General features: G+C 36.8%; 2 protein-coding genes across 2 annotated transcripts in view; both read left to right on the top strand.

Moving 5' to 3' along the window:
* The window catches only part of FST (follistatin), a 6,926-nt gene extending 6,532 nt beyond the window's left edge, over window positions 1–394 (top strand). The window contains exon 6 of the mRNA XM_041424570.1: window positions 1–394. This exon is cut by the window's left edge and continues 730 nt beyond it. The gene's annotated coding sequence lies outside the window, so the exon portion shown is untranslated.
* Window positions 395–25,446: 25,052 nt separating this feature from the next.
* On the top strand, window positions 25,447–71,320 carry NDUFS4 (NADH:ubiquinone oxidoreductase subunit S4). Its single transcript, XM_041424629.1, has 5 exons — window positions 25,447–25,601; window positions 44,319–44,397; window positions 63,102–63,274; window positions 66,739–66,812; window positions 71,112–71,320. Exons 1-5 carry the CDS (start codon window positions 25,516–25,518, stop codon window positions 71,213–71,215), a joined length of 516 nt encoding a protein of 171 aa, XP_041280563.1. The 5' UTR covers window positions 25,447–25,515; the 3' UTR covers window positions 71,216–71,320.
* The last annotated feature ends 769 nt before the right edge of the window (window positions 71,321–72,089 follow it).

Below are 72,089 nucleotides of genomic sequence, written 5' to 3'. Positions count from 1 at the left end.
TGAAGTTTGATAACACCTACAGGCTTAACTGTAATAAGAATAAAGGTTTCATTTTATTTTTATTGTTTTAATTTTTTGTCACATGCATAAGTGTTTTATCAGGTGTTTCCTTTAAGACGGTCTTGCAGTACCACTTTCAAAATTTTCTTTTCCAATCGGTGTGTTGCTAAAAGTTATATCAAAGCTTTATCAGTTCAAGTTTCTTGCTTTTCATAATACTTTTTTTCTGATGCAATTTTATATTTTCAAACATGGCGAGTTAAATATAAATTCATTTAAATATATAGTTTTGTACTTTTCTACCATGTAAATGTGCAATGTATATAAAAGTTATAATGTGTATTTGTAAATAAATGATGAGTGAAAAAAAAAATAAAAAGTGGAATTTTCCCTAGAGGCAGTCTTCAGTCTTTCTTTTTGAATAGTTTTGGTCCTTTGGATTCCTCTGCACCATGCGACACAACTTAAAGCCAAAGCTGTCAGTTCACACTGATATAAGAAACCCTCTTTTCAGATGCAAACAATGTCATTACTGTTTAAGTACAGTGATAGAGGAGAAGAGATTGATCTTTTTTCTTTTCCACTCTCAATCCTCTCAATAGGAACTCCGTAATTTCATAGAATCAAAACGTGTTTTGGGTTAGAACAGACTTTAAGACTGTCTAGTTTCAACTCCACTACCATGGGCAGGGACATCTTTCACTAGACCAGGTTGATCAGTGGGCCATCCAACCTGGCCTCAAACACTATGCCAGGGGTAGGGCATCCACAGCTTCTTTGGGCAACTGTTCCAGTAAAGAATTTTTTCCTAACACCTAGTCTCAATTTCTCTTCTTTCAGTGTGTACCCATTTTTCCTTACCCTGTAACTCCAGTTACTGTCAGAGAATCCCTCTCCAGCTTCCCTGCAGGCCCCTTCAGATACTGGAAGGTGTCTCTGAGGTCCCACACAATCCTCTCTCCTCCAGGCTGAGCAACCCCCACTTTTTCAGCCTGTTTTCATAGGAGACATGCTCCAGTCATCTTACCAACCTCATGATCCTTCACTGGACTTGCTCTAGAGGTTCCATGTCCCTCTGATACTGACGACCCCAGAGCTGGATGCAGTGCTCCAGGTGGGGTCTCGGCAGAGCAGAGCAGAGCAGAGCAGAGCAGAGCAGAGCAGAGCAGAGCAGAGCAGAGCAGAGCAGAGCAGAGCAGAGCAGAGCAGAGCAGAGCAGAGCAGAGCAGAGCAGAGGGGTACAACCCCTCTCTCAATCTGCTGGCCAGCGCTGCTTCGGATACAGCCCAGGATTTCCTTGGCTTTCTGGGTTGGGAGCACTCACTGCGGGCTCATGGAGAGTTTTTCATCAGCCACTACCCCTGAGTCCTTCTCCACAGGGCTGCTCTCAAGCACTTCTCTGCCCAGCCTGTGGGGTGTCTGGGATTGTCCCATCGCAGGTGTAGGACCTTGCACTTGGCCCTGCTGAACTCCCTGAGCTTTGCATGGTCCCAGCTCTCAAGTCTGTTCAGATCCCTTTGGAGGGCACCCCTTCCCTTTGCTGCCCCACACTTTTTTAGACATCTTTTACGTTGATATTTCTAGGAGAATTTGAATATGCATTTGGATTTTTATCCATTGGTCATCTATCATTTTTATCTATTGGTCATCTATCCATTTAGATGACCAATAGAAAAAAGCAAAGCAGGATCTACTTGCTCAAATTCAAGATGTGTAATAAATAGCAAAGGAAAAAAAAATCTAACAAACAATCTGAGAGCACACTATCACTTGGAAATTATTTTTCTCCCAAGAGGAAGTTTAATTCAGAAGTTCTTTTTGGTTAACCTATATTAAGACTGGACACTGTTTCAGATTGGCTACTCCTACAGTGAACTGAGGAAAGGTAATCTGCATAAGCACAGCAGGAACCAAAATCCTGTTCAGGGCTACCTGGTCATGTTGTTATCACAAGTAAGGCCCTACTTACAAAAATTTCTCTATCATATTACATAAAACATAAAAATGTATTTATGAATCTTATTCAACAGCATTTTAAGTACTTTTCTGTACTGAGGTCTGAGTGAAGTTATTTACCCTTTTAGTTTAAATACAAATATTTGAAGAATTTCCTGCTATAGTATTCTGTATATTTTCTACTATATATAAAATTCTAGTATGTAATTGATTGTTTGGCATTACCCAAAGCAAACATAAATTATTCATCTCTGAATATATAGAAACTACAAGCATGAATTTATAATGCTGTATTCACAGTAACAGCAAAAATATTTGCCCTTCTGTTACATTATGTTACCTCCTGTTACCTCATTTAGTCAAATAGTCTCTTTGGAAGGAAGTACATGGTGAGTAGAGTAAAGGGAGCAGGATTTTGGTCTCCTGAGGGAATAGAACCCAAAATAAAAGAGAACAGGGGCCAGGAGAACAATATGGAAAAGATATGGAAAGATGGAAAGACATGGAAAAATAATCTATTGGAAAGCCACTCAAGAAACTAATAAATACATGCCGATGACAGAGAAACAACCTGTTTAATAAATAGAGTGACTATGAGAGAAGTTTTTTCCTATATTCAGTTAGGTGCCAGCTACTTCATTTCCAACAAAACAACAACATTAAAATACTGGTTTTAATTGTAAATATATTTACATATCTTATAGAGAGACTGTAGAAGAGCAGGATTTCTGGGTTCTGGTTTTATGTCCTGCTGCTGGTTCACAAAATAACTTGCAGAACACCACCAATGGACAAATTCAAAAAAGAAACAAAAATTCCAAGATATATTTGCACACTACATGTATGCTAAATGGCCACAAAAAAAACTACCTCAGGTTTTTGCTGATCAAATTATTTAAAAGTTCTGACGTTGCATCTCTCATTGCTACTGCTATTTCCATACAGCTGAAAATCTTGAAACCTACCTTGCACCAAAGCCTGATTGTGATGTACAGGTGTTGGCATATCCTGAGAGGCTTCTGAAGTAAGCATCTTCTGAGCATGCCTACCATAGACCAACCTCCTCATGAATCACAACAGCCCCAGAGACTTTCTCCCAGAAACACATCCAGAGGTTGTGGAAGCACAATAGCCAACATTTTACACAATATCATACTTGTAGATAAGGCACCTGTTCTTGAACTGGGAGATGCAGGTTCACTGCCAGTCTCTTTCCAAGATCTTTCCCACACCTCCCAAGAGTGCATCCAGCACTAACTCAAGGTGAAGCTCAGGCTGGAGAAGTGTCTGTCATGCCTGCTGAAGTCATACTTCTGTATTGGACAGGAAGCAAGATTCATCGAGAGAGGATAATTTGCAACCCTAATAGTGCTCCTTTTGAAGAGGAAGTCCTGGGTTATTGCCCCAGGGGCTGCCTACATATTTTGCATTTGTAATTGAGTAACATGCATAAATAGTGCTTGAAGCAGGAGCAGAATCCAGGTTGCTTCCCTTCCTCCTTCCCCCAGCAGGTAAGTGTCTCCATCCTTGAGCTATGAAATCATGTTTAACTGTCTGCTCAAAGATTACAAATCTCAAATCAAGATTACAAATCTCTAATCTTTTTCAACACTGAGTCATAGTTACAATAGGAGTGAGAGGCTTTACTTTTTTCTTCCTCTCTTCAAGTCTTGTATATGAGGAAGTTTTTGGGAAATGGAAATGTGATTTTTATTTCCTCAGTCTATAGGGGGGGGGGGGGGGGGGGTTGTGTGCATGCATGCATGTGTATATATTTGTCTTTTTATGTTTTGTTTTGCTTCTTCTCTTAATGCATATGCTACCCTGGCTGTTGTTTAAATGAAGAAAAAAGATGTCTGGATGTTCAAGTACAGAAAGGTACAAGAAGCTCTGAAGCCATGAGGACAAGCTCCTAAAACCAGAAGATAAATAAATTTTCAGAAACATCTTTCTCTTCAGTGTTTTTTATTGTCTGGCATACATATTTCCCTTGATGTAAATCACATTTCTGAAACTTCTGGATCGCCATGCAGTATAGTTTAGTACTGAATCCCAGGTCTGTGAACTCCATTCACAAATGCAAGCAAAGTAACTTGGAGCAGAGTGCATGTGTTTGAAAACAAAACCCCACATTCTGGCACTAAAGTAAAATCACCTTAATTGTAAGAGACTCAGCTTGAGGCATTTAAACAATACAATATTGCCTCTAAAGCCCTGGTTCTGTGTTTGTCTGTGCAACACAGGCAAAAGAGTATACTCAGTTTTGGTCACACTATCATTTCTGATAGCTGCATTCTTCTGACAGACTTAAAACAGTATCATACACCTCTTTTACACCTTTACCTCTTTGCTTCCTTCTCCCTGCAATACTCATCAAATAAAGTTACATTCCAAGCCTCTCTACAAATTTTAAACAGCTGCTATTTCCTTCCTTCCTTCCTTCCTTCCTTCCTTCCTTCCTTCCTTCCTTCCTTCCTTCCTTCCTTCCTTCCTTCCCAGCCTCCTCCTGGACCCTTCAGCTCCTCATGTGCCCCCTCATGTGCCCTCCTCACTGACCCTTCAACCTCCTCCTGGACCCTTCAGCCCCTCACTGACCCTTCAGCTTCCTCCTGGACTGTTCAGCCCCTCAGGCGCCCCTGAAGCCCTCAGTTCGTGAAGGAGACAAGATGGCGCCGGCGCAGTGGCGGGAAAAGGGCTCCGCGCCCCCTCCCTCCCTCCCTTCCTTCCTTCCATGGAAATGTTTCCTTATTTCCCTCCAAATGTGAATCAGGAGAAATTAAATTTCAGTATGCCATGCTGTTCTCTAGGCAGTGACATTTTACTACACGATGAATCACCAGCACAGGAACATCTGTATCTTATCCCTTTGAAGAAATAGGATTGCATGCTTTCTGTGAAAGCATGTAATAGCATTTGTATATAGACCAAGGCATTCACAAGGTATCAGATGTGAAATTCATAACTCCCTGAAGATAATTACATTTTTTGTTTGATGTTCCTGTAATGCCAAGGCCTATCTGACCCTCTGTGGCAGCATGAGTTCTGCAGCTAGTATATGAGAAATAATTTGCACAAGTTAACTCTAATATTTTTTTACTTTTTCTTTGTCCTGATAGACATAAATATATGATAGAAACTACTGGCTGGATTTTGGTCGTAGTCATTTGGGATCATCTGTATAATTCACACTCATTTGTTACTTCTAAACAGTCTGGCTAATGAAATTTCACACTGTGGAGAAAAATGAGAAGTGCAAGCCATAGTGTTTGGCTCAGAAACTGTTTTGGTGTTAAATCCACAGGTCTGGTTAATTTTCTGTCATTTACAATTACATTCTTTTAATCTCATAATCTTTAAATGGACTTGGTCAACTTCACCATGGGATTGAACAATGCTAATATATCAGAAAACTGAGAAGGAAGTATGGACTTTGACAACAGCTAATCAGATGTCCTAGATGCTACAGGATAATGAGTCTCCCAAGGTGGTGGAGTACAGATTTGAAGGCATAAATTTCCTGAATTTCCTTCAGTGCCACTTAGTTATAGCACCTGAACCTCCCACAGTATAAGTGAGTTCTGCAGATACTCAGGACTTCTCAAAATGAAAACACAGCATGCACATTCCTGACCCAAATTTTAACTATCAGTTTTAAAAGACTTTTGAACTATTAAATATAGAAAATTGAATATTTCAAAATGTTGAACTATTTAAAAATCAATTAGCAATTAACTGATATATTTAATAGCATTTTAGAGATCCACAGCAAAAGTAGTACTTTTAAAAAAATCATTATCACCCAGTATATCATGGTTATATGCTAAATGTTTTACATAAGAAGAACAGTTTTAATAAATTTTCCAGGATCCCTTAGCAATTTGAAGTATTCTTACTCACATATTCTGCTGAGCTTCATGCAATGTATTTATTTTCATTTCCAATTACCTTCATATTTTAAGAGACACCTGGAACTACAAGGCTGATGTTGGTGGGTGGCCACCAAAGGTACCAAAATGTGCTTCCATCTTATTTCTGAGTTAGAAGCATTGCTAAAAAAGGTCACAGGGCAAACCACAGAGATAAGAGAGATAGGTAATTATGCAACTCGTTGGATAATGGAGACAGTTGCGCTGATGAGAAGTAAGCTCAGCAGTGTCCAAGGGCTGGGGCTCTGGCTCTGCTAGGGGAGTCTGAGTGATGGAGCTGCTTCTGCCTGCAGAAAGGAAGCACCTCGGATCAGCCTTTTCCACCTACAGTCAGGTCATGGTGTGGACAGAGCCAGGCTTTCTCTACAGCACATGTGGCAGGACCAGGTGTGCATAACCTTGAACAAGAGAAGTTCATGCAGGGTTTAACGAAAAACTGTTTTCCACATTAGTATAATCCAACAGATGATCTCCTGACAACCCTTCCAAGTTGGATTATCCTACGATACTATGAAAAGGCATGCCCACCTTTTTCCAAGTCATGAAGACTCCAAAATCAGAAAGGAATATCCAGTTGAAAAGAAATAATTCCCTCAAACCTTGAAGGCGCAACCATATCACCACATATCTAGGACGCAGTTGTCAGTAGGAATACTGTTCCTTTTTTAATACATCTTTCTATTATATTATCTTTAAGTCATCCTAAAATTTCCCATAAATGCTATTTTCCTGCCGAGTTTAGTGAGTTCAAGGAAAGTGGCACCTATCCCTAGAATAATTACTCTGTGCTGCATAGAATGTGTAGTAGATAAAATGCAAGAAAATGCGTAAAATTTTTAAGTGAAAACAAGTAAATAAAATGAGAGAAACAGTTAAAATGAAGTTTAAAATTATGCTATTGTTCAGATTTACAGTTTTTTTTAGTAGTGACTATAATTCTCAAAGAGACAATAACTAGTACCAACTAGATTGGTCAAGACAGCAAGGAAAGCCAAAGAAAAACCAAACCCAAGACAAGACACTTGGAAATATAATAAATAATACCAGCTGGAGCAAGTAAATAAAACTCTTCAGGGATGTTTTCCATAATCTTTTCCCACCTACAGTGGTTTAGTCAGATCAATTCAAATGGTGACTCCACCCAAACTGCAAAAAGCCTAAAATGCATTACATTAAAGATATACAAATAATGAGTATTTCCACATTTGGATTTCAACCTTAAAGAAACTAATTTTCATTCTTTTTACAAGAAAGAAAAAGGGATTGAGCCCATCCCTATAAATATACAGAGCTAGAGCTCCAAATTTACACAGCACACAAACGCTCGAGTTTGTGTACTTCTCAACCCGGTCTGGAAGCTGTGACAATTCATTTATTAATCTCCCCAGCATTCTCCACTTACAGGCTCTGATGGAACTTCAGCCTTAATTGAAAGGCTCTTGCCACTGTCAGCAATGTGGCAAGCAGCACCACATGAGCTGATGGGGCAAAACCCAGCCACAGCCCACAACAGAAGCCCAAACAAAATCCTCATTTTATATCTGTAAAAAAAGCCAGAACCTGAAGTGTGTAGCCATAGCCTTTGTGCAGCAAGGGTAGTCTAACATACAGAGTTGAGTACACATAGTACATGCACTTCACAGATAACACTTCAAGTTAGCAGAGTTCTTCACCTCACACGGCAAAAAATACCTGGTGAGTCTTCAGAACATCTGAGAGTTAACCTTACTGCTTCCACTCACCACCACCCATTTCTCTTTATTAATGAACTAGTCAGGAACTAGAAATCTCTTTTCTGGAAAAAAACATCAGTGAGTGAGTATATTCCCTCTATTAGATTTGTTTTCCTTTCTTGGTTGTTTTTTGGTGGTGTTTTTTTTTTGATTTTTTGTGGTAGTTTTTAATTTGCTTGTTTTGTTTTGGGTTTTTTTTTTTTTTTGGTGGGGGATGTGTTTTTAATTATATTTTAATCAGACATAGGAAATATAAAAAACTGAGAGAAATGAAGAAGTAACAGGGAAGTGTCACAGCAAGGTAAATGCAAAAAAAAAAAAAAAGTTGATGGCAGAGTAAAGCTACAAGGAAAAAGACCACATGAACAAAAAGAAATAAAATTGTGCTAAAAGTTGCTTATGAAGTCCAGTTGTAGCAGACCCTCAGATGCATGAGCAACGCTATGAACACTGAAGTGCCATCTACTGGTATATCTTGTGCTAACCATGTTGCTTGGAGTCCACCATGGGATTCCACATGGAATGGGAGATCCATGTTTTACTCTGCCACTGACTTTTTGGGGACTGTGGGTAATGGACTTTGTGTTATAATCTCTCCACAGTAAAAGGTAGATATTGAGATTTCAATTAACCTGCGTGCTTTCACAACTGGTGCAAAGCTCTTTGAAATGTAGTGGTTGAATGTTCTGAAAGACAAGTAGAAAATTTTGCATGTCCACATCCAAATTCAGCACTTCTGGGCAAGACGCTAAAAAATGAAATGTGAGACTCATAAAAAATGGACAGCAGAAGACAGATGAGGAAAAAGAAAAGAGAAGAAGGTAAAGACCAGTAGGAGTTAAGGAGGAGGAGAGTCAATAGAATACAGTGTAAGTGATTAATTGCTAAGGACAATACAATTTAAGCTGAAGTTTCACCAGATGTGTATGTGTTGCTCCAGCTGTGGGAACAGTAGATTCTCCAGATCTTGTTTCTGACACACAATAACTGTGAACTCTATTATGTGCAAATAATAAATCTAAGCAGCACCTCCAACATATGAATGAGCAAGAAAAAGGAGGTCATATTTTCAGAAGTGTTAGCACATATTTGTCAACACCATGCTTAGCTAAATAGCACTAAGGAAGACTACAAGACAATGGTAACACATACACAAAGCAGTATGTGAGCTCACAAGTAGATACATGCTTTTAAAACCCCTGGTTTAATAGGTAAGGCCCCTAGGGACGGCAGACAAGCAGGGTCTTGGGCAGACTGGATGGGCTTGTTTTGCTGATGTATTTACTGGCTGGTATGTTAATTTTTTCAATGTGTTATAGAGCACTTCCCAAGTTAGGGTCATGATCCCACTTGGGGCCCACAAGTCTGGAAGTGAAAATGAAAGTGGGGTTGTGACCCTGGAAGTAGGGTTGCTAAGGGAAAACCTTGGGAAGCACTGATGTTGTGCTAGTAGGTGAGACCCCTACGTGGACGGTATGTTTAATCACTGCTGAGGGACAAAGGTTTTACCAGTGCCTATATTTCTCAGAGTTAAGTCTCATTTCTGACTGACTTATTGCCAGATTCAAGTAAATGTCTCAAGCACATAAACAGAGATTTTAGAATTACATTCAGAATTTTGAGTATTACATCTTGAAAAGATAAGGCCCATAATGCAGAAAAGACACATCCACCATTTTCTTTGAAGTATAGCTACAGTCTACAGATTAGAGCCCTTCTCTCACAATCCTTGGCCAGAAGACATCACTCCCACTTTTGCCATTTTTCAGAAGTGTGATCACACCACCAGGTCATCATTGTGGCATGCAGCAAAGACTTTGGGTTTTGTTGAACCCTGCTTTGTTACCAGGGAACATGGGGGTTGTCCCTCACCACTAATATAATCTTTGGGCACAGAAATGTTTGCTAAGAAAAGAGTTACTATGTTAAGAAAAATACTCAATAAAAAGGGATAACCAGTCTGAAGTCTGACTTTCCTTAGAAAAAGTGGCACAGATACCCTCTTCAAGAACAGGTCCTAAGATTGAATCCAGCCCCAGCTGGTGAAGGATTGAAGGTTTAGTTGCCAGGACACATTAATCTAGTGCCACTTCAGGCACTGTAGAATAGCCTTGTTGGTCTTCAGCTGCTGTACCCAAATGAGACAATTTCTCCATAGCTCCAGAGTAATTTCTGACCCCACAAGGGAGCTTTGATATGCCAATGAGTTTTGAATAGAAAAAGATCCCTATGTGTGGACAAGTGAATTGAGCCCTTAGGCTCTTAAGTCATGTAAGTACTTTTGAAGACTCATGGAAAGTAGGCATAAAGAGTTGTACCTTCTTATTTCTCATGCTCTATGCACATTTATTTCAATCTAAAATTATACTGTGCAATGACTGCAGCTTTCACTGTGGAGCTGGATAATTTTTCTGAATTTCACCTAGAGAAGTATTTTGTAGTCAGTACAGAACAATTGTGATACGCAGCATGCCATTTCAGTAAGTGAAGAGGCATTAACAGCTGATTTTTGGCAGCAACATGTCTCTGTTTCTTATTCATTAGTTACTTGTGTTGATTTATACTAGGATTAATTATTGATACAAATATTTCATCCATATTTTTTATGTCACAAGCAGGGAAAAAGGCATGGCTGCGAATAATCCATAGAATAGTTTATGAAGCACAAATTCCCCAGAGACTATCAGATATCCACCTGGTGTCCCTGAGTGCTGGATTTCACATTTAAATCTCTGAATTAACAGATGTGTACAGTCATAGAGAGGCAGAAAGCCCGTTCTTGATACTACATCTGAGGAGACTCATGGACACTGTTTATTTCCACAAAATAGTGGGGTATCTTCTGGTTTTAAAATTTATTCCAAATCTACATGTCTTGAAATGTTAATAACCAATATCTGCACAGAGCTCAACTCCCAAGTCTTAGCTCCCAAAGCACATCTTAGAAAGACAAGTATACTTATTGAAATCTGCTTTCAAAGGGAAAACAGCTACAATATTGAGCAAAAGTCTCAAAATCCAAAAACCATGCTCTTCTAATGTATGCAACCCTATTAAAAATTATGTTTTTAAGTTTTGCTTGAACACTTTGGCAACAGAGTTCCAAACATTTGAAATTAACTGAGGTAAATAAAATTTATAGAAGCCACTATAATTAAAACTAAAAATGGTAGGTCTCAAAAAAAAAGGAACTTCATTTAAAGCTTACCATATTTTAAAAAAAAACCTCCATGTTTCAGATCCTTCCATTTCCTCTGTTAGAAGAGAGGATTGTATAATAGCATTACATTTTCAAGCTTTTTCTCTACAACTACAGATACCAGAAATATAGGCTTCTATGAAGCAATCATGTTATGCAAGAACTTGGGGGTTTTAAGAAACAAAAAAAAAAAAACCCCAAACATTGAAAAACATGATAAAGTCATTAAAAGTTAGCAAGGCTGCTGCCAAGCAGAGAGGATTTTATTTATTCAGAACTATGTCCTATGAAATTGAAATCTTATCTGCATTTAAGAACACCTCTTTTAATTAGTCCCATATAGGGCAAATCATTATCCTCATCTAGAAATGGTAATTTTAGCTTAAACATGTTTTAAAGATATATCCTGGTTTTGGCAGTGAAGCAAGGGTCGTATCTTCATCAAAAAGGTCAGCATACCTACATCTTTGGAAAGGTAGTGTAAAGGACAGTTTTTAAGACAAAAAACCAAAAAAAATTAAATTCCATTGCTAGCAAACATAATCATGTCAGTAAAATGTATCTATCTGTACAGACCAGACTGAAATGCATCATTTTTGGAAGTACCACAGAATCCAAATTGTTATTTAGAATTTGATTTTTCACAGGGGCAAGTAGCCACAGCTGCTTATAAACAGTTTTAATAGCCGTTTTTCACTGCAGTAGCAATTCATAGAAGAACATACCAAATACTCTTTTACTATAGTCTTGTAAAATATTCAACAGCATGTATCAAGCCCAGAACCTATGTTCTCACTCTTTATTCTGATGATGCTAATAAAAAAAAAAAACCCAAACAACATAATATTTTGACATATGTGATCCCCAGAAGGAGAGTTGAATATGTCTGTCACAGGGAAATCTTCGTCTTTTCTAATGAAATTAAAATATTTAAAATCAGTTTTTTAGCAACTCATGGAAAAATGCTTTCACAAACTATCTGGATAATGAAACCAAATGAATGTCATTATTTGCACCTACAATCACTTGCTGTGCTGTCTTGTCTCAGGCAGCTTGTACACTGAATCCTCAAAGATTCTGTGGGTTTCACAAAACCTGCAAATCACAGATGAGATCTTTGTTTAAAGCCTCCAATGGGAGAACAAGTGGCTCAACAAAGCAGAGGGCGTGTAACAACTGTTGCTCATGAGGAAGGTCTGACAGATCCACCATTACATTTATTTTTGCCTCTCCCCAGGTTGCAAAGCAGCACTGCTGCCACTCAGTAAATCTAGGCTGAGGAAGGAGGTGGTTTTTGCCCTTCCACCACTTATGTGAAGGCACATATCCCTAAGCCACTGAGTTCAGTGCAGAGAGCTGTGCTGGGGCTTAAGAGCCAGAAAGGGACCCTGGACAGTATCCTAAGGCAGGCAGGCGTACAACAAATCTCGTAATACTGAATTGATAAGCTCTGATAAGCTCAGCAAGGTCACAGCATAGATGTGAGTGTGTACCATGAATTTGTTATCAAGGATCCTGGCATACTTTTGGCTCAAGCCAACGACCTCTCTTACACTATTCAAAATTGCATTTCCAGGATCTGCACAGGCCAAGGATCATCCCCAATAAGAATACAGTTAATACAGTCAGGAGGAAAAGCCAAATAGACACAGGCTTTGACTTCAAAGAGGAGCCCATTTTATTCATTCACACAGACACAACGTTCAGGTCAGGTTTACACACTGTCTGTGTGAAACACCTTATTTATATGGTTCTAGAAATTACTTGGATAACTTGCAACTGATGGAATGACATAAGACAAAGCCACAAATGAGCTGTGCATGATATTCATCTTAATTTTCCAGCAAAGGCAAGCGTGTATCAACCTGAATATGTTCCTTACTCCTTTAAATGTACCACAGAGATTTTTCTTGGAGAATCAGGAAAGAGACAGCAGTTAAGTGAATATACTCAATTAATATATTAATATACAAACAGTATACAAGCAAAACACTAATAAACAGAAAATGTGCTTGTTATTAAAATACTCAGTAAAAAATTGATTGATTTCAGTAACTTCAGTGAACTTCACAATCTGTGTTTCTGAATAGGAGAAATGCCAGATCTGGAATAAATAGTTGCCTTATGGAATCTTGGCATTTTCTCCTGCTCAGAAATGCAAACTCTGAAGTTCAACAGAGCTATGTAAATCATCTTGTCTTATGCTTCTCTTATTAGGCAATTCTGTCTTGATATTCTGAGTAATGAACTGCATAACACCGTCTCAATGGTACGTGGAATCAACATGTTACTTCAAGAGCAAAGCACTTTCAGTAAAAAATTGCTTAGAATAATTTCTTTCATCCTGAAGTTAAAGAGCTGCTGTCTGCACAAACATAGCTAGGCTGACTGAAGCAAGAAATGAGAAGGAATGAAGTGCTATTGGACACACCTCATGGGTTCTTGATATTACTAGGAATATTCCAGGTGCATAGCTCAGTCTGAGATGCTATCTACACTATGGGATGTGGGCAGATAATTCACATTTCCTTTCTTGTATGTCACTGATCTGTCTGCATGAGAACAGATTATCTAACTTTCTGAACAAAAATAAATCAGGAAGCTCTGTTTTAGAAAAGATTACCGAAATTTTGTCAAGGTTAAAGCAAATATCAAAATAGAAAAAGAAAAAAAAAAAAAAAGAAGAATACATGACAAAGCATATCAAAAATAGCCAGATGAACTACTAGTCAATGGAAGCAAATAAGAGGAGCTAAATCACAGATGCTTATTCGCTTTTTTTTTTTTTTTTTTTTTTTTTCTTTTTTTTTTTTTTTTTTTTTTTTTTCCAGAAAGGTGATTTTCCAGCAAAAAATTTATTAAAAGCTATTTGCTTGGAGCATCCTTGTGGAAAAAAAACACTCTAGTTTTACAGAAGTAACTAAGCAGAGTCAAAGCTATTGCCTGGCTACTTCAGAGCAGCATAATTCCATTGTCTTCATTAGGATTTTGCAGGCTTAGGTAGTAGGAACTAGTTGATTCACTGAGGTAGAAAGAATCCAAATAAAACAGAAATTAGTGAAGTTACAGCTCCTGAACCTTCACTTCAATGCCAGCTGGAGAAATCTGCACCTGATTTTAGTACCCAGGTCAGCCCAGGAGCTCCGTGCAGTATTAGTCCTCCACCTGTAAAAGCTGTAGTCCCTTTGTGTGCGCAAAGCCTGGTGTTCTACTGAAAATCCACTCTCTTGCAATAAGATAAGCTCTCTAATTATTCTATTGGAAGAACATTCTGTCTTGGTTAGAACTGCTTGAGAGTCTCAGACAGCCACCACGACTTTGATGACTTTAACTTAGGATTTACATGGCAAAGGAAGTGGGCAATCAGCCTTGGCAAATATGAAATCCCAGCTTTAGAAATATAAAGGTAATCAGTTAGAAAGGCACAAGAAAACTACAAAATAGTGACTTGCAAAATAGTTGCATTTCTGAGGCTAACTTTAGGAGGGCAGTTTGCTAAGATTAATTAATTAATCCAGTAGACCTACTTGCAACTGAAGAAATCTGTCAAGAAATTATCTTACCTGTCAAGAAAATATCTTATTTTAAAATTAAGATTTGATCTACCTGACTTGGTCCATGCATGGAGGAAGAGAAGACTGTTCTGTTTTCCTACAGACAAGAGGATTTGTGGGCCAGTTGCCTTTTTTTTACATAATCTTTATTTCCATCAAGGTATCTAGACTGCTTGTATACCTTTAAAAGATACCATCAAGAAGCACTTTACCATGGAAATCACGTACATCCCTAGAAATTGTGACCTTTAAATAAAAAAGGCAGACATATTTTAAAAAATACATAAAAATTAAGACTAAATAGATGGAAGTTCTGAAAGCTTACTATAACAATCCTGCTAGTTAACAAGGACCCTTTTTTGGTTGTAGTTTGTAGAGTTACTCAAAAACTGTAACTCTGTAGGGTTTTAGCTGCTGTAAAGTTTGAAAGAGGTCTTCAAGTCCTTCTTGGACAGGTTACATAGTAATTGTATTCTAATTCTGGAAACCTATAATCAAGAACTGGTGAAAGGGACATCAAGCACCTAGGATACTACAAAGAAATACAATTTTGCTCCAAATATTTACATGGGATGATATGGGAAAAAAAGGACCTTTTGTGATTCCTTTCTACTGACTCCTCTCCACCTACTTTTGCTATAAAAAGGAGTATGACCTAGGCCAGAAAAAAACATGACTTGGTGAATTGTGAAAAAGGGAATGAGTAATAGAAACCCAAGAAAATGGATTAGGCTAGGACCAACTTCCAGTAAAAACATTCCCTAGAAAGTCTGAGTTTGGAGCTTATTTTTACATCGAAGCATTTTAAACTTTCACTGACACTTACAGTTTCAGAAATCGCAATGTTGTATTTTTCCATTAATAAGGAAATTTTAGTTTCTGACTTACAGCTTTCAGCTGGTTGACATAGCAAAGAGAAGAAGTGAATGACATTCTCTAAAATCTCTACCTTGTAATTCTTGGTCTTTAAGATATGGAGGTAAAAGCTTCCATGAGGTTTCCCTATATATAAGATTATTATTTATAGTGACAGCCTCTGATCAGACACAGCATTGGACACATTTTAAAAATAAACAACATATTTTCACAAAAAGGAAATGAAACAGATAATCCACTTGGGCATCAGTAAAAACCATGCCATGACACCGTAAGGGAAATTCATAATTTGCTAGAAGAAGGTGAGGATTACTGGAAAGATAAGGCAGGTAATGGTAAGGCAGGTAAGGAAAAAAAAAAAAAAAAAAAAAGAAGGAGGAAAAATGAGACAATCACAAGTGGTCCCAAGAAATAAAATATGCCACCTGAGTGCTTCTTAACCATCTTGTTTAATATATTTGTAGGCTTTACCTTGAAACAAAATCCAAGTAAGCAGATGTTGACAGCAAATGTTAGGATACATGCTGGTAATACAGATAAAGACACAGATAACAATTGGTAAAGAATTATATGGCCATGATTAACTGGCTAGTGAAAACAGACAAACGAATGAGACTGCAGGTGAGGAACAACTAAAAGTGATACAAGACAATAGTGTAATATGAACAAACTTCAAGACAAACACCATCCCAGGACAAGATACAAAGAGCAATGAAACTCTTGAACAGACTTCTGTAAGGAACAAAGTGGCAAAATTAGTTCAGATCATCTTAAGATGGAACTTTATCAAAAAAAAGTCATGTGATATGGTCGCCTAAAGTAGGAGGAGAATGGGTGTGACAAAAGATTTTTTTAATCCTATATTTTTTTTTAAACCTATTCTTGGTTAAAAAGACCAAAACACTTTGACATTATTTCCGGAAATGTGATTTACAAGGATGATAAGCTGCATTCAACAACTTTATATTAAAATTTATTTTCTTGTTCCAGTTTTCCATGCTGAGGAGCCACCACTGCAAAACCTTTAAAGCATTCCATGAAAGAATTTCAACACAGAAATCCAAGCAGTGACAGAAAGTTTTAACTGATGAGACAACAGCCAAAACTGAATAAGTATGTGAAAGAAACCATGGGCTTTGCCTTTGTGGGAAGACCTTAAAGACTGAAAGGTGTGATGATGAAGGTTATAAAGATAACTAATCAATGCAAAATTCACAATAATTTATATAAGCATTACTGAAATCCACCCTGCTCTCCCCCATTTTGTAGCAAATTGGTAACAATTAAACAAATGTTAGTACCAATATAGAAAGTTCTAGAGGTTTACCAGATATATCATTTTCCTGCTGGAAAATCAAACATTGCTCATTATTAAACTACAGAAATTGTGAATACGGTGTATGGACTTCATAAGTTGGAATTTTTTCAAGAATATCCCTAAAAATTGAAATTCAGAAACATGCAAAAACACGCTTCAACACTGTTGTCTGTGTTCTTAAAGACAGAAAACTAAGGAAAGGGAAAACTCCTTCTCTATTTTCACTGTACTTTAGGAATCTAGTTATTTTCTAAAGTGCAAATTGCAACTTTGTCAATAAAGGGGATATTTCAAGAGACTGTAAAATTTGCATTTGTTTTTTCCAAGATATAAAATATGCCAAGTTTTATTTAAATCTTCTTCTGAAAGTTGAATTTTTTTTTTTTTTTTTTTTTTTTTTTTTGCAGTTGTTTCCTTGTTTTTTGACGGGGTTTTTTAGGTCATTGGAATTAGAGGCCTCAATTCAGCGAAGTATATTAGCACATTCCAAGTTTCTTTAGGGCTATGAATAGCTCAATTGAATGCATGGAGGACTCCATATAATATCAATTTCAAAAATAGACATGTATTTTAAAGATATTTGAGACAATATTACAAAGTATTTTACATGAATATCTGTTAAAAATGCATTTAGTTTTGAATATGGTAATATAAAAAAGGTAATATAAATTAGGAATACACTGAATAACCAAATATGAGGCTAAATGACTTGAAATTGTCTGCTGTCAGATACTGCTTAAACAGTTGTTACACATATTAACTAAAATAATCTCTGTGAACAGATATAATTTTTTTGCCATTTCTAAGATTCATCTGAATTAGAGATATGAGACATAAGATGAAATTTGAAAATTCTGTTAATGTCTTAATTTTTTTTCTGGGAGCCTTTGTTCTCATTCAGAATGCCAGTGGTCCTCTCTAGACCACAGAGATTCAATGGAAAACCTTTATTATTATGTCCATTTTGTTCATAAATGTAGTCTTTTATTTCATCTTGTGCTCTCTTTTCAGAACAACTACCCTTCTCTTCAAAAAGGAAAACCCTAATAGCACTTTCCTCCAGTGAATTCCAGTAAAAGGAGGCAAGCAATAATAGTATGGATTAAAAGGCATTAAAATGAAACCATATGGAAACATGGGCAGAGGATTTGAGCAGGAAAAGTACTGTTTAAAAATTAATCTTTATGTCTTAAAAGGGATTGTTAGGAACATTGCAAAAGTTCAGAAAACTCTTAATTCAATGCTGCTACAAAGGCAGTGTTCTGAAAAAGTAAAACAATGTTTATGTTGTGAGACTGGCTCCTCTTAGAATGACAGCCTGGGAAATACACTTTGTGACCTAAATCTAAATTAACAAAAGACCCTGAAGAACACTTATAGTATCTGTCATTTAAGTCACAATTTCTGTGATCACTGACATGTACATGTGCACAGGGAATTTATTACACTCCTGTAATACTACCCTTTATCTTTTTATGTGGAAAATAGAAAATGAGGAAGAGTCTCCACTGTGTGACACGATAAATGAAGTAAAAAGAAATAAATATGAGAGCCACAGTAGTATTTAGCCTGTTGTTTATCAGATGGGGAGAAAATTTAACTTAAATTATAATTTTTAAATATTTTAAATTACAGTTTTGTGCCTGCTTTTCACAGCATTTCATTGATATAAAATAGAAAATACATGAGAAAAGAGGTCTGAAAGAAGAAGAGTTTTACTGTTACTTTTCAAACTGACATGAAGAATACAGAGACACAACAGGGATTACAAGTCTTTTTGATGAAGCGTCTCTTATTTAAACTTGTTTCTGCTTTCATCATGGAATGGGATAATCTTTCCAAAACGAATTTTTAAAAAATAATTACTTAAAGGATGAAAATTGCTGGTGTAAGACTCAGAGGCCAGAAACAGCATGGGAAGAAAGGTAAGGAAAGAAATAATAAATAAATTGATACTATTAGAAAAGAACTAGTAAGAGGTAATTTCACAAGCCAATTAATCTACCAAATGCTTAACTGTGTCACTGGAGAGTAGGAAGAGCAAAAGTAATAATCATACCGTTTGCATGAAAGAGCCTTGTTTTAACAACAAATGGATGAGTTTGATCTCTCCAATTAAATCCTGACATGTTAATATCTGACTCAAAAGGCACAAGTATGACTGACTTTGCCATCCAGATTAGTTAAAGCTAAACTCAACAGGAACACTGAATTGAGTGGAAAAGATCTATCTGTGTATAATAGTCTCTGTTTCAGATGAAATATGAATTTATTTCCATGGGTTTCCTTGTGTTGTATACAAGTGCTTTTGGTGAAAACATTCAAAAGCCTCTTTCTTCAAAGCAGCTGGAGTTATTCAGTATCTACCTGTAGCTGATGTCATTCAATAAATAGGCAAATTGAAGTGAGAGACTATTTGCAGTGATCAAATTTCTCTCAGAGCAGTGGTACTCTTAACGCTACTCTTGTGAAAAACTGAGTATGAAATGAGTTTATGCATCCAAATGAAGATCAGACCAGTAAGAGAAGAACTTTAAATTGCACAGAGTAAAGGAAAGGAAATGAAGTCACAATTTAGATTAAAAATGTTGGTTTCAATACAATTCTGTACCTTTAAATAAATTAATAATTAACTAATATTTATCATAATTTATTTTACTAAATTTTCAAATGCATGTATTTAGTTTGTTTACTTATGATTCTGGTTTTCATAAAGAATCAAAATCCTTTACATAGAAATATAAATCTTATAGATATATGGGATATACAGAATATAGAATATATATCAATAGATACAAAACTAGATTAATATAACTCTATAGTATATATTAATAGAATATCTCACAGATATGAATAAATCACTAGTTTTCACTAATATATCAAGAAACATTTCCTAATCTGCATGAAAGAGAAACAGAGTTCAGAAAAATGGGACTTCTGCTACACGCTACATATTATTATATAATATAGTGTTTCCAGCAATATTACAGAACAGTGATTTTAAATTCTTCTATTCCACATTAACCAGTTTAGGTCAGGTTTTTTTATACTAATACCATGTAGCATTTCAGAAAGCCTCTAAAATCTCATCATCTGAACTCAGGGCTCAAAAACTACACAAAATGTCAGGTAGAGACTTCTATAATACTTAGCAACAGAGAAATCTTTTTTGCAGCATGAACTACAAGGACAAGGGAAGTCATACTGTGTCAAGACTGGAGGGAATAATTTCCTGAAGACTTAATTTTCCAGGAACCTCACAAAAAGCTAAGAAGGAAGAATGACTATCATTATCATTGAAGGAGTGTCTGATTTGGACAACTAAAAGAACTAGGATCTCTAACAATTGTTTTACTCTTATTATTCTAAGGCTCTTCCACTAACAAATACCACCATACCTAGGATCTTTCAAAAATCATATGAGAAGGCAGATGGCTACAAAAATTCAAAGACTGAAATCTGTTTTACCTCCAGTTAAAGGAAAAAAAAAAAAAAAAGAAAGAAAAAGAAAGAAAGAAGACATAGAAATTACCCTACAGATGTTAATAATTGTCTGGGGTGGGAGCTGGGGAATGGGAAGGCTGGCTTCTAAGTAAACAATGCAAAAAAAGACAAAGAGGTCCCTGCTGATATACAACAATAAAAGCAGTTTTCTCAGCAGTGTCAGCTTAGCAAGCCTGAGGGTCTGTATTTTAAACCCCAGTGGCCTGACGTCACTCACCCTGATGGTGTGTGTGAAGGAAGCTATCTCTCCGCAATGACCGACCTGAAAAGTGTTTTCAAAGCCCAGTGGGCTAATGTCACTCATACCGACGGTGGATGGTGGGATCTCTCAGGGTGGCAGCCTGGGGGAAGTGAGCTGCAACACCAGCAGCCGACCATCACTCACTCTGATGGCAGGGGGTCAGCTGGGATTCTTTGGTGGCCTCCCGGGCAATAGTTAAAAAGAAGATTTTGGTTCACATGTCAATGTCTAACTTGAAAGCAGAGAGTATAAAAAGTGATTTTTTTTCTTTTTTTCTTTTTTTTTTTTTTTTTTTTTAAATTGTGTTTCACTAGTGGCAGCAGTGCAGCCAGGAAGGGGAGTTTCTCTGCAAGGACGTCTGATTGCATGTGAAGCTTACAATGGGGCTGGCTCTGCCTGGTTTTAATTTTTGTCTCCTGTATGAGCTGAGATATTTTATTCCCCCATACCAAAGGGGGAGAAAAATTAAATCCAGACAGCTCCAACTGCACTTTACATCTCATATGCAATCAAACAGACTTCGAGAATACCATCAGCTTTTTTACCAACCTGCCTGCCATATAGAAAATGTAAATAAACACTAAAATCCCAAACATCATGTTCTTATGCTAACTCATCTTGTAATGCAGAAACTGACATTTGGGACAAATTCTCCTGTTAAATTTACCCTGACACCTAAAGCATTGTAAGAGTTGCAAAGGATTGCATAGGAATAGTCTTTGTCCCACTGCAAATACTTAAAAAACCCTACAAGCATAAGTGCAGCTGATATTTCATCAGCAAAGTAAATTATTTGGGACAGAATGAAGCCAAGAGAGTCACTACTTACAGAGAAAGCTCTTTACAAAGATAAAATTTTCAAAATAAAATTCTAAAACTAAAATATAGTATTTTAAAAACTAAACCCAAGTCCTATGAAAGCAAGTGAATTATTTAGTCTGTGTTAAACTGTCATACTTAGTTGTCTGAAGGGTAGAATCTGAGAAATATCCAACACTGAAATCATAGCTTCTGTAGGTAAAATGAATGCAAACCAAACCAAATAAAATGAAACTGGGAATTCATGCAGCTCTACACAATATAATCAGCTTTCTTGTATTTTGTATCCCTTTTCCACCAGTTCTTTGCCCCATTAGACTGTCGAGATTGAGACTGATGCTATTGTTTCCTACATAGTTCCTCTCTGCCACCCAGAAGAAAACAAACTAATCCAAAGCAACAATACATTAAGGAATACCTCAAGAGTTCTGCTGATCACTGCTAACTGTAGTTTACTTGAGACTGTGAAATTATTTCTACCAGAACTAGTTTGTTTGGGCATGAAGTAAGGCTGTGCAACCTCAGCCTAGCAGAAAAAAAGTAAAAAGTTAAATTTTGCTCTCCAATTTTCAAAATGCTTGCAGCTCACATATGTGAAGAGAAAACATGACTAACTCTCACAGTTAAGCTAATAAGCTTTCTCATAGAGTGAGACAATAGGAGCTGTGAGCATACTGTACAGCACAATAAATGCTGGCACATGAAGTGTTTCAGTCTTGAGGGACAGTGCTTCACAGTATATCAGTGACAGAAGATCAGCTTGCAGCCAGAATTATGAATGAAAAGTTTAAGCCCTCGTGAAAGTATTGACTTCAAATGATAGTTCTGCAGTCACCTCAAAAAATTGATGCACTGAACTATTTTGAGGAATATGGCATTTAACACTCCATTTTCTAAGACTGCTATGCACAAAAATTCACTAGTTTAGCCTAAGACATGATGATTAAAAAGGTGTTGTATTATCTGTGTGAATACATTTACACAAATTTAAGCAAATCAGATAAAATAGTATATATTTAACCTGTGTAGGAGTATCTTACAGGTCTACTTATAAACCTGGGCTAGTAGTGGGAGACAGAAAAATTCACGCCTCTCCCTTTCTCAGGGACCAGACTGCAAGAGACTCTTGGTGCATATTAATTTCACGGTAAACTGTGTGCTTGGAATTGCCACAAATGCTGTTTCTGGACAGCTATGGTTATTTGTTTTGAAATAGTCTCTCACAATTTTGTGACTACTATACAAAAATACTTAATCAACAAATGCTATGGTTACATTTAAATTAGTAAATAAACAGTCTAAGGATCCTTTTGTACCCCTGATGTGGCTCAGCTTACATGGCACAGCTCACATCCGTGGAGCTAAACTCTTTCTCCTCTTCTCCCCTACTCAAAAAAAAACAACCCAAAACCCAGAAAGGCCTCATCCACACGGCTTATTAGTAACAGTCCCAGGCCCATGCTCATTCCCAGACTGTGCTCAGACATTGTTTGGGATGGTGCTAATTAGTCAGGGTCAAAACGGTTCCAGGGGCTGTGCAAGCAATTAGCAGCACGTTCACTTGCACCACATGCTCAAGCCCATCAGTCCTGATCTAACACAGGACCATCCTGTCCCTGCAGCTGCCAAAAGCAGCTCCTGAATTTGGCACCCTCCTTTAGTAGATTCAGTTAATAACGTGGCAACTTAAAATTCCAGCTGCCATGTGCTACCTCTGTCCTTTCCCCACCCAGAGGAGAGGCAGCAGGGAGGGCAGGAGAACTGGGTTACATGAAGCACAGGAGCCTTCACATGCCGCCCAAACCAGTGGCTTCCTCTCTTGCAAGGAGAGAGGACACAAAGCTGGATCTGCCCAAAAGATGTTCAGCTCAGTTATGATAATCTGTCAGCTGACAGACAGACAATTTACCTCAGCTCACAATGGAGCCCTCAAAGGCAACTGGCTTCACCAAACCACTGGTGCCTTTGAATGGCCATGAAATCTTCCCCAGCTTACATAAATGACAGAACACTCCTCCTGGCTGAAGCACCATAGAAGAGAAAAGTTTGGATTAGATGAAGTAAATCTGAGTTGGTGTGAATGCTGTCATCATTCAAGCACTGGACAAAGACTTTGGAAGTGAGAAAAACTAATACATTTTGTGAGATGCAGATATTCTTGCTATGTCTTCTCTGCAGATAACTGAAGCTTTCATGTGAGAGACAAGCATTATTAGGCTGATAACTAGTACAGCTGTGAAAAAAGTATCTCAAATAAATGTGGGAAGCAGTTTTTCAAGTCTTTCCCTCAAACTCACTGGACAAAAACTGCTAGGTTCAAAAGTTTGGGGTTTTCCCACCTGTATTAAACAAAAGACACCACTACCCCATACAAACTGTTCCAATTCATCATTACTACAAAAATGACTCCTGTTATCTATCTTACTACATCTGACTTTGAGCATACTCACTAACAATTGAAAAATTAATTTTAAATACTCACATCTGTAAACCCACCAAATTTATAAATTGCTGTTGTTACTGTGTCTCTCTGTTGTGCTGCCCAGACAGGTTTTTCACTTTTCTCCTTTTTCGGCAGCATTGTTTCTGTTTTCAAAGGGAAAAACAGCATACACTTTCCTTTCCCCATAAATCAGAAATATTTGATGGGAAGAAAGAATAGAAAATTACATATTTTACAGTGGAAAGTTTGGATGACTAGCAACTGCCTAATACAAAGAATATGAAATAATGGCTCTAGGTCTGACATTTCATTAGGACTATATAGCGTATGGGTGTTGCTTTGAAAATTAATGTTCTGTTGATTTGATACTGCAGAAGACATTTGCTGAAAGTTTGTTTAGTTTTTCATTAGAACTGTTTTTCAGTATTCCTTCATTTAGGGCAAGAAAATGTTGAATTTACTCGCTTGTGAAGAATTTTTGTATCTGACCCTGTCAAACTCTGCTGTCAAAATCAAGCACAAGGCTTTCTTCTCCTGGAGAAAAGCAGAAACAATTAGTCAAAACCAACATCCCCTCCTGGACAAATTTATTAGCTATTTTTTTTTTTTTTAAATCTTCTAAATATTTTCTCTTTTTTAAAGTAAAATTAACGCTGAAACTTAATATTTTTTTTAACGTCATCAGAATTTTAATATAAAAGTAGTTAAGAGCAATTTCAAGAATACCATCTATTTTCACCATCAGAACCAGAAGCTATTCAGTTCTTCACAATGTTGCAGATCCTCCTCTAACACTGCTTTTGCACCATGTGTTTTTGGAAACTTTATGTCATTTGAGTTTTTGGCACCGAACAGAATCATACTTGACTTCTGATTTATAGCAATCTGTCTTCTTCAGCCACGTACACAGAACCCTAATTATTGTAGGGCCTGAGTACTGTTATTTACTTCCAGTTTACAGTTAATGTATTATAAATATGTCTCCACTTCAAGAAACTAGCGGTCATGTCAGTCTTCCTTGCTTTAATATAGGAGGTAAGGCTGGAATTGGTTTAAAATAGAACAGAACTCCTGAAAGTGCCACAGTATGTTAGAAGCTTCCTTATCTCAGTGAACTAAGAATGTGAATCCATTTCAGACAGCAAAACTAAGAAGTATGCTTTTAGCAGGTGCAAGAAGATGAACCAACACTTTAATGTCTTTTTAGAGTGCACCACCTTGTCTGCGAAATATAATAGGAAAGAATGGGGCCAAAAATACCTGTCCCCAGAGCTTATGTGCCCAGGACAGAGGTCTCCAGGCACAGGGGGACCAGCCAGCCCAGACACCTGCCCTCCATGGGGCTTGTCCCCTCCCATCAAGTCACAAAATCAGCAAGTTTAGGGTTGAAACAGTTCTTAAAGATCATCTAGTCCCAATGTCCCTGCCATGGGGCAGGGACACATCTCTGGTTCCACAGTCCAGGTTTCTGAAGTCTTTATATGCAACCTGGCTTTGAACACTGCAAAGATTAGGGAATCCACAATCTCCCCGGGCAACCTGTTCCAGTGTCTCACCACCTTCACAGTAAAGAATTTAATTCTAATAGCTAACCTAAATGTCCCCTCTTTCAGCTTGTGCCCATAAACAAGATGGTGTCACAACCAACGCTGCCAGAGAAAGTTTCTAGGCCAAACACGTAGCTGGGGAAAAGGAACGTCTGCATCCCAAACACGTGAAGGTCTCCTTCACAGAGCTCCGGACATCAGCTCTGCCTTCCCTCCACGCCAGCAGTGCCTTTCTCTCCTGCCTCTGCCGAGCCCTCTCCTCGCCGCTCCCGATCCCAATCCCTTTCCCCGCCCGCCCTTCCCACAGCCTCTTTCCGCCCTCTCCTTCGCGTTTCCTGTCCGAGCGGAGGAGGTTTGGCCCTGCGGCGCCGCCGTCTCTCAACGGCTGCATTGAGCATCATGGCGGCGTCTCTCTCAATGTCAGCGGCGCTGAGGGGCTTCCTCGCCAGGCGGGGTGCGGCCGCGGTCCGCCCGCCGCCGCCCAGGTAACGGCACCGCGGACTCCCGCCGGCCGCCCGGGGGGCACCGCCGCACCCCGGCGCCCGCGGGGGCCCGAGGAGGCCGCCCCGGGAGCTGGGTCGGGGGGGCCGCGTAGGCCCCGACGCGGGTTGGGGGCGGCCAGACTGGCGGCAGGCGCCGGGCCGAGGCTTCCTCCGTGTGATTCCGTGTGTGTCTTTGCCCGTCCCCGTGCGTGTCTTTGCCTGTTCCGGTCAGTCGGTGCGTGTCCTTGCCCGTCCTTGCTGCCTGCCTCGCGGTGACCGCCCGCCCGATCTCCTTGCGGTGCCCGGAGGTCGGGTTCTGGTCGTCACGGCCTCGCTGCCGGGGAGCGTAACTTCGCCAGCAGCCTTCCCAGAGATTTGCACTCCACTACATCCTTTTCTGTCGTTTTGCCTTTCCTCTCCATCCGTTCTTCGAAACACGTTGCCTTTTTCAGAGAATGAATATCTGGTTTTTCGCTGATTTCCTAAAAATAACATTGGAAATAGCTTTATAATCTTAGGTAGTACTTTGTTATTTGTTTCTTTAATGCAAAGATCTGTGTTAGAAGTACGTGACCCATCCACGAGTTGAAGATGCTTGCATGTTGTTACTTTTGTGCATCCCACAGGCCCAAGGCTTGTGTAAGACCAAAGTCCAGTCAGAACAAATAATGTAGCTACATTATTTAGTCCATGTCCGTGTGTTTAATTGTGATTTGGAGGGTTTGCTTTTTGTGCTCTTTAAGTCTGTAGATATTAACAGATACAGGTTAGTTCTGGTAATTTTTTTTAATCTGTGGGTGTTTTAAAATATGTGCATATATGTGTGTGTGCATATACAAATACACAGAGAAAACTATGTATACACACAGCGAAAGAACTGTAGCTCTACTAATTTTGCGCATTTTTATAATCTGATTGTCCCATTGGCTACTGCTGCCTTCTCCCTCCTAAAATGGTATCTGTTTTATGGTGTTGAAGGTTGTCAGTCTCCTAAAAATGCTTTGAAATCTGTTGATATGAATTTAGGAGTTCCTCTGCACTAATCCAGAAACTTACTGTTCATGTTCAGCTGTTTCTTTTTGCCCTTCTATTCCTCTGGTGTTGACAGAACTGTTGCCTGTACCATATCGTAAATTGCATCAGTCAAGTGATTCAGGCTAAAAATAAATTTGTTTGTTTGTTTTAAAGTCTTACCATTCTACATTTCAAGTAATTATTTCAGAAAAAAAAATAGTAGGGTGTAGCAGGGCTGGGTATGCGAAGCATGGAAATACGAGGTAGGTACACTTCAGTTGGTATTTCTTCTTTGAAAAAGTGTGTTAGATTCCTTTCTTGCCAGAGAGTGAGGAAAAATTAGTGTCCCATAAGAGGGGATGGTAAGAGGGATGTTGAGGACATTGGTCTGAGTGGGACTGAAACTTATGCTTCGCATTCTGTAGGGCAGTGACCTGATCATAGGTCACCAGGTTTCTTGGAGAAGAGGGAGAGCATTATGAGTTTCTCTTAAAGTTTTGTACACAGCTTTGTAATCCTTGTTGTTAGAACAAGAAATTTTTCATGGAATAAGGAAAATATGCTTCAGAATAAGATGGTTTTGGCAGTATGAGGAAATGCGTAGGATTGTAATTTATTGCCTAAGTTTTGCAAAGTAGTTATTTCCTGGCTACGTAGGCACTGAAACTTAAATCTTTTCTCAATTACTGTTTTATATATATTAAAAAAAAAAACTTTATATGAAAAATATTTATATGAAATTTTATTCTTAACTAGCTTGTGTAGTCTCCCTCCTTGGGAGTGAGAATCAACATACATAATTACAGAAAAGGATTTAGGGTTCTATTTAAATTCAAAATGTCTTCCTAAAGGTCATAGTGAGGTGATAAATCAGATGGAAGTAGACAGGAGAAAGTGTATGTCTTACTTTTTTACTTTGTATTGCTTCTTGTATGCAACTGTTTGTTTTCCTTTGCTACATACTGTATAATCTTTCCTGTAGAGCATGTAATCTTTTGTATTTAATCAGAAACCTAGATAAATTTCAATATACAGATACATGCCTCAAAATTTGACAGTGTACAAGTCCCATTTTTAGCTTTAGTGTCTCACATCTCCTGACCTCACAGAACTGAACATTTACCAAAGACCACTTAAGCTTGTTTTGCAGTTGAAGTGATCGGCAACTATGCAAAAGACTACTTCTTGTCTCCTGACCTCACAGAACTGAACATTTACCAAAGACCACTTAAGATGTTTTGCAGTTGAAGTGATCAGCAACTATGCAAAAGACTACTTCTTTGAGAAGCCAGTAGTTTGCTGCATATCTTGCAATTGGATATATAAATCCTGCAATGCTGGTTTCGTTTCAGAAAAGTGTTTTGACAGATGCACTTTGGTACAAGTAGTCTCTTTGTTTTGAAGTATTTTTCTGTCTAATTTGTTAGTGGAGTAATCTCTGTAATTATCAAATTGTAGAAAGAATGTGTTATAACCAGTATTGTAGATGTGTTGTCTTTAAGTGAATACAGGTGTTACTAACAATAAAAATTATTGGTCTTCTTAGGAGATGACCAAAGAAGATTCTGAAACTGTCAACTGTGAGGGCGTTTGAATGACTCATATCACTCCAGCCCTACACTTTTGTTTACTTATATTCAGAGTAAAGTTTGGCTATTTAGTAAAACTTAAAGCAAATTTCATGTTACTTGATTAAATTAGGTTGTGAGAGTAATATAGCTTATTGTTTGGACTGTAGGATTAAATTTTAAGTATACAAGATGTAGTTTTATTTGCAGTGCATTTTTATGTAGATTTTTGTGTGTCAAGCTTCTTACAGTGCTCCAGTTTTCAGAAGTTCAATTAAATAATAATGTGATCACTTTCCAAGAGTTACAAGAGAGATTCTGTTCTGATTTCTGTTGGTGATACTTGGTTCTTAGAAATTTTATGACATCATCTTGCACAAATACTGCTTTTATTGGGACGTATTTAGGCACTTTAACATACACATGCCCAAGCTGCCCAAGGATTCTCAACTGGTACTGGTTTTTTCCACAATATGGACATAAGTGTTCAGTCTGAAATTAAGAGAACATGCAGCAACATTCCTTGTATCTTTATGAAATCCCAAGTGCTTGTTTTCAATCACTTAACTGAGTCCCTCATTATTTTAGCCTAATAGCTATCAGCAGATATTTGAGCTGATTGAGAAAGTGCAAATGTCTCCTTTGCTTAAATCATATTTTGAAGCTTTCATACTGTAAGATCTGTGAAGTTTTCAGGAGGTTTGAAATTATGTTGAACATGCTCTCACTAGTTTGAACTAAAAGATTGCAGTGTTTCCTTCCATTAGAAATATGGACAGTTGAAGCTGGAAGAGAAAACTTTGAACAAATTCCTGCTGAACCGGGAAAATATATTTGTTTCCAAGCCACTTCAGAATGTTTCTGAGAAACCCTTTCTGTCACAATATATTGGAGTCAGAATTAATTTCTGTTGCTGTAGCAGAATGTTTTGTGTGTAGGTGTAGTATAGCCACACACTCTCTACATTTCATGATAATGAATTTTTCATGCCACTTTATAGTGGTTTTTCAAAATGTGTTACCTTCCTCTTGTAATGCTGTTATAAAGATTCTGAGTATGACAGGAAATGTTTTGATGGTTCATCATTGTTAGGACACAATAGGAATTGCAAGGGAAGTCAATTTTATTAGTCACTTTTGCATAAATACATACCAACCCCTGGATGTTTGAGAAGCTACTGAGAAGGAGATGGAGCATGGTGCTCAGGCAAGGGGGGGCAGGTAGGCTGTGCACCTTCAGCACATCCCCTGGATGAAAGCTGCGTGCATCATGTCCTCCTCTCCTGCTGATCCCAGAACCACCCCTTATATCACCTCAGGAGTGGCCAGTTTCAGCATCATGCTACGCAGGGCCAGCACATGAGAGGAGGCCATAACGGCCCATGATCACACCTCCATGCCAACAACCAACGGTTTTATTGTGTGCTATTTCCCTTTCACGGGATGAATCCCACCAGGTGACTGATACGTAGTTTCTTTACTGAAGGCTAGTCTTACCAGCTAACCATGATGTCTTTTACATTATCCTGTTCACCTGTACATCAGCAGACTAAATACGGCGGGCCTTAGACCTATCTTCTGTCCCTGCCACAATCATAAATGGATATCTGAGGTTATGAAAGTAAAGAATTATGGACAGTTTTGTAGTATGAAGCCTGTTATTCAATTATTTGTCAAAAAATTGAGGAAATCTGGGATGCCATTTACATCTCAGTTTTCAGATACTGTCTTTATAAGCAGGCTTCCCCCTCAGGAAAATGAGGGAGAAGCCATTTTTGTGGCAAAATAAAGGACTTCTAAAACAGAAAAAACTCCTCTCTTAATTTTTTATCCTGTCCTTCCATGAAAAATAGAGAAAATGCTTACTAACTTTAAAAAAATAATTCTGCAAGATAATAGCTCACTCTTTTGTGTTATTGTTTGGTTGGGTTAGGTTTTTCTTCTTTCATGAAATAATACTGATGTTTTTGTTGCATGTCAATACCAAAGCATGTATTAAAATACGACTTAGTAGACTTCACGGAGCTAGGTCTGGGTAGAGCAGAGAGCTGTTTAAAGATGTACAAAGCCATGACTGAATCTGGCTAATAGAAACACTGTTTCACCAGTGTTCTGCTAGCTTTGGAGGGTAGAGTTGAAATTTGTTGGCAATAGTATCTTAAAACAGAAGGGCATAATGCTTTCCTTAAGGGACTAGACAATTTAAAATAGAATCTAACACTGCATTTGAAAAATGACCCTTGATTTCAAGAAAATCCCTCAGACATTGTTATGGAAGAGACTTTCATGTTGGTATATCCTAATACCAAATATTTGATGTCTCAAAGTTTGAGAAATTTATTTGTAGAACTTGTTGCACTAAGTTGAACCACACTTTTTGTCAAATAAATTAATCAATAGTAAGATTATGAAATACCATATGGATACATAGGGAAAGGGGATAATTATGCCAGCTGTCAATGGACAGTGTTTTAAATCTGTGTTAGTAAAACAATAAAATTTGCTTTATAGGTGTAGGTTTAATATAACGTGTTCAACAGATTTAACTTACAGTGGAAAAATACTGCTATTTGGATTTTAAAAATGACTTCGATTTTGTCTTAGTGCAAGTTTGAGTATTTTGACTCAATTGACCTTATTATTGTCTGTCTTAGATGAAATTGTCTGTTTTAAGAGACGGAAATGCTGAGTTTTATAGTTAGCAGTTAACCTACTCACAACTAGTTTTTTAAAAAAACCCAAGTTTAAGAAGTCCTATTTTATACTAATAATTTCAGTAAATTTGTATGATCTTTAATAGCTAAATGTTGTATATGCTTTACCCATGTGTAGGTTTTCATTCTTACTATAATACAGTGGATTTTGCTACATTTTAAAAATTCTTTTGTAAACATTTTGCTCTGAGTGTATTAAAAAATATACCTCTGAACTGTCTTAAGATCACATCCTTTTTTTTTTTAAATAAAAGAAATCTCTAAACTAGCAGGAGGCAAGGTGAACAGTTCACATTACCTTCTTTATAACGTGTTTTCATATTTCCTAGGAAATTAATGGCATTATTTCTGTCTGAGTTTGAAAGGGCGGTTGTTGTCTCCTGGTAGTGTAATAGTATATTTAGGTACTACTTACTTAGCTCTTTCTGGCTTAGTAGTTTCTGTCTGAATCTTCCCTTGACCCATAACTGATGTTGAAGAAGTAAAGTAATTTCTGACTCAACAAGAGTCTGTAGGCAGCTCCAGAATGTGTGTGGGCAAACAGTTCTTGCAGCTGCCTATTACTGGGGTCTTAACATGAAAGAGTTCATAAACAAGTCCTGTTTCTTTTTTTAAAGTCAGACCTTATGTATTTGATTAAAATATTTTTAGACCTTTTATGAATACTTATTTTATATGTGAACACCTCAGACATTGTCATTTGTGATCAATCTACTGAAGTAATCTTCTGCTAAATGTTAATGAAATAATCCACTAAGTATTAGTGATGCCATTTATATTGAAGTCCAAACTGAAATTTTGTTGCGGATGATAGCTGTTGAGTTTTTAATCTTTTTTTAATAGATTTCAGTGGTTTTAAGGCAAGATTTTTATGGATATTGCATTTTCAGAAGTTACAATGTATCATCTTTCTGCTATATTTTAAATGAAGGGAAAAAGCAGAAAGCTCTTCATGCAGTAGCTTTGACTATTCTGGCACGTATTCAAGGAGTATTTGCATCTGCTGTGTAAGTTATGGGAAGCAAAATTCTGCAAGAATGATATTTTTTCATATGCAAGTGTTTGTGCCTACCAGAGAAAGAGACAAATAATCTGCATGTTGTCTGAACTGAAATTCAATAATAAGGTTTGCTTTTAAGGCACCGGTGTTGCCTTAAGGCTTTAGAAAAGCATGAGTAATATCAATACTTGCAGTCTCCTTTTAGAGAGAGAGCTAACAGCTAATTAGATAGTAAGAATATGAAAAGTAAGAAAGAATAGTACGAGGAGAGGAGGTTTACAAGCATTGGTGTACAAGTGAACACACAAGTAGGGTAACTGATGCAGTTATTTTTATTCTCAAAGGTGAGTTCTCAAAAATGCTTCTGTGGCGTGTTTACATTAATAAATAATGACAGATGGAAATAAAATTAAATCAGATAATTACGGGAAAGCAAAGCATTCAACCTTTCTTTGAATGTAGACTTCATTTATGTAGCCTGGTAGTTTCATTATATTTCTCTTGAAGCACACAATAATTTGTCCTTCATCAGTTTAAAGAATTGTTGTTCCAAGATTTCAGATGCTGATGCAGTATGCAAAAGAAAGGAAGGGGTTTTTTTCCTAGCTAGTGCCATTGTTGCTTGCACTTGTGTGTAGAATAGGAGTTAAAGTTTTGGTCTTAAAGTTTTTTTTTCAAAACTCCTGAGGGAGACACATAGGTTGCTTACACTGCAGCCAACCATTTGTTTTCATCTCAAGACAGATGTGTATTGTAGAAGGTATTTAATCAATTTAATTAATTGCGCCATGTAGAAGGTATTTAATCTGCTACCCACCACTAAAAGCTTGTGTGGTTAGTATCATTTTAAAACAAGATGAGATTTAAAATCAGTTATTATAGAGAGACTACATAAAAGTTAAGTCCTTTGCTTTGGTTGCAATATGAGGCTGAAAATCAAGTGCAGATAAATTGCATAGACTGGAAAAAAACAGTATTGTATTTTATTTGATAGGAATTAAGGACAAGTAAAGTGTCAAGGAGCATCAAAGGCTGTCTACTCCAGAAGGCAAGGTAAGCTGGAAAGTGAGGGTGACCCCAGCAGGGACAGTGCACTTACTGACCAGGGCAAGAGCCAGGACCAGGGCTGGAGGTGGGTGCACCTAATGATGCCACTTACTCAAGGGCTGAAGACCCAGAGCTGAGCTTTTTAAATGGCACTCCAGGGTCATAGGCAGGGGATGTTCATGAAGGCCCTGCATGAGGCTGGTCATGGCCATTAAGACCTGGTGCCCCTGGTGTCCTGATGCATGGTCCGAGAGAGTTTGTCTTCAGACTGTCAGTGTCAGAACACTTGAGAACTCAGACTATATTCTTGCAGGTAAGGTGGCATCACTGGTGTGTCTTTGTGTGTAACTCAGTAGTCAAAAATTTATTGAAGTATCATGGAGGTTTTTCTCCTCAGAGCTGTATAAGGACCATGTGGGCTGACAGATCCAGTGGAGTGACTAAGGTGTGTGACATGGAGTGTAGCTAAGGTACGAGATAACTGAGGAATGGCAGCAGTTCAAAGGGGAATTGAGGACAAAAGCTTAGTGTCAGAAAGAAAATTGAAGAGAAAGGTAGCTGAGACAAGGTGAAGATCACAAAGCAAGTGTGAAATTAAATAATGCAAAAAATTATTACCTAAATTATCCCATTCTCATCTAGAGCAACTCCTGAGAGCATACAGTTTTGAAAAGAAACCTGTATGTCATGTTCCATTTGTAAAGCATTTGGCTTTCTCTAACTGGCTTGTACTACAAATGTTAATATATGGCTCTTAAATGCAGTTTGTCGTAGCTGGCCAGCAGCTAAGGCTTATTTGCCAAATAGCTTATTTGACTTTCACGAACCATTATAAACCAAGATGTAGTTTTCCAGTAACACTTTAAAGGATTCCTTTTTGTGTTGTAGTTTACAGTTCAAGTGTTTGAGAACATTAAATAAGGAAGAAGTTGTCTTTTATATATATACATATATATATATATATATATATATATATATACATAGATATGCATACATATATACATGTATATATACATAAATGCTGATATATATGCTATGTTTTACAGGCCTTAGAATAAGAATTAATTAAGCCAGTAAATGCAGTCAGATTGAAGGGCTAAATCAGTAGGAGTGGATAGGGGTGAAATACAGGACCATGCTGTGCCATAAACCAGTTTGCAAACACAGAGGAATCTTTACTCTGTTTCTCTGTTTAATGTTAACATGATTCAAAGACTCTTTTTCAAAATGCACATAATAAGACAGAGGTGGGATGTGGAACATTAGCTTCATTCCTCGCAGTTTTGAAATGAAACCCTTTGACTTTTGTTGTTCCTTCTATAAAGAGAGCACAGTTTTTAGTTTTGTCAAGTTCTGTGAATGCCTGAATGTGTGTGTGTGTGGGGAGTTTGACATTTAGAAGACACAAACAAAGCAAATGTGTCACCTGGGTATTTTATCTTTACACCCTACACAATTTTTCTCTCTTCTTTCTTGACTTTATTAGGGTTTCTAACTAGAGAATGTAAATTTAGTTGATAGTTGATATGGGCTGTGCAACATTTCTAGTATTATTTGTCTTCCAACTAACTTGCCAGTAAGATTCTCTTTCTCAGTAGCCTGCTGCTTTCAGATTGTGAACTGAGGTTAACTCCTAAGATTAGGTGTTTGAGGTTGGAGAGTAGTGTGTAATGAAATGCTTTATTAGCAACTGTACTAAGGTGGTAGTAATTCAGAGTTCCTGTGACCTGATAGCAGTTGGACATCTTACAAATTACATATTATATTGCTCTAAATGTAGTATACCTGGTCTCCTTTCGTAATGAGTTATTTTATTTCTACAACAAAAATGTTTAAATAATTTTGAGAAATTTGTTCTCAACATGCTAAGCCCCTCACTCAAAAGTGTTTCTAATGTGTGTTTTGTAATCTGTCAGAGACCACTGGTATGTTCTGAGTCATGTCAAGGAGCACTGACATGACTTTTTTTAGAAGTTTAGTTGCAAGTAATGACTCAGTTTTCATCTAAGCACTTCAAGAAATGTTTTGATACCAACCTGGGACTTGCAGAGAGCTGTTCCAGGATGTGCAGCTGTTGCTTGCAAGCGTGCTGACTTGAACCTTCAGGCTAGCTCTGTGGATTTTTGGCTGAACTTTTCCTCAGCTTAAGCTGTTTGCATTGTTCATATGCTTATACTCAAAAATCTCAAAAGACACCAGCTCTGCAGGAGTGGCTGAGCTGGCCTGGGCATACTGTCTGCCTCATGTGGAGCCCTCTGAAGGACTGGTCTTTGTTGTGCACCCAGTCATGTCACCTCAGTTAGCTGGCTGCTCAAATGGGCCCTGTTTGAGTCAGGGAAAGTGCAGGCTTCGTACTAGGTCAAAGCTAACCTTCTTTATTATGTCTTGACTGCAAAAATGCTGATTAAATGAAGAAAACTGGTGGTGGGCAACTCATGTTTTTGCAGAACTGACTTGTGTCCTGAGGAATTAGCTGGGTGCAGGAGTGGATATAGTGCTCTGGGAATGTTGTAGTTCTGGAAGGACCATTTCTTTACATTGTCAGTGGTTCAATTGGTTTGAATATAGTAGGTCAACAGCATTTTCTCACCTGTGGGATAATTAAAGTAGAATCTAAAAGAAGTAAAATTTTATTACTTTCTATGTGATGGCGTATTCTCTACTTGAAAGTGTAACTTATTTAAAAGAATTATAGAGTATTCTGGGTTGGAAGGGATCCACAAGTATCAGTGAATCCAGCTCCTGGCCCTGAACAGGAGGGGGTCACACCATGTGCCCGAGTGCCTTGTCCAAACACCTCTTGAGCTCTGTCACACTTGGTTCTGTGACCACTTCTGTGGAGAGCCTGTTCCAGGGCCCAGCCACCCTCTGTGTGAGGGGCCTTTTCCTGATACCCAGCCTTAACCTCCTCTGATGCAACTTCATCGTTGTTCCCTCAAGTGCTGTCACCACAGAGGTGAATGCCCTGCCCTCCACGTTGTCTCACAAGGAAGTTTCAGATTGCAGTGCTGTCTCTCTTCCTTATCCCCCAAGCTGAGCAGATCAAGCTGCTTCTCATGTGCCTTCCCTTCAAGACCCTTCAACACCTCCTTGGCCGTCCTGTGGGCATTCTCCAATAGCTTTATGATCTTCTTATATGAGGGTGCCCAAAAATGCCCCCAGCACTCGAGGTGAGGCCGCCCCAGTACAGAGCAGAGCAGGACAATCCCGTCCCTTGCCCGGCGGGCCATTCTGTCCCTGATCCCCCCAGGACACGCTTGGCCCTCCTGGCTGCCAGGGCACTGCTGGCTCATATTCACCTTGTCATGGACCAGAAGCCCAGGGCCCCTTCCATGGCACTGCTGTCCAACCTCTCATTCCCCAGTCTGTCTGTACATCCAGGGCTGCGCCCCCATCCCAGGTGGAGAATCCAGGACTTGCCCATGTTAAATTTCATCTGGTTTGTGATTGTCAGTCCTTCTGATTGTTAAGATCTCTCTGTGCAGCTTCTCTGCCTTCAACAGCCCCTCCCAATTTAATATAATTGTCAGATTTGCTTAGTATCCCTTCCAGTCCTGCATCCAGGTTGTTAATGAAATGTTGAAAGTCTTAGGGCCTAAGATGAAGTTCTGTGGAACCCCCCTAGTGACAGGTCCCCAGTCTGATACCACCCCATTCATTGTAACCCTTTGTTCCCAACCCGTGAGCCATTCTCACCCATGGCATGAAGTGTTTGTCCAGCTGTGAGCTGGACATTTTGTCCAGAAGGATACAATGAGACAGTATTAAAAGCTTTGCTGAAATCTGGAAAACTCACATCAGCTGGCTTCTGTTGAGCAACTAGACGTGCTGCCTTGTCATAAAAGGAAATTGACAAGCAGAACTATTCCTTCATGAAGCTGTGCTGGCTGATGGCTTCAATGTCCTTCAGGCGTTTTTCAGTAATTGTCAGAATGGTCTTCTCCAAAACTTTACCAGGCACTGAAGTGAGTCTGGCCTGTAGTTTAATATTTGTAAAGGCAGGTTAGCTCAACATTTAGCTTCAAAGTTCCAAACCACAAGTGAAATGCTTATTTCCATGTTAATTTAGTACATTTATATAACCATTGCTTCTTTTTGTAAGTTTTGCCTGACAGAAAAGCATAGTCAGTTCTTGCCCTGTTTTCCAAACACACAACTAGAAAAAATAATTTATTGCATATGAACTTATTAGCAAGTAAAAGCAGTGTCTTTATATTTATATTTCAATTTTTATCATTTCAGCAACTTACTACAGAAAGTTCAGTAGTTTGGATAAGTAATACTGCATTCATTCATTTAGAAACATAATTTACATGTTTACATAGTTTAACATCATTTTGTAGGCAAAAGACAAAGTATGATCAGCCAACTTTATCAGAGTGTGAAAATATTATTCATTAATGAGGGTCTTTGTTTTCCTCCAAACATGAAAGTTACTCCTGCAGTTCATACTACAAAATAGAACTATATGTCGCCAGAGGCAGTGTTTGGCACTATATTCCATATTTTACTTCTGTTGGAAAGTAATAAGACTAGTAAGTGAAACCGAGTAGAAATAAAATATCATTGACTCTGTTAAGTCATTATCATTTCAACTACAGTAATGACTTAATACTAAGGAAACATTATCCCACTGTGTTTAAATTCATCTCTCGCAAGTTTTGCTCTGCAAGCTGTCTTTATAAAAATACATTATGTTGGGGCTAAATAAAAATATATTTTATTGAATACTGGGATCTGTATTGTATTTGACATTGTATCATTATTTCCTGTATTTTATGTGCCAGAACTTCATACTGATTTGTACTTAGTCTATTTAATCACAGTGTATGACTAGGTTGGATGCTGGGGAGGTTGTTAGCTGGTGGTGATTCTTTTTGTTCTTTTTGTTCAGAATTTAATGTTTTTATGGTGGCTGTACATTCTGAAGCTTATATTACTAGAAATGCAATAATATTACATGCAATAATGTTTAAAAGGTTGGTTTTCTAAGAATTAAGAATATTTAATCTATTGCGTTGTTCATCATCGCTTCTGCATATACATATATTCACATCCACTGGTGCCCTGGTCTTTCAGTGTCAAAATACATAAAATATCCTTTAGATTTACTTTTTGATGATTGTCTTCTTTTTTCATGTGGTACATGAGGCTTTCTTCAAGACTTTGTTTTACCTATACGTTATGATCTGATTACCTATTTGGTGATACTTGGGTTTTTTTAACCATATCTCCAACAATTGACCAAAAGGGGGTGCTAATAGATCAAACAGTCGGATGTGTCGCATAAAGAGGTTAAGGAAAAGTTTTTGTGCAATGGTTTTAAGTCCCAGCTACTGAATTATGTCAGGTACATACAAGTTTTCACATCTGGATGTTGTGTAACATTCCAGTCACAGCACTGCTCTCTGTGGAAGGCAAATTCATGCCATGTAAATATGGCAGCTTCGTACTATGTAGGGGTTAAGCGGGGGTTACTTAGCAGATATTTACAGTGCTCAGATTTGTTGAGTTCTAGCAGTTGAATACAGATACCCAGAGCAACCAAGTAATACATTCAAGTCAGATGCCTTAATTCAGATACTACAAAAGACATCCACTGACTGTTTTTTTAACTGTTTGGTTTCTTCTGTTCAACGGAAGTTAATGGCTTCAGCAGAGCTGGGACCTATAACTTAAGAAGGGAAGTGAAGACCTAAGAATCTTCCCTGCAAAAGGAACTGCTGTATTCTTATCCCACAGTGGTAAAAGATGGTTGAGAGACCTGATACTGTTATGAATATTGTAGTTTTCCAATAGATTTCAGAACTTCAGTGGCTTCTCAAACTGGACTCCTTCATTTGTGTAGCAGGGATGTGGAAACCATTTGTGACTTTGCTGTAACTACAGATGATGGTGGAAGAGCAATACACACTTACCATGGAAGATGTGGTTAGATGATCACAGTCTTTGTTTCTTCAGGACACATGGTACCTACAGAAAGTTTTGAATTCTACAAAGACATATTTTTCCTCATTAATTCACTCTGTGTTACTGAGCTGATGTAAGAGTTACAAGTATTTAATAAGAAGAGCATGTAGTTTAGTCTTTGCCAAATACCTATTCCTGTCTTCTTTACACAATGTAAAAGACACTTTATGTGTCTAGATTTATTGTGAGACTTTAAAATAACAAGTGGTAGCCATAATATGTCTAGATGCAATGTTCAGTTCTACGGTGCCTCTAAAGAACTATGCACAGTGGAAGAAAAAGTTATTGTAACCTTTTTAAAATTCCTAACACTGAGACCCAGAAATATCATTGAAGTATGTTGTTTTGTATCATATATATATATATATGTATATGTATATATATATAAAACAAAGTCTAAGCTGAAGTAATCAGATTGGTGATAAAGACAAAATATTGGTTAAAAATGTTACAGTTTAAATGAACTGTAGAAATTAGTATGATGAAATTATCATAAACTACAGATAATCCTAACTTACAGTAGTGTAAAATAATGGTAGAAGATCTTATAGATCAAGATTGAGGATTTGAGATTCCTAACACAATGGCATGGGGCAGGGAGAAAATCCTTTTGCAAATATGAATGAAATGACATTTAAATGGTGGACTCAGAAGATAAAGGAGCTGCTATACTGTGGTAAAGTATATGGGCAATCATAAAGGAGAGAGGTGACTTTTTTTAGTAAACCTTAATTTTAGTCTTCCATAATTTTGAAGAGTTTTTGTTTTAAAAGGCGGGCTTTTACAATAAACCTAGGTTTTTACATTTGAACGCCTGTTTCTTCATCACTAACAAGCTTCCTATAAGGAAGGCATTTGGGCATATTCACAACAGAGCTGTGGCCAGCTTGGAGACCTGTCACACTTTGTTTATTAGATAGTAACCATGAAGGAAGTTCATTTGGTATGTGTTCTGAATAGGTCATTAACGAGCCTGTAAGAAAGCAAGGTTTATTGTTGCTAGCTACATGTAAGCTTTCTGTGTAGTTTCTGAAATTCTGAATTATTTTAGCAGTGTATTTGTGATTATTCAAATTATTCTGTGTACAGTAATCCTAAATCAGAGTTTGATTAGACTTGGAACAGGGTAGAACTTTATGCTCATAAGGTCTCATCCCAAGATATTTCAACAGGAAAAATAAAAAGCATAAACAGTCAAAAATAAGCAAAATGGGGTAATGTATTCCCATATTACTTACAGAGAGAAAGGAAGAAAGCAGATTACCTTTCCAGAGGTTAGTAATAGGAAAAAGGAGTAGGATGTTGTGAGAATAGAACTGTTGTTCTAGTTGAGGAATTAGGCTGGGTTTGACTCTATAATCTTGAAGGTCTCTTCCAGCCCAGTGATTGTGTGATTTTGTGTGCAAAATGTGTTTTCTATACTTCTGCAAGATTATCCATCAGAAAAGCTTCCCAAAAGTCAGGGTGGATGTGGGCAAATATTAATAGATAATTTTGTGAGAATTACGGTACTGTACTGTTTTGTGAGAATTACTGTACTGTTGAGGATGAAATAAAAAGGCTCAAGTGTTAAGTGATTTAGATTGGAAATTCATTTAACTTCAAGGTATCATAGATATTATAAAGTTTATACAATTTCTAAGGTGAAGCTTGAGTGATGAAATTATACTTGCCATTGTGGGAGTTTGAGAAGAGAGCCTTGTGTGAAAGAGGTGTGTTTCCTGGTTCTGTCCTCAGATTACTCTCTGACATTAGCTACACACGTGCAGTGAAGCCTGTTGAAAATTAAACAGGCATTCTGGGAATCAAGCTACTCTTCCTATTAAGTTTCAAATAGCAGTATTTCAGTTCACATGACATTTCAGAGTTGCTGGTTTTTCCAAACTTCAGATTACTTTCCTATGAGAGATGCAACAAATAGAAATATTGTCAGCCTTTCATCTTAAAGCGCAACTGGTATTTTATGTATTTTCATGTGGAGGTCTCTCCTCCACTGGCTTGAGAGTCACTTTCCTAGTCCAAAAACCAGTTTTCAACCACTCTTCAATTAGGAAGTTCTTAGAGAAAGTGTGTTCTGTCCAACTCATTGCAGCCCAGGGATGGACAGAAGGCAGCTCAGTGGAGAAAGTGTGAAGGTTGCAAATTCCAGTAACTGTTGTGTGTTTTCCAGAATTGTGTAGTCAACAGAAATGTCTTTGAAAAATGATGAAGAGGAGAAGTTGACTTAGGTTAGTAAGCTGTCCATCTGCTTTTGAAGAATAGCTAAAATATCATGGAGAGCTATAAGGTATGATGCCTTGGAAGTTATCCCAGTTGACAGAGTCATCTCATGCAAAAAGCCAGCTCCCTCTGTGTAAATGTGGAGGCATCTCAGAAAGAGATTCTGCCCACCTTTAATCTGGTGGGGTTTTTACCCTGCTCTTTATCATGGCATTAGTAAAAGCAATGTCTGTTGATGTAATGCTGAGTGGAAATAATTTTCAAGGGCATGGCATTTGTACTTTTGAAAGCTGGTTAATGCTTTTCCAGTTTAAAACAAAACAAGCCACTCTCAACCATGTTCAAACTAAATTGTGCTAAATTTTGTTCATAATTGAATTTATACTACAAGCAAAAGTATCATTCTCACCAGCCTTTTTGCAACCCTTGCATACCTGAATCTTTGCATATTGATCAGATCTTTCACAGAACAAGCTTCTTCAGAGAACTTATTGATTCATAATCTAGATGAATTTTCTTTAGAGAACAAAAGAATTAAATTACATATTCCATTGTCTTTCTTTGGACAGACATTAAGTAATGTAGTGAACACTGTATCACATGAAGTTCCAGAATGCCTGCAGAATATTACTTTGATAGTAAAGCTACTGTAGTAGGGGAGAAACTAATTTTCCTGTTACAATGGTTTTTTCCTTATTTAAGGTTGAATATTTTCTGGCTTTAGCTACTTAAGTCTGGAACAAGTGTAATGCTGCTGCTGTTCAGGGCGCTCTTAGGATAACATCTCTCTTGGTATGTAAGGACCAAGTAACAGCCTGTTCTGCTAGTGCTCCCATATCTCTCTATTCTGTTTTCATGATGTATTATTTTGCATGTGCAAGTTAAAAAATACCAGCTGTGTTGAGCCAGAAACTCTGGTACAGGGATTTTGAGCTAACAAAGTAGTTACCTTGAGTATTTATGAAATTATTGTGCTTTGTTGCACTTGAAAGCTTGTGTGTTTTGAAACAAAGTAACTTTCCTGACAAATTTTGTCACTTTAAATAGGAATAGATCTGTCTGTCCATGCCACAGAGTTAGGTGAGTCTATAAACTGTGCTTTGGAGATGTTTTGAAGTTGTTAATGGCAGAGGGAAGATAATTTGTGTTGAAAGTATAGATTTATATTAGATATTTCTTAACTGAACTTTGTTGCAGTTGCTTAGTTTCAGAAGGTTCTTGTAGGGAAAACTGAATTCCTGCATTTTTGTTCCTCATTTCTTTAAAATGGCCTTAATCAAATATGGAGCACACTATTGTCTACCTGGATTTCTCCAGGGGTTTTGATATGCTTTGTCAAAGCCTCCTCCCAGAAAAGCTGGTGTAATACAGTCTAGTGAAGTGGTCTGTGCAGTGGGTGGGGAACTGGCTGACAGGCAGCACTCAGAGGCTGGTGGTGCCTCGCTCCTTTTCACATTGGCAACTTGTTACACCCCAGGGATCAGCTTTGGGCCCAGAACTGTTTCATTTCTTCATGAGTGATCCATGGTGGGATCCTGACAAACCTGATAAAAGTTTGCTGATGATACCAAACTGAGTGAGGAAGCGGACACTTTGGAAAGGAAATTCACCCTGCAGGAAGACATAAACAGGCTGCAAGAGTGGGCTAACAAGATCCTTATGAAGTTCAGCATGAGCAAGTTGCTGTTGTTCAACCTGGGAAATCATGATCCAGAACTGCAGTATAGTCTGGGATTTATTTGACTGGGGACTAGCTCTGGGATAAGGGACCTAGGGGTCCTGGAGGAAAACAGTCTGTCTGTGTGGACAGTTGCTTCTGAGCAAAGAGAGGCAACAGATTGCTAGGCTACATCAACAAAAGCATAGCCACCAGAAGTGAAGAAGTTAGGATCCCACTTTTCTCAGCACTTCTCAGGCCATACCTGCAATACTACATGGACAGGCTGGAGAGGGTCCAAAGAAAGGCCACAAAGATCATCAAAGGACAGGGAAGCCTGCCATGTGAGGAAAGGCTGAAAGAACTGGATTGGTTTAGTCTTGAGAAGACTTAGAGGAGACCTTATCACCATGTTCTAATATTTTAAAAGGTGGTTACACAGATGGTGGACACCTTTTTTACAGTGAGTCACATGAAAGAGGAGCTAATGGTGCAAGTTACTCCTGTTGAGATTTTGGTTAGATGCAAGAAAAATTATTCACAATGTAGTTAAGTCAGTCAGCTATTGGAACAATCTTCATAGGGAAGTGGTAGGTTCCTCAGTGTTGGCCAACTCAAAGATTCAGCTGGACTGAGTGTTGGGCCATCTTGTCTAGACCATGCTTTTGCCAAGAAAGGTTGAAACAGATGGTCTTTGAGGTTCTCTTCCAACCTGGTATTCTATCATGAGGTCAGAGAATTAGGTTTCTTGGCTTGTTTCACCTGCTGTTGCATTATTTTGCCAAAAGATGATTTGTACTCAAAGGGCCTAATCCTGTCATTAGTGACATAATGTAAGCTAAGAGCAAATCTAGTTAATTCAGTGATGTGGAATTGTGTTCTGTGTTTCCATATGTATCTTACAGATTTAGCAATTATGCAAGGAGATAAATGGTATTTCTTGGAAGTGAATAATCTGACCCAAAATGATTTAGAAACTAAGCAAAATAGTTGTTTTGCCCACTCATAACCTGAAAAGTGTGTTTGCAGTATCAGATTAGAGTTTGTTTAGTAATTTTTTTGAATTGTTTTGGGTTTTTTTAATTTGTTAATGTCCTGTTATGAAGTGTAGAATTGGAGCTTTACCATTACAAATAGATTAAGGATTTTTTTCCTCTGATGCCATCAGTTTAAGGATCAGAGTTCCAGAATGCTTGCAGCAGCCTTGTGATTTTCTGTCTGTTCGTGACAAACCAGCTACTGTACATTCATATAGAGCAGTACAGTCCTTGCCACTGGCAGTCTCTCTGTGACAGAGAGCCTGTAGGCTGACATAAAGTGCAGCCTGTTGTGAACTGCTAAGTGGGAGTCTGCCAAAAACTCAGCAGACAGAACTAATTGGGGAGAAAAAGGATTTTTGTGCCCTCATCTCTCCCTCTTCAATTTTTTTTACAAGACGGATATTGTTAAAGTAACTTGTTTATGTAAGATTTGTCTGCCTCTATTTTCTCATTGCATGAATCATTTTTTAACTTCAAGTCTTGCACTGCAGGTCACTGAGCACTTCCACATGGCGGCTGGCGCAGAACCAAACTCGAGACACGCAACTCATCACAGTTGATGAAAAATTGGTAAGGGTTTTCTACTGAATACTATGATACAGCCTTCAGGGTTATTTCTGCACAATAGGCATTCAGTATGGTATTCTGCGTTCTTCTAGGAAAGCCGTATAAATGTGAACTACAAAGCAACAGTCCTTTATGCAATTTTAAAAGTGGAACATCAGTAAAACATAAGTATGTGAACATACTTATTATAATATGGCATTCAACATGTTAAGCAATGTAAAATGATGAGTACCTTATTTATTATTGTTATATTTTAGACCAGTGTGAGCTGTAATTAATAACAAGTCTGTTCTTTTTGAAGTTGTATATTTGTATATTTTCTGTGTAGTGAAATTTTGCAGAATTTGCCAGCTTTCTGAAATTTTCTTCATTGGTACCCAAGATACTCTGAAAAGATATATCATGGAAGATTATTGTTACTATGCACATACACTCTAGCTTTTGAATATGCATGAAGGTTAGATTACAACTGGAAACAAATGCATAACATTCTTCTGCTAATCAGGAGCAGATCAGAAATTTGGCAATCTTTTCTTGTAACTTCTTCCATAATGTGTGGTCTGTTACTCTAGATGCAACCTGACACTTATGTTTACATTATTCAATAGTATAATTTTTTTAAGACTTCTGGGGGGAATGCATCACAGCAGAAGCATGCCTTTCATTGGTTTTCATATCACTTTTGAATCTCCAGGAAAACAATGTTCCTATCGTATGTACCAGACAGTTCACATTGTATGTGTCTTTTTGTAACCCTGAAGCTATATGAACTACCTAAGAAATCTTTGGAATTTGTATTTATAAATTGTATGTTTGTAATGATATGTACATGTTGAAACAGCTGAAGTTTAACAGGCTGTTGGAAAAAACCCACACTTAAACAGCTCTTTAGGGCTTTTTTCTCTCATGCTTTGTATATAGATGTAGCAAAAATAATTACATGCGAGTAAAAAAAAATAATCATTTACTTCATAAACTTCTTTCTGAATTTAAGAAGTAACAGTATAATCTTAGGTTTAAAAATTAAGGAAAAAATAGTACTTTGTTCTCACAAGTATGATTATCTTGCTAGTCTAGTTGCATAACTTGGGATCAGGAAATTTGTAGAGATCCTGTGTCACTGTGTAAGTAAGATTGAACAAGTCAGTAGATGTACATTTTTCTAAATGTACTGTTCTTTAATGTTAAAATACACATATACATGCATATATTTAAATACAGCTTTTATATTGCCTGAAAAGTATCATGTTTCCCTGTTGTGGCCTTGGGTGATGGATACATATGTCTGAAAAGACTACAATGCAAAGGCAGACCCACAAAAAGAAATACTCTTCCATCTTCCATATTGAATTCAAATGTCATTATCCAAAGTTAGTGTTGTATGTTACCCTAGGTATGAGAGTTTATACTTCCAGTTGAGTTAAAGTTTGAAATTCAGCTATTCCATTCCAATAGTGTTAATACACTGTATATGGAGTGCATATTTCTAATGTCATTGTATGTTGTCATCAAGTTAAAAACTCTCATATCATATTTGCTGAGGTTTTTTTGAGATCTCATATTAGCAGCCATTTATAAGTTTTTTTTGCTTTGATACATATAATGTATCTAAATTATTATTCTATCTTTATTTCTTTAAGTGTTAGGTTAAATGTCAGACTGAATAGTGTTTTCTTTCAATGTTGTGCACGTAGGTCCACATTCTAAATGCAAAAATCTTTTTTTTCTTTTTTAGATTATAGATTATTATATTATGAAACAAAATGACAGAAAATTAGAAACTTCATTTGTAGATTTCATTAAATTTTGGGAATAGTTTCCATAATATTGTAAATTCATGTTCTTTTAGTGGACAAAAATTATATCCCATTAGCAAGGAACATTGTCTCAGGGTTTGATGTGGTTTTCAGCTCTTTCAGCATTAGAAGTTCTCTAGACACCTGTTAAATCTCATTTTAAAGTAGAGTACTATCTTACCTTATTTTAGGTTGCTGCAATATATTTCCTAATTTTAAGTATGATTAATTACAACCAATTGAAACTAATTTAGCATATTACAGGTGTGTTCTGTTAATTAATGTTACAAAGCATAAAACTGTTATTTCCAGGCAAGTTGTATTTAAACTGTGCTCTGGAAATTGATGCATTACATTTAACTGAAAAATACTTACTTTCCATTACAGATTGTTATAAAACATTAAATCATACTTTGACAGATTTGTCATCTTTGTCATATTTTTAATTTTTTTTTTTTTAAGCTGGACGTCACCTTATCACCTTTTACTTGCATTTCATAAGGAGCAAGAACAGATGAAAGAGGGGATATGGTTATCCTTGTGAGCCACTCTCATCTTGTAACTTACTTTGAAACTGAACTCTTCTGTGATTTGATATTTACAAGGCTGGGAAAGTAATGCTAAGGTTGTTGAAAACTTTTAACTACATATTGTAGTGGAATTAATCTGTATTTCCAGTGCTCTTGTAGACCTTGTGTGCATGCATATGCTAGAACTGTTCAACAGAATGATTTGGTTCTGGCAGTGCTAAAATATTCCTTGTATTAAGAAACACAAATTAAATAGAAGATATATGAGCATCCTAAGATTGAATAATTAGGCAGTAGTCGGTCACTTCCTAACTGCAGCCTGGACTCTACTCTGTTGAATACAACAGAAAAATGAGTACTAATGAAATAGCAGGAAAACCAATAGTTTAAACCACATTCATCACACTAGAAAAGGAGTGTGTCTCTTTAATGTAAAAGGAGTTAAATGCTGAGCTTATGTAGAACATATCCAAGAAATTATATCTTTGTCTCAGTTATTAGCTGTTTTCAGTGGATACTGAATAAAATAACTTTTAATGAACAGTAAAACCTGAAGAAAATAGCATACAATATGAAAAAAGCTCAACAGAAATACAGCTCTTGCATCACATCTTGATTCTCTGGTCACCAATTAGGTCATATTCCAGGAGTCTGGACAAATAGCTGTGTGAAAATTGGTCTCTCAAGACCCTGCTTGCATTAGGAAATCTGGGCTATAGAGGGCAAATGCTGTCAGCAGCAAATCTCATTCAGGTAATGTTCCAAATGATTTAACAGTTTGTATGTGTGGTGTAACATACATCATTATATCACAATTATAAGAAATTGAAGTGGTTTTGCCGGAAAATGGGGATTTGAGCTGTTCTACTTCCTGCGATTTTTTTCACTTGTTGTGAGTAGGGTGCACCAATACTGTGTGTAGCTAAAAGTCATCCAGTTCAGCACTTTGGTAGAGGTTGCTGTTTGCAGCTAAAAGGTTCTTACAAATACTTGTCAATAAAAGGACTTTTTTATTGGTTAAATGATGATATTTCAAGAATGTTTCAAAATTAGAACTGCTGTCAGAAATTATCTGTTGCATTGCTAAAGCAGAATATTCAACTCATATATATTCTGTAGCTCAATGCAAAAATTATTGCAAAAGCAACTAGTTAGGGCTTGGTCACTGGGGAGTTGTAGTTACCTCACAGATGTTTTTATTCTGTATCAGGCCAAGATAAAATGAGTTGCTGCACAGGATTCAGCATTGCAGGCAGAGCTACACAGTGCAGTTTAAATTGTACTAAAAACATTTTTTCAGCATGGTGAGAACATCTAGGGGAAGACTATTATGAGCATGAAAGGCTAAATAGAATGATGCTATTAGCATTTCATCTTGTGTCCTGGAGTTGTTTTCTCTATACTGCTAGTTAAGCTTTTCTAAGTAATGGTTCAGAAGTCTTAATACTGAACCTCAGTAAAGGACCATTTTCCATCAGACTGTAGACAAACTGAGGATAACTTGTATAAACCAAACTGGGCATAGAAAATCTGACCCTTTATTTGAGGGTGAGCAGTTCATACTTTTGAAAGGACACTCAAAATGAGTGTACACTGCTCAGCAGCCTAGGCCAATGATGTCATTGTGGATGAAGGAAAGGCCATGATGTCATCTACATGAATTTTAGTAAATCCTTTCCCTCATCTTCCTCCCAAAAAAAAAAAACCAAACCCTACTAAATGGCCGAGATGGGTTTACCTTTCACTCGGGAAGCCTGGGTGGTCAAGAGTTAAATACTGAAAGGCCAAGTCCAGAGATTGGTGGTGGATGAAGTTAAATCCAGTAGGTACTGATGATGAATGGTATTCTCCAGGGCTCAGTATCAGAGCCAGTCCTGTTTGATATCCGTATTGATGATCTGGTCATGGAATTGAGTGTACCCTCAGTCAGTTTGTAGATGCCACCAACTTGAACAGGAGTGTTGATCTGCTGGAAGGTAGGAGGGCTCTGTAGAGGTGTCTGTGCAGGTGGATTGGTGGGCTGGGGCCAATGGTGTGAAGTTCAACAAGACCTAAGTCTTGCTCTTGGGTCCCAGCAATGCCAAACAGTACCACAAGCTGGGAAAGAGTGACTGAAAAAGGACCTGGGGTGCTGGTGACAGCAGCTGAACATGAGCCAGGCTGTGCCCAGGTGGCCAAGAAGGCCAATGGCATCCTGGCCTAGATCAGCAATGGTGTGGCCAGCAGGGCCAGGGCAGGGATTGTCCCCTGTGCTGGGCACTGGTGAGGCCACAGCTCCAGTGCTGTGTCCAGTGCTGGGCCCCTACAGAAAGACTTCAACAAAACAAAAAAATCAGGGGCTGGAGTGAGTGCAGAGAAAGGCAACAGAGCTGGGGAAATACTGATATTTACTGAGGGAGCTGAGGGTGTTTAGCTTGGAGAAAAGGAAGCTCAGAGGACATATCATTGTTCCCTGTAATTACTTGGAAGAAGGACATAGGTGGGATTGAAGAAGGACATAGGTGGGATTGGTCTCCTCTGTTAAGCAGCAGTTGATAGGAGAACAGGAAATGGGTTGGATATTAGGAAAAATTTCTTCGCAGGAAAGGGTGTAAAGCATTGGAACAGGCTGCCTTGGGATGTGGTTGAGTTGCCATTCCTGGAGATGTATAAAAGATGTGTGGATGTGGCACTTCAGAACATAGTTTAGTGATGGGCTTGGCTATGCTGAGTTAACAATTGGATTCAATTATCTTACAGGCCTTTGCAGTGATTTCTGTTACTCTAATAACTATTGTGATATCTGTGTAAAGAATCTTAGCGGCTTCCTTTTGGCTGTGTAGAGGTATCATTTAGTGTATGTTTGAAATCTTTACTGCCAGATAATCCAGAAGTAACAGTGTATTAATAGGATTCTCAGAATATTAACCTTTTCTGCAAAAAAGTTGTGAAAACACTCCAGTCCATTTTTTCTAGAAGACTCTGTTATTAGCAAACATCACACGGTGTTTTCAGGATTGAGTCATAGTTTGTTCACCGTCCAAATCCCAATTTTGGCTAGGATTAAAAATTAGTGAAATTGTATAATCTTTGTTTGATTAAAGAACCCTAGACTTTACTGTAATAAACAGTGATAATACTGCAGCTCAAAGTAGAATATACAAACAAGTGAAAAATAGTCTGGAATGATGAAACTTCTTCAAAACTCAGTCTGATAGTCTACTGTGCTATGAAACAAAGGACATAGCAAATCACACTATAACATGCATTTTAAAATGTAATCATTGCTTTCCAAAGAACTGAGAGTATATAATAACCTACTCTGAAAACCAAAGCAGTAATATGTCATAAAATTACGTGTGAGACAGTGTGACACTGCATTGAAGACTGTGTGTAGGAGCTGTTTTTGCAACTCAGTGAAGAGAAACACTTGGCAAAGTATGCATTTATTGAGGACAGGCTTACTAGCTTTTCTTTTATTGAAACTACTTTTTCAGCCAAGAATTCTCCCAGCATTGCCACTGTGTTAAACAGTAAGGATATAGTGGATGTTCTGTGTTTTGGTTTTCAAAATGCTGTTAACCCGTTGTGGGTTAATTCCTTAAGGGTGAGTTGAAGCTGTTCCTGAATTACCTTAATGGAATAAAAGAATTTGTAATAATCTTTCATTTAATCCATTCTAGCTGCAGTATTTATTCAAGTGGCTACCATAAAGAATTCAATTCAGACAGTGTTGCTCTGTAGATGAGGAATCTAACTTACAAGTTTTTCTGTACTTTATATGTATAGCTCTGATAACGACTTGTCATATTCAAAGCATACACAGTACCAGGATGGTGATTTTTGTGGGGGGTTTAGACTTACTCATTCCCTCCCCCAGCCACAAATTTTCCTCTTGTGGCTTGTCTTCATTCTATTTATTTTTTTCTCTAAATTAGATCAGCAGCTTGCGTTTTGCTTCAGAATAGTAGAAAATTAATAAAAAATAATAAAGCTGTTACGTAAAATTAGGCTAATAAATTTTTTTTTCAATCCTTTACTTTGCAAATATGTTTTGAGAAACAGTTTCTGGTTTTGCACAGAGGGGCTTCGCCTATGAGGCCTGTGATTTGGAGAGGTACTTTCTTCAAACATGGTTGTATCAAGTAAGCAGTTGATCAGCTTATTTGAACTGTGTTGTACTTGAGATTCAAGATTTTTAAAAGTGTTTTGTTTGCCTTTGGTCATCTACAGTTCTGTGTTTAACTGCTCTGATGTTTGAAAGATGCTTGAGGCTGATTAAGATATAAAACTACATTCTAGGATTATTTCAAACTTCAGTTACTTCACTAAAAGTAAAATATTCAAAAGAGAAGACCATTATGAAGTAAAAATTCACATCTACTTTAATAAAACTGTCTAATTTAAGAGTGGACTTGCATAGGGTTAAATGTTTAAAGGCCCTTACTCTGCAGTCACTGATAGTTTATATGTGAAACTGCATTTTTGCTGCAAAACATAATCAATTAAAAAGTTATTTTTCTATTTCTCAGTTATACCCTACCCACATTCCCCAATTTCCTGCTCTCCCCTCACCTAGTGAAGACTAAGAAATACTACATTGGGGAGGAAATAAATGTTTAACTTAAAAAACAGATTAAGTGAAATGTAATATTTGAAGGGTTTAATGACTCTGGAGATGCTGATAACCTTTCTTAATGTACACCATTCTGGGCTGCCAGAGTATATTTGTTTCTAAACATTTTTTTTTGTTTGTTTGTTTCTGATTGAAATAATTAAACATATTCTTCTTTATAGTTATGGTTGGTAGTTACATTTGGGCTTAATTACAGTACAAGCTCAGGTGTAGTTACCAGTTTGTCTAGTTACTTACATACTTTCAGCACTGCTTATTTATTCTATTCTGCTGTTTGGCAATTAAATCCCTTCTTAGTTGGAATATCCTAGCTCAATTCAGTCTGTATTACTTGCTACAACTTGTTTTTGTAAGCATCTGTAGTTCGATGAGGCTTGCAGTGGTTTAGAAAACCACATTGCATGATAAAGTGCTTTCTGTAAGAATGTCTGTAGGCAACAAGTTACTCCCTGTGATAAAGAAGCTTTCGATAACTCTGACAGTCCAAGTAGAAATTGCCACCTTTATCTGTCTTCTAAGAGCAGTAAATATTGGTGTATTACTAAAATTCAGTTGAAGATACTTCTGGTGTTTTGTTCAGAAAACTGCATTTTGCAGGTAATTCAGAACCCTGTATAAAGTTACAGGATTGTTGTATCCATGAGGGCAATTTCCTTCTCATCCCTATGTAGGTTTATTTTGGGTTTAGGCTGGAGTAAAGGATTTGTATTTCTTTGGTCTGAAAGTCTTTTCTTTTGGTGCATAGTAGTGCTCTCTCTGCTGGCTGTTGGAAGGAGGAGTGTTTGCGGTTGAGGTTACGCAGCCCTTCTGAGTGTCTGTTTTGACTGGGCTTCCTTCATATGGCATTATTGTGAAAAATTTCAAGGCTTCAGTCTAGAGCACTTGGTCAAAGTATGTTTTTTTTGAAAAGTATGTAGGATTTTTTTTTTTTAATTTCATTACATAGTATTTAATTTTCTGTGAAAGAATAATGTTTTTGAAGAGTTTGCTGTGATGGCTGCTCCGAGCAAATTAAAGGAGCATCATTGTGTTGTGTTTAGTTTGGATTCCAAAGGGTTACTCAACAACTAAATACCTACTTGGCTTTGGAAGACTAAATACGCAAGCCATGTTTCTAATCTGCTAGAAAGAATAAAAGTAAGTCATTGATACAACCAACTAATTAACAGGAGTAAGAAGTGACTTCATTTTTTGGAGCTGTTTTGTTCAATAGTTTTTGTTTTTAAAGGAGGATATGTCCATCTTCTCATAAAACAGTTCCATTATCGGAACCTTTTCTAAAACAACCAAGTTAGTATCCCATGTTATTAAATACTACTGCAGATGACATGAATTCTTTTTGTGTTGCCAGAAATAGTGAATAAATTCCCTGTACATTGCTAGTTTTTCTGTGCATTCAATTGGGTCTTTCTGCATTTCTGTAGTACTAAGTTATAGAATTAAACCACAAATCCTAGCCTAAGAAAGAAAAGAAAACCACAAATCCTAAGTTTCTTGTACAGACATGAAAGCTGGTTCCAGTTTTGAAGTTCTAGCTGAATTATTTATTAAGTCAGAAGGGAAAAGCTTTCCTTGTCTGGAGAACCTGGTAATATCATGGGAATCCTTGAACATCTTGGTCATGCTGCAAGAGAATCTGGGGCTTCTTCAGTGCTTTCTGACTCTACTTATGTCATCAATGATGGAATCAGATGTTTTTCAAATTCTTGATGGCATGTGAGGTATCTTTGAAGTACTTTCATGTGTCTTTTCTAAAACTGGCAAAGTTAACCTGTATTAAGTGGAGACATGGACCATGGAAAGAGCATTTGATGTTCAGAACCAGAGTTTTAGTATGCCATTTAGTTCTTGTGCTGCGAAACACGCACTTCAGCAAAATTGCTTAGTCTCTTATATATCTTTTTTGGAATACTCAGTTCTACTCACTCTGAGTTTAAAGCAAAAGAAAGTCTTTGCTGATGGGAAAATAACTTTTATCCTATTACCTGTTACCCTGAAAACTTGGTTAACAGGTGATAAGCAGCTGAGCTATAAGGAATTTCTACAAAATGCTGGTAAGACATACAAAGACAGTGTTTTTTAAAAGGTGTTTTAATTATGTTCCAGATATTTCTGAAAAATTATTACTGGTAGTAATTCAGGTTAAAATTTGGGCAGAAGTTGTTGATTTTACTTATCAGTTCATTTTCTGGATGTGCACATAAATTCATATATGAAAATAAGTAACTGTTTTCCTAGGTATAATCTGTATAAATCATGTATTTGAAGTTCTTACTGAGTATCATATTAACCAGGCAGAAGCTGTTTTAAGATAAATATTGTAGCTTGCACTAATATTTTATTTTTTATTCTTCTGGTTTGTATTTTTTTCTTAGAACCACATTTTTGTTGTTTTGTTTTTGACTCTATTTGAAAGCATTCTTGAGTCAACTGATTCTGCATCTGTTGAGTCAGAGTATCTTCTCTCTAATGTGTGATTTCAATACAAATTCTTACTTTTTTTATCACCATTTAGTAAACACAATTGTACATTGTACTCTCCTTTGATTTTTTTTCCCCCACAGCAATACAAAAGTGAAAGGAAACATTAGTGTATCAAGTTGTGATGCATTTCTCTCTATTTTATTAGAAAGTATAAGACCATGATTTCTGTAGGTAAAGGCCAAGCATATAAAGGCCAAAGCACTAATTACAGGAATAGACTTCTAGAGGTAACTAGCTAAAACCACTTGTGAAGCAATACTAATAGGTTCTAGTTACAATTCAGCTTTTTTAGAGAGGGATTTTTGAAACCATCAATTTTTTAACTAGCTATATAGATAAATGTAAAGAATCCCATTTTGTCCAATGGTATTAAGGTGTATTTTATTGACAACATTGAAACAGTTGAAGCCCCATCAACTCTTTCCATCCCCACTAGGAAGTAATGACTGTGCTACTGTTAGAAAAGAACCTTCTAAAACACAGTTAAGGTTTAAAAGCTATATGCACTAATTAACAAAATGCAGTGAACATTTAAGCTGTTAATAGCCGCAACATCCCTGATGCATAGACCTTCAATATGCTAACACTGCATAACAGTTCTCTATTGTGCATCTCTTTAATGAGGGTAACTGTGTCAGTTCTTTTCTTGCTTCACTACCTGCTGTGTATGGAAATTATGTACACTATTTAGCACTTCCTTTCAACTTCTAGAGTGCATGCATATTACACAGAAGCATTACATCCTGCATTAGGGTAAGGGGCAGCTTTTAACAGGTCTGATTTCCTTGTAGTTTCTGAAGTGCAACTTTTCTTCTTCTAAAAAGCATGCATTAACAGGGATTTTGCTCTAAATTTGCATTTCTTGATTGGGGATTTGCTTCTGTTTTTCTCTCTTATGTCTCACACTACTTGTAACTGTATAGGCAAAGATCTTTTACAGAAATAATTTTTGCTATAAAGGAGATGTGAAGAATAGAGAGCATGCATCACAATTAAGGCAGGCATTGGTTGAATTTCTTGATACTCTTCTTATAGCAGACCATAAAGTAGTGTGACAGAACTGTCAAGCTAAACTTTAAAAACTACTTTTTGCCCTTTTTTTACCCTCACCTTTGATGAGTACCTTTATCATAATAAACAGAAGCCTAAATAGTTTGCTAATTTCTAAACCTTAAAGTTAAATGCTGCTCCATAGCTACCATTCAATGGAGAATTAATTAATTGGTAGTTGTGAGGTGAAAGGAAAAGAACACTAGAAAATGCATGATAATGAGATTTAAATTTTAGTATTCTTTGCTCTGGCTTCCAGCCCTAGGACATTATTAGTTAGTTAAAACTGAATCACAATTAATGTTTCCTACACTGTAGTAACAATCTTTCCTATGATTTCATCATAAAAAAATCTTACCAGAGTTACCAGTTCCTAAGATGTTGCTGTACATCCAAATGGGTAGTCAGTAGCTTAGACCTTAGAATATTTGCTGTCTGGGTTAGATTAGGAATTAACCAGTGTGTTCCTGCCTCACAGCAGCAATTCCACTACCTGTGTGTAGTTTCCTAATTCCCTGCAGGCTCTGAATGTTTTGCTCCCTTGAGTCTTCTGCACCTTCAGTGGATAAGGGAGCTTTGAGAAAGAGCCACATATTTAACATCAATTGAAACTCTTTCCAAAAGCTGAAGATTATTTAATAAATGGTACCTGAATTTGAGAACTCTACTGAGGCCTTATTTGGAAATTTTCTAATTGGTACTTCAAAGGATGCATTGTAAGATTTTCAGATGGGCATAAAGTAGATAGTAATTTTAAATTTTCTTGTTCCTGAATAATAGTAACCTTAAAAAAATCATGTAAGTTATATGCTTATGGTTTATTTTGCAAATATACTTATTTTTTTAGTGAAAGTTAAAAGTAAGTACTTTATTAAAATGGCATCAGAAACACACAAAAAATACAGAAATTATTTCCAGTGCAGAAGAGTAGCCTGAATTTTGGCTTTGACCTTAGATGTGAAGACCTCATCCTGAACTGCTGGTTAAGGCTCTTGGTGTCCATGATCAAAAGTGCAATTTATAGACTGTAAATCATCGGTAATGAATAATTCACCAAGATATTATTGAAATACTGTGTTTAGCTTTGCAGGACAATCTGCTTTACTGTGACTTATGCTAGGATTGTATTACAAATACTTAAAACGGAATAAATTTTATTTGAAAAACATGCCATCAAGTAAACTACAATATGCTATTTATTTAATAGTATATACAAAATTGAACTCAGTGGGGGAATAGGTACAAAATTCTTTATCCTAGGTAGTGTCAAGCTGCTAGTACTTCTGTCTGCTTTCTTTCAAAGCTTTTCCTGCCTGTTCTTTTTTTTTTCCACTGAGTAATAATGTCTGTAAGAGCAGTTGCATGTGGTAGTACAGCAGGGAAGTGTTACCATAATGTAAATTATTCTAAGATAAATCAGTTTGTTTCAATTGTTTGGTTACCTTCTTTCATTTTCTAAATGCAGGTAAACTAAGACTGCCTCTTTGATTTTAAAGTCCATCATCTAAAAATGTGGCTGTAGTCTTATTCTTCACTAGTTGATCTTCTTGCATGTTTTTTAATCTGAGCATTGTGAATTTCTTGTAGAGTGCTTGAAATCCATGCACTGTAGAAAACTGCATTTTTAAAAGGCCTCAGAAAAAGACCTAGCCACTTGTCTGTGTGTGCAAGCAAAAGGTTTGCTTACATATGGTTTGGATGAGTTTTAGAAAGTACACTTTCTCTAAATGTTGTTGGACTAGAATAAAAAGTAATTTGCAAGATCTTCTGTAATTCAGACTTTATCCACCTTGTTCAAGATAATCATGCTGTTTGTCATTTTGTCAGTTTGAAGAACATTGCATCTACACTGAATTCTCTTATGAATACTAGTAGCAACATCAACCTATTTTTATGAAATGTACTCTTAGCCCCTGACTGCCCCCACCTTCCTCGATTTAATAATGATTTTCTTAATATAGATATATAGAGAAACCAAAGTGTAAACCCAGCTATTTGATTTCCTTTCTTTTTAACATCTTTTTGTTTACTCAGACAACATTACACAGCTAAGACATGCTGTTACAGGAAAAAAATACAGTATTAATAAAAAATACATTTTTGTTTCTTGCCATTGTTTCTTGGCAGAAAAATGATACTGAACAAGAAATAATCTGTCTGTGCTGAAAGTGGGACTTAGGTGTTTCAATTCTAAGTTTGTAAAATGTTGTTTACTTGTCTATCAGAATGCAGACTAAACGGTTGGCATTTTTTGCAAGTGTGTCAAGAAAAATGCCTCTCTGTTTTGAGTCTTGTCAGGGTACTAAGTGCAAATCATAGATTTTTGTTTTTCTTTTCAGTGTTGTAATTTAAACTAACAAAAGCACAACTCAGCAGCTTTTCCCATAACTTGCCAGTAATCACTTTTATAAATACCAGTTTTCTGTGACTTCTGGAGGAGATGTGACTAGAAAATTTGGGGATGCATTGCAAACTTCAAATGAAGTGTTTTAAAGACGTGAAAGAAGGGCCGGTGAGAAGGACGTTTTCTACTTATTGTTGTGAAGTCATGTTCCAGTCTTTATTGCCGTTTGCTCTTTCCTACTGTTTTTCTTAAATCATGGATTCAAAGAGATGCTGGTTTAATGGTGTATGGAATGTGTTATGCCATTTTATTTGTAGTATCTCATACCAGAAAGTATAGAATAATATTAAGCATGTAAAATATTGGGTCAGTGTAGTGAACCATTGGAGCCAGGACAATAGGGAAGTTCTCAAGGAGTTTTTGCAACTGCAGTGAATGCTCAGACATCATGGTTGCTATAGTATTGCCTCAGCTGTGAAATACAAACTGATGAATAGAAATGCTGAAGCTACCAGTGCTTGTTTTGGATGCTGACACTTCCTTTGCATAATGGCAGTCAGCAATCTGAAAAGTGTTATAGTGGACTTAGCTTGATTCCAGTAATGTGACGGTTTCTGCTTCTGTTAGACCTACTTTTCTGCATTTTGAATTTCTCTTCAGTTTTTTACAAAACTGCTTCTGAAAAGAGATTTTCTTTAAATGGCAGTTTTCATGAAATCTTTGTTATCAAATTCTGTTTCCTGTTTGGTTTTCTTTTTAAAAATACAGTTTTTTATGTGTTTTTTCAGTTTCTGTATTAATCATTCTGCGGGATGGCTACATGGGAGAATATGTTATGAGTAATACCATGTTGTTCATCATTTACTGTGATAATGAAAAATGATTGTGAAGTCTGAAAGAAAACTGTATCCTGTGTGATACAAAGTTTCCTAAGGGCAAATATGCTTCTTCCCCTTGTTTTGTTTGTAGCTGTTAGATAAATGTTGTCTGACCATGTTTAGTTCATCCTTCTCCATTTTTCCATTTGCAGTTTACATAGCAGATTCTGTTCTCTTGCATTTCAAAAAAAATATTGCGTAGAAAAATATTTCAAAAATGTTGTATTGAAATGTAGAAACATAAATGTTCTGATCCTGACATACAGTTAAGCAGCTGAGCACATTAAATAAAAAAGATTTTTCACAGCAGCTACTTTGTGGGTATTATGCAAGATGTTCTGTGCTTTGATATAACAGCTTCTAAATAAAGTGAATTGCAACATGGATTTATAGCAAAACTTTACGTAGTTAGTCTGGTAAAATATGTTGGAGGTGGCAAAGAGAGCAAGCTGTTGTAAACTTGTATAAAGTACAGAAAACTTCTACTTTCCATTCTAACAAGTGTAAAACTATTGAGGTTAAGTAGGTGGGGCAACCGGAAGTAATTGCTAAGGCCAGTGGCATTTTTGTGGTTTAATAAAGGCAGAAGCTAATTATTCAGTTTTTATTTAAGTGAAATGATGCCAAAAAGGAGGTTCCTGTGGAGCAGCTGCACTCCTTCAGTGTTACCCTAATTTACCACAGACACAACTGTCACAAATAGAACTTTTAAACTTGATATATAGCCACGAAAGTAAGGAGCCCTTTGTCTGGAATGCATGCAGAAGAACTGCTTTATACAAATCAACCGGCAGATGACGGACAATGATGAAAATTTGATTCTTTGAAGTCATAATGGTCATTGAAATGTGTGAAATTCTGGTATTGAAAAGAGAGCGGCTAGCAAGACTCTAAATCCTGGGTGGTTGCTGGAAGCTTGCTGGGAGGTTTTTCTGTGTTTTGACATCAACTTCCCATTGCTTGTTCCCTGTTTCCTTTATTAAAAAAAAAAAAAAAAAGAAAAGAAAAAAAAGGGGGAGTGCTAAACTGTAGGTAGTTAATAGTAGTTATGTACAGTTTCTGTCTTCATGGTGAAGTAAATGCCATAGAAGAAACATAACACCTTTATATACACCTGACCCATCCATTCAAAACCATTTGTTTTCAGAGCTACTTTCAATCATTTTGTCTCTCCTTTAATTAGAGAGTTCAATTTCTTGTCCCCTTTGGAATTTCTGCTATTAGTGGAGTACTTAAAAGAAGGAAATTCTCATTTCCTTTAAAAGTCATCTTCATGCTAAATAGTGCTTTCATTGACACTGCCTCTATGAATCAGTTTTTCTTATTGCTGCATAGCACATTTGGTTTGCTACTTCCCTTTCCAGAACAGTTTTAGCAGGCTTTCCACCATGACAAACATTCTTAAGTAATGTAAGTTGTAATAAAGAAAACCCCCTGTGTTTGTAAGAAATTTCATGTGATTTCCGCTCTTTTTAAAAAAAAGGGGTTGTCCCTTTCAGCTTATTCAGAAAAGAGACAAAATGCCTCAAAATTAGTGTTAAAATTTTCTTGAGTTACAGAAAAAAAATCAGAGTTTACTATTCAAATAACATATATTAAGAAAAACATAGTGTCAGAATGCACTTTTTAGCCTATTTTAAAAATGTGAAACAGGGTTATTCATTTTTAGTAAACCTATAAGTTCAATTCTCAAGTCTTTTATATTGTCATCTAATATCTTTAAGATTTTGAATGTTGAACACCTCACTAGTATCTTAAATTGCTAATACAGCAAAATTAAGGAACACTTAAAAAATATATACTAATGTGAAACCAGCTGTCAAAAATATCTTTGTTTTGGAAAGTTGGTTCATAGGTAGTTTCAATGAGAACTTAAACTCAGAACAAAGCACTGAAGACCCAGCTAAGAGTTCAACCCAATGCAGCATAGTTCTTTTCAAGTATTATATTGTTTTAATGGCATCTTGGAGCGGGAGCTTTAGCCCATTGAAATGTCGCTTAAAGGACAGGTTCTTCTGTCACTAGCTGGAGCTGTGTGGATGAAATGATCACAATAGAGTGTTGTAATGCATTTTAAAACTGTGAGAAATCAGTTTGTCTAGACTAAGAGTGCGCCTACAGGGAATAGGAATCTTAGAGCTTCTGTGCTCTTTAGGTGTCAAGTATGTGATAGATGCCAAGCCTTTTTATTCCATATCTTTGGCAACAGCTCAGCTATGCTACAGTACCTTACATGTCTACAGCAAGCAAAAATCAGTGATTTTATGTCAGGACAACTTGAGCTTCAGCAACCAGAAACTCATTGTCCTAACAACTGTCTGTTCAATTGCCAGCTTTTAAAATGGGGAAGATGTCAATAAATGATTGCTAGAAGGCATGGAAACTCTAGCTATATGAATGTAAGTATGGAGAGCTAGCAACACCATGTAGATATTTCAATCTTGGAAAGCAGGCCAGTTTTAATTTTCAGTTTGAAACGATTTTTATGGGATTAATCCTATATTATTAGTGAAATAACATTGATTTAGAGCCAGCTGAGTGCCTGAAAAACATGACTTGAAGGGTATGTCTGGGGTTTTTGTTTTACTTTCATCCATATAAACAAGTCTAGGCATTTCTTTACTATGGTAATCTCACAAATACAGCATTTGCTGATTTTGACCTTAGTTTTAGATTGTGTTCTGTATGCACTGTGTAACATTTTTATGATTTTCTTGTGTTAAGTCTTCAAAAGAGAAAATAGTATATGTCCATAATGTTATATAATGTAGTATTTTTATTTTAGTAGTTCCAGATTATTCTGGAAGAATTAAAAGACTTCTAAAACTGAAGGATAAAATTCATAATAGACTTACAAGTTGCTAAGAGTAATAATAATATAAAAAATATAATAATTTTGGTTATTTTGAAATTTACATGTCTGAAGAGATTTGCTGATAACAACCCCAGCATTTTTGCACAATCATATTGTTAAAGAGCAGAAAAAGAAATTTTTTGTGAATATTACTACATTTTCTCATGGTTGTTAAATACAGAAATAAAGGCTAATATTTCAACCTATTTGTATAGATAAGCAAGCTGAAACATTGAATCCCCACCAAACTTTACTGCAGGTGAAAACTCCTTTTTGTTAAACAAAGCACTTTGCCAATTCAAATCGGAAAAATTTAAGCAAATTCCTTCCTAAACTGCAGTTTAAGCTTCAGTAGTGAGAAGTGCCCGTCTGTCAGAAGGTATTTTTGCATAGGTGTTGCAACATTCCAGTAGCTGTTACTGCTTCTCTTTCATATTGCTGCTAGACTCATATTAAAAATAAGCATGACTTGGTCCTAATGAAGGCATTTTTAATGGACTTGTTAAGGTACTTCTACAGTTTTTTGTGGTAGTTTGGGTAGAAATGTCAGAAGTTGGAAAGCTGGTGTGGATGCTTATTTGTTGCCCCTGCTGTCCTAATTGTAAATGCAAGTCAAATGCTTTAAACTTCCTCCTTTTATGGTTTTAAGGGACTGATCTCCCAAATTTTGTAAAATAAAATTGGAAATGAGAACTGCTGCTTTTCAACCGATGATCTGGTGACTGCATCAGGAGGTTTCAAGTTTACCACAAAGGAAAATCCCATAAAGTTAGTAGGTACATTTATGTAAAACAACAGTGTTCTATTTGAAGTTCTTATTTCATTCAAGTCGTGGCAATATTGTCAAGATGAGCTCAATATGCCCAAAGTTTTGCTGCAGTTTTCTGGACTTTGACCAGTTTGCTTGCTTGTTCCTAGGGGGAGGGGAGGGGAGGGGAGGGGAGAAGGCAGACCGAGGAGCTCCCACTGGCCTTTTAAGTATGTAAGGAACAGGAGTAGTTTAACCTCCTTAGAGATGGATTTGATGTTTGATTTCAGTCTTTACTAGGGTGAACTGACAGGTTAATTTTGCATAATTACTGTTTAGTTTTTAGCAAAAATGTTCACTTTAATTATATCAGATGTTGCTGAGGATAATTTTTCACAGCAATTCTTGTGAGGTTTTTCCTCTATCTTATGCTTTGTTAAAGTCAGTTAATATTTTTAGGCTGATTTGAAGGATTTATCTTTGTTAGGTTTATTTTGAAGGCTTATCTCTCCCTAGTAGAGGAGAGCATCCCACTATTGATTATATACAATGTTACAAATCTTTTTTTTCTTTGAAGGTTGGAATCTCCTAAAGCATTTTGTCCTTCACAAATATACTGAAGAATGTTACCAGCATCAAATGTCCCTCTGTTGATCTTGAACATCAGCAGAGGAGCTGACTGTCAAATGCTGAGTCGTAACTTGAAACATGATGAGGGGGTCAAACTTATTTAATAACTAATGGCTAGAGAGATAAGAATTCTAGCACCTTCTCTGCAGTCTCAAATCATCAGTAGCATTTTGTGCAAAAGATACTGCCTTCTGCCTCTTCCTTCATGCTAAGGATAGCTTCTTGAGTCACCATAGGTGTTGGTGTCTCTTAACAATATACAGAGTTAAGCCCAAGGGAAAGCAATTACACTGCAGCGTTTACTTGGCTGGCAAGTATCTTGGTGAATAGTCCTGTTCATATTTTGGAATTTGTCAATGTTTCAGTCAGCACTCTTAATATTTTCCTGAAGGAAGAAAGCATTTGCACTTTTCCACATTGCCTTTTGCTGGTGCAAGTTGGAGCAGTCCTGACTTTGCAGCTGTGGACAGAGAAGGATGGGGAGAAATGTCCTGTCCCTCCTCTGGCTGTAGCTGTTTTGTAGATGGGAGATGAGCAAGTTCAGGTAACTGTTCCAAGCAAAATCTAGCTCAGCCAGGGGAAGCAGAATAACAGCAGCCCTAACATCGTGTATCAGCTTCAGTTGTGTTCAGCTGAAATAAGAATGTGTTTTTCTAAATTTTTTCAGCTTTTGTATCTTTAAAAATAAAGCATAAACTTATGTGAAAAGCATAAGCAGTATTATTTTACAAGTCTCTTATGAACCCTTTTTTAACAAGTCACATTATGTTTTTTTTAGGATATCACTACTTTAACTGGTGTTCCAGATGAGCACATCAAAACCAGAAAAGTTCACATTTTTGTTCCAGCACGTAATGCAATGCAGTCAGGAGCTAACAATACAAAGAAATGGAAGATGGAGTTTGATAACAGGGAGCGTTGGGAGAACCCTTTAATGGGCTGGGCATCTACGTGAGTACTTACTGAATTTGAAAATACATTTCTTCTATATTAGGCTCTCACTAGTAATTAACTTTGGAATATTAAATATTTCTACCTGTAAATCTGATTGTATTATAACAGTTCTTACAGTAAGTGGTTGGGTTTGTTTGTTGTATGATTTACAACCTGTTAAGTTTAAAAGCAGATTTTTTAAAGCTCACAACATCTTCTGAAGAGTTCAAAAAAGTGGTTAGCAACCACACATTTCAATGATTATGCCGTGGTGATGTTACTGCATGGCAGCATCAGGACCAGAAGGTCATTAGTTACATAAAGTAGTAAATCATTCTCAGCTCTCAGACGCATCTTTTAAACAAAAACAACAATATTTCTGGATTTTTTTTTTATCCTGAGGATCTAAAATGAGGAGTCATAACTAATAAAAAAACCGCAAAAGCCCAGCTATTTAAAATATTACTCTAATTGTTAAAAGTATTGCCAGCATTAAAATCTTTTAAGTACATGAAAAATACAGAAAGGTATTACTCTTAGCTAAATATACTGTACTTTGGAGTTGTAATTACAACTTGTATGCATCTAATTTTTAGTTCTTTTTTTTTTTTCCTCATATGAATGCAATACCTATATTTCACAATGTGGTTAGAATTCCTGTAGACTCTGAGAACTGTACCCAGCAATTCCTTTGACAATATTAAAATTTTGATTTGGAGCTGTCTCCTTTGAGTCATATTCAGAATACTTAATTATTAGACATAAACCAAAATCAACTGCTAGAGATTATTTTTCAAACATCAGAAACAGTACAATGTATATTGAAAATACCTGGCTGTAATCATATTAGCACTTATCATCAAAGAATACAAAATTTTATGAAAAAAACCTGTAAAACCTTAAATGTGAAATAATTTCAGGATGCATTTTTTGACATGTATTAACATTCTAAATCAAGTCAGAGAAACAATTTTTTATATGTATAACATAAATATATCCAGAAATTTAGTTCAAAGTAACTCTGAAATTAAGTCTTCCTGTTGTATTGTTTTCTCATAAAAATTTGAGAAGGCTCTACATATGTTTTTATTTTGGGGTAGGTAAAGGAATTTCTCATGGGTAAGGAAACTCCAGGTAGGATTAAAAAAAGTCCTCTGTTGAGAATCAATGCTGGTAGGTTAAAGGTTTTGTAAATTAGTTTGTATCTATTCATTTTTAAGGCATTCTTGTAAAAACTGTTAGTGTACACTCTGGTGTTACCATTCAACACCCAAAAATACCTAAGAAGAATTTCTTCTGTTGAGATTTAATTTCTGCAAAGAACATTTCTTAGACAGTTTTCCATGTACTTTTGAATAATGTAATGGGATTAGTGGGTAAGAGCTCTCTAAGGTCTACATATTAAAGCCCATTTTTCCCTGAACTCAATATACTTGAGTATATTGGAAAGACCTGTAGGTCTTTCCAATATTTGTCATTTTACAGTCTTATTTGGGGCTGGAGTTTTTTTGCACTCACTTTGTTGTTTCTTGGATATTTGGGCTTTTTTTCAGTGAAAATTATCCAGTTGCAGATCTAAGTAAAATGGACCCATGGCACATTTGTTTTGGTAATTGGGAGGTTTCATTATGAGAATGCATAAATACGTTTCTTGGATATACCTTTTAATATAAAGCTGTAAGTGAAGAAATGTGGGAAGTGTGAAGTTTTCATTGTATGAGATCTCATAGGAGAACAAAGCATGGAATCCTAATTTTCAGTGATTGATAGAACAGTTGGGGGTAGGCATAGGAAAGTCTGCAACACTGGTACTGCTGACACTATAAGGACGTCATGCTGGACATCCCTGAAATCCAGTTTTCTCATACTGATAGCTTATTAATGGAAATAAATCAGAAATCTATTTAGATTGGATGAAAGATGATTACACATTAAACAGAACTAATAATTTCTGCACAATTCTCATTTCCCAGCTGCCTCTGTCCTGGAAGGCTTTTGCCATATTTGCGGTTCTGACCAGGCACTGGTCCCTCACCACACTTCAGACCTAAAGCTTTTTTGTTCCTTTCTAGCAGTTTTGAAAAGATTTTTCCAACCCCAATTATGGGAGAATAATGATAAGCAGAAGTTGTCAGAATATTGCAGTATACTGGTGCCACTTGATTCTCCACTGGTCACGTCATCAACTAATTCTTAGTTCTTAATTCACTTAGCTGCTGTTATAAGAGAAATCTTTAAATATCTTCAAGAGAGCCTATCACAGTGGCTTGCAAAAGTGTAATTTCTGTCTTTATCCTGGTTTTGTTTGTTTGTTTGTTTGTTGTGTGTTTTTGTTTGTTAGTTTCTGATTTTTTTATTGGGGAATATATTGGATATACAGTGAACTCCATTTTTCCATGTGTACATCAGATAAAATTACACTGTTGTCTTTGCTGGAAGCGAGATTCCCCCTTTTCCCCTCCCCCTTCTCTAGTCACAGGCTTTGCCCTTTATTGTAGAGAGTTCAGTGTATCTTCAGTCTTTTCTCTTCATTTATCCTTCTAGCTTCAAAGAGAGAATAGTTGAGAGGCAGCTCCTTCAATAGTTTGTTGCAATTTGGTCTTGTCTTTCCAGTTGTCTCCCAGGCTCATAGGCAGTGTTGTCACAGGGAGGTTTTATCTATCTTTGTGTTGCTACAACCAGTATCTAATTTCTTTAAGAGTTAGAACTCTTACTTTTTTTTCCCCCATCCTTTGTCATTGTTCCTAAATTGAGCTTGTATAGCAACAAATAAGGCAATTTTGTGTTTTTACGGAGAATTTAATTTGTTTCAAAAACCTTTGTGGTACTTCCTTCATGCAGTTGAGGAATAACTGGTCATCTAAAACTAACCACTGTGTAATTAGTTAGCTAGCAGTTTGCGTTTTGGAGCTTCATTTTCAGTTGTGGCCTGTGATCTGCTTGCTGTGTAGGAATAAATTGTGGGGGTCATGTGGCCTTAGCCAAAGCAGAACTCTCAATATTTTTTTAATGTACTTTTCAGTTTCTGATTAATTCCTTCTCTACTCACTACAGTATTCTGTTCTTTTCTGTCTGAGATTATTCTTAGCTATTCTACAGACACTTGGTCTCCTTGAAATGTTCAGCATTACCTTAGACCACTTGATCTTACAAAAAGAAAGGGATTTTACAGATGTGAATTAAAGAGTCTCACAGAGCACTTACTATAACCTCAGCAAGAGGTTAGACGTGTGTGTCTAACAACCCAATTAATTTTTGCAAGTAGTTGTGAGGGAAGTCTAACACACTGAAAGAGTAAAACGATACTTTGCAGAAAGTAAGTGTTGATCCTGAAAATAATTTCTAGAAGTTTGTTGATTGGTTTGGGAGTTGGCATACTGCGGTGAGCTGTGTAATAAAGCATTTGATTTAACATTTGAGATACAGATATAATTTTTTTCTATTTCCAATATACCTAAAAATTGTCGTCTGATTACTTACAGAGCTGATCCTTTATCCAATATGGTTCTTACTTTCGCTACTAAAGAAGATGCCATTGCTTTTGCTGAAAAAAATGGTACGTATTGTACATATGGGCTATGAGAGGTTCATCCCTCCATAGGCAATCTTGATCTCAAAGTATTAACAGAATAAGTTGAGGATAAATGTACTTATTCTGTTAATAAATGTTCCTTCTGTTCTGCAGAGTTGGTAGACTAGTGTTCTACATGGGGAGGAGGAAAATGGGAAGGGAGAATATTTCTAGGAGTGCTGAAGGTATTGAATTTAGACTTTCCACTCTCTAGAAAGGTGTTTCAGCCATTAATATTATTATTAAAATGTAATATTAATGTTAAAATTCTTTTTCAACTGTGTTTTAAATGAGAGCTGAATCAGACCTTGCTCAGGTCTTGGAGGAAAGCTAATACTTCAGGTGTATCCCAGGCTTGGTGTTCCAGCTGCATGGTGGTGTGATCTTTGCCTGAAGGTTTAACATGAGCATCTCACTTCTTACTAAGGAAAACTGTCAGAGTTCTTGTGAATGTTTGATAATCAAAAAACCAAAATTACATACTACCAAGTAAGCATTTGTACTTCATTTTTGGCTATATTGCAGCATAGATTTATTGCAAAAGAAACCCAAGAGGACCATCAAGTCCAGCTCACTGTTCCTCACATGGCTACCTAAAAGCATCACCCAGATGCTGAGTTCTGAGAAGCTTGGTGTCCTGGTCACTTTCCTGGGGAGCCTGTTCCCATGACCACACTCTTTCAGTGAATAAGCTTTTCCTGTTGTTGAGTCTGGACTTCCCCAGAAGCAGTTTCATTCTACTCTTTGTGTCCTATCAGTGGTCACCAGAGGGGAGATCAGCACATCGCCTTGCTGCTCCCCATGAGGAACCTGTAGATTTAGGATGTTATGCCAGCATTAGAGTCTAAACACATATGCTTGGTAATCGTTCTTATTTGTGAAAAAGCTAGTAGAAAAGCCAGTAAAATTACTTAATAATTATTAAGCCAATGTTGTATCAGAGGGAATGTATCTGTAAACATCGTTAGTTAGGCTCGTATTTCCTGACAGAATGATAGTACCACAAACAGTCGCCATAATCTCAGCCTTTTGAATATTCAGCAGTCCTTTTTTGTGTTAGCATGAATTTTTTGCTGCTCTCTTTTCTTTTTCTTTTTTTCTTCTTTTAAATCAACTCCATTTTCCTTAAAAAGTTAAGCTTGATGCTTAGTCCCTATGGATGTGAAGATGATTAATTACATTGAGATAAAACCAGGAATAATGCGCATGAAGTGTAAGGTTCTTCAGAAGTCTTCCCTGTGGTGTACAGTTTTCAACTATATTTAGTCTGGGGTAAATAGTAAAGTTTTCTAACTAATCATGCAAAGTTGTTAGGGGTTAATATTGTGCATCACAAACATGGTAAGTCCATTAACCTGTACATCTAAGCAACTAAACCATTTAATGTTTAATTTATTTTCACTTAATGGTAGAAGCTAGAATCTAATTTGTCTGTTCCTCTTTAAATGGACTTTTTTTTTTTCTGCTTAGTAGTACTAATTTTATTGAAAAGTAGGTTCTATTATCTACGATATTAATAGGATCACATCTGCATTGGATAATCTATGTGATTTTTTATTAGCGTATTTTACTGTTTTATGAACAAATGAAATTTGGGAGAATTTGGCATTTATGCTTCTGTATTGTTCATGTTATTACTTGAACTATTCAGCATACAGGAGAAAAAAATTAATGTAATGACCTGCTTTTGTCATCTCTTTGTAGATGTTATATGTCTTTTCAAAATGCAGACTAAGTAAAATGCATTTGTTCAGTGTAGAAAGGTCATGCCTTCACTGAGTTAGAAATTACCCCACTGAGTATGAAACCAACTAAAGTAAGGCTATGACTTGGTATTAATATTAGTAGTTAAATATTCACTTAGCTTGCATTCTTAATTTTACCATAATTGAGATGCACTATACTTTTCTGTAGATACTGGCTTGGTTAACTTTTAATTTCATTTTTTATTTATGTGTATGATATGTACATAGTATTCTCTATAGTGATAGCTTCAATATCATGTGTAGCTAGAAATACTAATTTTACATTATTTAGTTCTGCTTTTTAAAAGACATTAGAAATTTAGGCACACATTTACACTGGAAGTTCGCTTCATAACCAGCATAGTATTGAGACATATCTAAGTCTAGGAACACAAATAACTGCCTCTCTTTGTTCCTCCTGTATGAACCACACAATTTTTCCATGACAGAATTCCTTAAGAACCTGGAGTGTAATTTCTGAAAATTCTGGATATTGCAGGTTATTTTAGTACAGTTAATAAACTTAAGAGTTCTTAAGTTGTTAAACTTCAGAGTTCTTTCTCACCTAAGAACTTAAGGAGATAAGGAGATGCCTGCCCCATCTGATGTGTTTTCTAACGGAAAAGTAGTAACAGCACTGGGTACATTAACAGGAGACATTGCTGTCCAAAATATTACAGCTGAGGATGGTCCAAGTTCTAGGCAAGAAGGTAACATTTTTAACTGGAAGAAATGAAAAATTCTGACTGTTGACCTAATTTTTTTTGTCCTGTCTGAATCACTGAAGCAGTTGTTTAAAAACGTATAGCTTAAGTAACAAGGATGGAGAGTTTTTCTATTCCACAATAACCTTTAGTCAGACGGTGAGGGTGTTCTTCCAGAGAAGGTGAAATCTGCTTTCTGTCTGCTTGGCTTGTATGGCAGGGCTCTGGGCAAGAGTAACTTCCCCCAGCATTCTGGTATTTTTATAAAAGTAACTAACCTCTGCTCTCTGTCGAGAACACCTCAAAGTGCTGGTCTGAAGGAGTCCGTTCCAAAGTGTGGAACCTAATCACGAATGGTGGCCTCTTGCAATCATTAGTTATACGTAACTGACTTTATGCATTTTGGCTATCTGTGGCAGTGCAAGTCATTGTGCTGGCAGTTGCAAATATCTTTTAGAGGCACTCGGCCCCTCTCCATCTGGTGTATAAAAAGATGAAGCAATACCTTGGGGCTGTAGATTCCATTCCAGCAGCCAAGTGTCTCAATGTTAGGTGTTACAATGCTGAATGTTGCAATACTGAAGTCTGTCTCTGGATCTAGTTCTGGCTGTTTACTCAAGCTTATATTTTTTAATCAGAACAGGAGGCAAAAGCCAGTGTTCTCACAGATGGAAAGAATATGTTTTTAAAGTCTCTGTTCGGTGTTTTTTACAGAGAATAGTTAACTTGGAAATTAACACTGGTTGAGACTAATAAACACAAAGAAAATGTTTGTGTGACGTTTGTGAATACGCAAAATTAATGCACTGACGTGACACCTTGTGTATCTTACAGAATATTTTGATGCGTAGCTGTATCTGAACTGTTTACTGTGAGCACTTAAGTATAAAAATTCACATATATGTTAAGCATTTTAGGGCTTGCAACTTTCAGTTTTAAAACTAAGAAAAGTACTGTCTTATGAGTATCACTTAAAACTGCATATTTAACCACTTCTGGCTTCAACAGAAGTATCTCAACTTTGAGTGAAATATTGAAGCTAAAGAGACCAAACTTCGGAATACTGAGTGCTGCCCTGGCAACTTTCCAGGCACCTGGAGGCTGCAATCAATTTGCATTTTGATTTACATAAACACTAATGTCTCCACCTCCTCTTTTCTGACATTTTTAAGCATTTCTCTTGCTTAACTATCACATAATTTACTTGTCTTCTATCACTTCATTCCCTTTTCTTTTTACTCCTAATTTTTTATGTTCTTATAAAAAATGTTAAGTATTAAAGTCCTTTAAAATGTGAAGTATTAAACCACTTTCTAATGTTGAAGTTTTTTCTTTGCTTTTTAGTTTTTTTGGTCCTCCCACCTTCTTTTTTATTAGGTCTCCATTGTCTCTCAGCCTTTGAGAATGATCTTTTATATGTTATTTTATGGCGTATTTTTTCATACCTTCTTCATTTCCTGTGCCAACATACACATCGCCTTAGTGCTCCTGTGTGCTGTGGAATTGTGGAACCATGAACTTACAGGACAGTCAGTCTTCCCTGTTGAACTTTTCACTGACGACTGTCAGGTTTTTTGCGTGGAGATCTGTAGTATGGTCAGGTCTTGCCATCTCACAGAATTTTTTGCCACCTTTATGGCATTTAATTTTTTGCCATATTTATGGCATTTCTTTATTCTCTGTTGCCAGCTAGAAAGGAACAGATTAGTGGGTGCCTACATTGAAAACACATATTAAAATTAAAGCTTTTAAGTAGGATTTACTGTATATTGTATGCTCAGAATATAATTCTCGTTGTTTCTTGTCTCACCCTGCCATTACCCCATAACCTCTAGGCTGGAGTTATGATGTTGAAGAGAAGAAGATGCCAAAACCTAAATCCAAGTCTTACGGTGCAAATTTTTCTTGGAACAAAAGAACAAGAGTGTCTACAAAATAGGTTGGCATTGGGTGTGTGACTGTGAATAAAGTCAGCTGTGCTGTATTTATAGTCCATGTATAATACATCTCTTAATCTCCTAATAAATTTGACCTTTAAACTGCAGATGCATCTTGTGATGTCTGTTTAAAATGGTTTTCATGTCTCCAATTGAATCTGTTACAAACTTACCTATAAATAGAGGAGATTTGAAGTGTTCATACTTCTAAAAACTTGCTGTACATTCCTATCAAAAGGAATGTTTGAAATCAGCTGCAACTTTAGAGGTTATGATTGATCTTTGATGGTAGTTTTATATCCTGTTTAAACTTCTGAAGTTGAATAAGTTCAGTAAGCTTTGCATAGGCCAAGTCTTTCAATAAAAGCTGGGTTTTTTTCTTTCTATGCAAGACAGTGTTGGCATTTGAAGAGCAAACGGTAAGTATAACTCAAGACTCTTCTGTATAAATGTGTATTATATAACTCCTTTCTACTGAAATTAATACTGTCATTATTCCAGAAGTATTCATGACTGGAGAAGGAAGCACTAGGTTTTGTTTTACTTATGGAGCAGGTTTAGTCTGAAAGATTAAGATTGTAGTTGTTTCTCTGTGATGTTCTTGAAAAGTGAAGCTAAGCCAGTTAAACATTCACAAATGAAGTCAGAATACTTGAGTGCCTCACACAATATCAGCATATACTAATTACATAATTACAGTTCTGGATATTTTATTGCTGGTTACATGTTTATCGGAATTGAGGTTTCCTGTTGCTTAACTGGAGATGTGGTGATAGCATCTCAGGCTTAACAACAAGTATATATTGTAAGATCAGTTTGTCTTAAATGGTATTAAATTATTCGTTTTAAAAATGCATAATGTTATATTTGAAATCT

This window comes from Onychostruthus taczanowskii, unplaced genomic scaffold (genome assembly GCF_017590055.1).
Source record: "Onychostruthus taczanowskii isolate IOZ18803 unplaced genomic scaffold, ASM1759005v1 scaffold83, whole genome shotgun sequence".
NCBI classification, from domain to species: Eukaryota; Metazoa; Chordata; class Aves; order Passeriformes; family Passeridae; genus Onychostruthus; species Onychostruthus taczanowskii.
Note: the sequence above shows the minus strand (reverse complement) of the source record. Positions and strands in the feature narration are given on the sequence as shown.

Bases quoted from the DNA above. Each gene is read 5' to 3' on its own strand.
- NDUFS4 (XM_041424629.1), top strand. From the start codon at position 25,516: ATGGCGGCGTCTCTCTCAATGTCAGCGGCGCTGAGGGGCTTCCTCGCC. The intron at 63,275-66,738 runs GTGAGTACTTAC...GATTACTTACAG, and splicing joins TTAATGGGCTGGGCATCTAC to AGCTGATCCTTTATCCAATA. The intron at 66,813-71,111 runs GTACGTATTGTA...CATAACCTCTAG, and splicing joins TGCTTTTGCTGAAAAAAATG to GCTGGAGTTATGATGTTGAA.